Source organism: Archocentrus centrarchus, chromosome 13 (assembly GCF_007364275.1).
Source record: "Archocentrus centrarchus isolate MPI-CPG fArcCen1 chromosome 13, fArcCen1, whole genome shotgun sequence".
Taxonomy (NCBI): domain Eukaryota; kingdom Metazoa; phylum Chordata; class Actinopteri; order Cichliformes; family Cichlidae; genus Archocentrus; species Archocentrus centrarchus.
This window is the reverse complement of record NC_044358.1, coordinates 11892750-11963234: the sequence shown is the minus strand read 5'-3', so window position 1 is coordinate 11963234 and position 70485 is coordinate 11892750. Positions and strand designations below refer to the sequence as shown.

At 43.8% G+C, this 70485-nt stretch overlaps 3 protein-coding genes and 1 long non-coding RNA gene across 6 annotated transcripts; 1 reads left to right on the top strand and 3 right to left on the bottom strand.

Annotated features, from left to right (window-relative positions):
• Positions 1-49856: 49856 nt before the first annotated feature.
• foxa3 (forkhead box A3) lies at positions 49857-53743 on the bottom strand. The gene is made up of 2 exons (XM_030744688.1): positions 53326-53743; positions 49857-52027 (listed from the first exon to the last, which is right to left on the bottom strand). The coding sequence occupies exons 1-2, from the start codon at positions 53380-53382 to the stop codon at positions 50693-50695; spliced, it is 1392 nt and encodes a 463-aa protein (XP_030600548.1). The 5' UTR covers positions 53383-53743; the 3' UTR covers positions 49857-50692.
• A 3520-nt stretch (positions 53744-57263) lies between these two features.
• irf2bp1 (interferon regulatory factor 2 binding protein 1) lies at positions 57264-62511 on the bottom strand. 3 transcript variants are annotated; one of them, XM_030744017.1, is made up of 4 exons: positions 61605-62511; positions 61207-61328; positions 60535-60917; positions 57264-60345 (listed from the first exon to the last, which is right to left on the bottom strand). In XM_030744017.1, exons 1-3 carry the CDS (start codon positions 62217-62219, stop codon positions 60575-60577), a joined length of 1080 nt encoding a protein of 359 aa, XP_030599877.1. In that variant the 5' UTR covers positions 62220-62511; the 3' UTR covers positions 57264-60345; positions 60535-60574. The 3 variants fall into 3 exon arrangements, with proteins under 3 accessions (XP_030599877.1, XP_030599876.1, XP_030599875.1); XM_030744016.1 differs by having other exon boundaries at positions 60531-60917; positions 61207-62509; XM_030744015.1 differs by having other exon boundaries at positions 61207-62508.
• Positions 62512-62540: 29 nt separating this feature from the next.
• On the top strand, positions 62541-67723 carry polr1g (RNA polymerase I subunit G). Its single transcript, XM_030744018.1, has 3 exons — positions 62541-62825; positions 63093-63234; positions 66223-67723. The coding sequence occupies exons 1-3, from the start codon at positions 62738-62740 to the stop codon at positions 67022-67024; spliced, it is 1032 nt and encodes a 343-aa protein (XP_030599878.1). The 5' UTR covers positions 62541-62737; the 3' UTR covers positions 67025-67723.
• A 1598-nt stretch (positions 67724-69321) lies between these two features.
• LOC115789961 (uncharacterized) lies at positions 69322-69940 on the bottom strand. Its single transcript, XR_004020750.1, has 2 exons — positions 69832-69940; positions 69322-69752 (listed from the first exon to the last, which is right to left on the bottom strand). It is a non-coding gene; the product is annotated as an uncharacterized LOC115789961 (long non-coding RNA).
• Positions 69941-70485: the final 545 nt, after the last annotated feature.

Genomic DNA, 70485 nt, shown 5'->3' with positions numbered 1-70485 from the left:
TGAACTCCGTTTGATGTTAATGAGGATTCGCTTGATTCGACAAAGTAGCTCGCTACTGTATGTTTAAAGCTCGCTCCCTGGAGGATTCTCCACAAAATTGCTGCCCTTTATTTGGCGCAGCTGCACACAGACATACATGTAGGCTGATGTTTTATGTTTCCTTATAATGACAAGACATGCTGTTTTCTCCTTTGGCATATTTCACTGAAATAGCTAGAGTGGAAACTGTTGGCATGAGTAGATCTCAGTCTCTCACTTGATAAGATTTAGTTTCAGCCTAATGCCCGAATGATAAAGAATTATGTTAAAATAAAGGATCTGGGTGAGGGCAGAAGGCAGGGCTAACCAATCATTAATGCAGCAGGTATGCCCCTTGTTGTTATCAGCTGGCAGAGAGCCGAGCCCCGAGCTGAAAAACAACAAAAATGGCTTATCAGTTGAGGTCAAACCAGCTCTTAACTGCACAGGCCTTGAGACCTGAGAGTGAACCAGGGAAACTCTGACATGGGTCTGAACCAGAGAAATTAAAGGACATGTTGTGAAACAGGCCTTTGTGCAATGCCCTGATCAACTTTGAAGATACAGTCCTGCTTGTTCCTGCAGGCTCAGAGCTTTAGCACAGGAACTTCAAAATAAAGAAGAAGAAGAAATAAAGAGCCTCTGCTTTAATTTGACTAGATAAGCAATAGAAAAATCTGCACAGGGTACATGACAGTTTCACTACACTGCTTTTATATCATTTCTATGTTGCATTAAAGAAGCCAGCTGATGACTCAATACATCCTCTGACAGCAATTACTGCAATTCTTATTGCTGTGGCAAGATTGTGGCCAACTTAAAGTCACTTGTAAACCTAACACGCATGCCTTTGTACTGCGAGGGGAAGCTGGGGCACCTGCAGAAACCCACACAGGCTCAGGGAGAACATGAAAACGCCACACAGAGGCTTGCTGCGAGGCAACTGTGCTGCACTGCCGTGCTGCAACTGTTGCTGTGTGAAATGATTCAGGTTTCTGGAAAAACCAACAGGCTTGTCGGCGAATGCCGCAGAGAGGATTGGGAAATCAGAAGGTGCTGAGGGAGCCATATAGTGTGTTTCTGTCTGCTTAAGGGATTTGTTAAGCCCTGATTATACTCTGTTGCGGACACGGACACGGACAGCTGGAGGCACCACAGCCGAGCACTCATTCCTGTTATACTTCTTTGAAGTTGGTTGCCTGGAGCGCATGCATAGCTGGTGCATTGTAATGTAAATTCTCCAAGGACGAGCCCGCGCAGTCACAAAAAACAGGCCAGCATGCGGATGTCTGCACGGACCCTCGTGCTCGCCATCTGATGATGACATTTCTGTCACTCGGACCCTGGTGGACTCGCAGAGGCAGGAAGTAGGCTAATCAGGGTTTCCCCAATACAAAAAACATAAAAACATCAATGATGATGCAAAACCTAAAAAAGTTTTTGCTTTACTTTATGTCTGCATCAGGTCATGTGGAAATGTCTTTGGTTGTGTTTTTGTCCAAAATAAGTGGATATGAGCGTAAATTTTACCTTCAACACAACCCCCACAATTTACACACACACACAAATGCAAACACAAGCATATACCCCTCGTCTCTCACCCTTGCCGATCAAACAAGGGTGGGGTGTGGGCAGGGTCACTCTGAGGCTTCCAACGGATCCCATCAAAACCCATCAGCTCTGCTTGTGCTGTGTTTGCTCTGTAGTAAAAACCTGAAAGAACCCCACCCTCTTTGTCCCTCCCCTCTTTCTCCTTCATAAACCCTCCCTTCTTATCCAGACCCTCTCAGGACACCCAGGTGTGACATACAGAAACACGGGTACAGCTCAACACATCAGTTCATCATCATTCATGTCTTAAATTCATCCAGACAACTGTGAATGTGTGGCCCACCAATTTGGATCTCATTGTGTGTGTGTGTGTGTGTGTGTGTGTGGGCTGAGACCCTCGTCCCCTGCACTGACAGATAGAGCCGGTGCTGTTAGCTCAGTGCCAGGTGAGTCTGTGAGTAAACAGAGCAGACAATAGATCCAGCCCATCTCCTTCTGTCAGCCGACCTCTCTCAAAGCCAGCCATTGTTCGGGACACACCGCGCAAGTGTGTGTGCGTGTGCAAGTGATTTCATGGAGAATATACCCCAGTGTATACAGGTAGACACACACACACACACACACACACACACACACACACACACACACACACACACACACACACACACACACACACACACACACACACACATATGCACAACGCATGCAATGACTCTCGTGCAGACATACGTGTTCAGGCGCAGCTGTTTTTCTTTTAGTGAGTCTAGTAAATCATCCATAACAAGTACAGGACAGAGTATGATTTAAGGTAAATGTAAACACGTTAATATTTAATTTGTAGACATGAAAATGTTTGCGGGGACTTTTTTAGCTCCTTAACCGCAGATATTCTCAACAAGAGGAAACTTTCTATGGAAAGCATTTAAAAAATGGAGAAACAAAAACATGTAAAGATAACTGGAAACATTGTAGCCAGACATAGCTCTAAAAACTGAAACAAAATCTTGAGAAATGCTAAAAAAAAAATGAGTGAGAAAATCCACTCAACTACTTGGAGCATCTGGACAGTGAAGGAAAATGTTAAAATTGATTATAAGCAAATTTAAGACCCGATCTGAGCTGGTATGGCCACATGCTAACACACTAATGCCAGTCAGATGGGCTTTTTGAGGCAGAATGACTCCTTGCACGACCAACAGCGTTTAAAAAAATAGTTTCTTGCAATTGTGCACAAAACTGCTTTTTTCAGCTGCACGGTTTCCTTGCAGCTCCTTTGCAATCATTAAACACAAGAAACACACAACTCTGATCACAGCGTCCTCCAACTTCCTGTTAGCTGGCTAATATGCCACAGGGTGTAGTGTTTGTATTGATGGTGTGAATATAAAAACAAACAAACAAACAAACAAACAAACAAACAAACAGTGGAGCACCCAGAAAGATCCCAGAACTGTTAGATCAGAAAGCATCTATTTTTTGTGCCTGTATTTATGGGTTTCACCAGCAGCAGTATGAAGATCACAGCTTTGGTCTTTCAGCAGTTTTTCTGCACTTGTACGTGTAGGTGTAGGATGTAGGCGGAGGTGTAGGATGTGGGTGCTTGGTTGGTGTAGTGTTAGCGATGAGTGCAACATTTTTCAGCTCTTGTCAGCTGGACAGAAAACTTCCGTGAGGCGCTCTGTTCCGAAGAAACGCTCCACCGCTGCCGCCGTGCTGCTGCTGTTTTTATAATGGGGTGTGGAACACATGCCACTCCCACTGCAAACAAAATGCTGAGATAATTAAAAGTATTACACATCCATCTCAGGACGAACAAATAAAACAAATTCAGTTACACTTTCAGACAACAGTATACATGTAGCAGCACTTTGCATCGTCTGAGTGACGTCGTGTCAAACCGTTTCCACAAACACGTGTTGGTCAGTTCCTCGAATGGCCACTTGAAGCTGTCCTCATACGTGCTCATATTAAAATCTTCAGATTTCAATAACATGTTTACAGCCTGACTAGCCTGCTGCTAGTCTAAAGATAACTGACTCCTTCATAATAACTGTATGAGAAATATTTTTTTTTGTAACTCATCCATTTAGATGATGGAGTTAGGGTTGGGTGTACTGGTGCAGGCATCTGCGCCTCACCTTTGTTAATACGACCCTCTGAACTGTGTGTCTTTAATGCAGTTATCTGCCAAAATCCAAGAAGTCTGCACTTCAGTTTGTAGTGTTTATTACTCTCTTACTCAGCACTGATCGACAGGTGTCCGTGTACCTGTACAGTTTATGGATGCAGCTTTCTGATCAAGCTTGTTAGCATTAGCTGATAACCTAGCGCTGTGCCCTCTCCCTGAATGTGGTCGCTGTTTAAACTGCACTAAACGGGGAGTCTGGAAACCAACAACGTCCATCTTTACATGCTTGTGTTTGCTGCTGCTGGCTGTTAGAAAGGATGCAGGTTTAGGGCTCTCCCATACTGGTTTCACCTTTCAGACCCGGAGGTCCGTCTTTGTTTACAGGCTTTGGTCGCTGTTTCACTTCATGTGATGTCGCCCATACAAATTATAGCTTCATACAAACAAGTATGACTTTCAGGCCAGGAACACTTCCTTTCATAACAACAATTGTGGGCTCATCGAGGGTGGGGTGGGGGTGGTGAGGGGGTTAGTGACTGAGAAGTTCTCTCAGGAGGACTGTATCAACACCAATCCTAAAACAATAAAAGCGCTGCAGCTGATGAGCTTTTCTGTGCTCGTTTAAACAGGGGGGAGAACATCCCTGCCTGAGGTTAACATCCCTGCCCCTCCTGAGCCGTTCTCCCCCGCCCAGCCACCATATTGTGCAAACACACCATGCAAACAGCTGAGAGGAGCATGTGCGTGTATATGAGTGAATGTGTGTGCCTCGTGTGCATGTGTGTGTTGGGAACAGTGAGAATGACTGAGAGAAAAAAGATTATAAAAAAGCAAAACAAGAGGAGAAGGAACGAGATCGTCAGGATTTAAAGTTACAGATAGCGCGGCACAAACAGAGGCCTTTGTCTGTCTTATCCCCTCCTCATAGGTGTCTCACACTTTAACCCCATGACTTCTTCACCTCTCAAACCCCCGATCACCCCCATCCTTCCCCCTCCTGTCTTCCCTCCACACCCTGCCCCATTCATCCCTCCATTTCGGCATCCCTCTGCCCTGCGCTCCATCCCAGTGCAAACACTCCTGAGCACAGCGAGAACAAAGCACGGATGAATAATGGCAGTGAAATGTCACCGTTTCTTCATAGCTGCCACCTCCTCCCGTCGCTCCGCGCCAGGGCCGAGCCCAAGGTTAACCATTAACCAGCCGGCACAGCACCTGAACCTGGAACAATGAACTGAAAGAGGGAACGAGGGCGGGAAGGTGGAAGCTGGATGGATAAGGCCTAAATGTTGTTAAAATAAAAGTACTCGTTGCTCCACCGTGAGCAGTGCTCACTCAGGCTCGATATTTATTTATTACAAATGTATTTCTATATTAAAATAAAAGCACTGAATGTTTAAACCGGTACTTTCTGAATATTTGAAAATTAACCAAGAAGCAGTTTATTAGTTTGCCTATGAGACAAAGTCCAGTATATGATGCTTCCTGTGGTCTGCATTTTAATGGTGAATTCATTCAGTACTCTGTCAGAGTTTATTTATTTTCAGTGACAAGATTAAAAATTACCCTCTTTTTATATTTGTAGTTTTTTCCTTTTGCTTTTCTCTCTCGTCTCTGCTCTTAGAATAATAGAAACATATTAAACTCCCTCGGCTTTACCTCTTTGCCACTCTCATGTCACTCTTACCCTCAGATGCCGACTCCACCTCTGCTCTCTGCTTTCTTCACTATAAATACCTCCATGTGTTCCCTCTCTGCCCGTCTCGCTGCCTCTCCTTCTGGCCTCCGGCTAACACTGGTACCTTTGTAGGGCTAACATGTCAGATGAGACTAAAATTAAAGGTGCTTTAATTGCAACACGGGCCGTGCTGTGTGTGAGAGGTGGAGAGAGTTTATGGAGGCAACATGGTATTTTTAGACTGACGACTTGTTACTGTTTAGTGAAAGACAGATAAGTAATCAAGGTGACATTTCAACCGATCAAAGGAGCCTGTGAGCGGGACATGAAATCGCAGCAGGTTAAAGGAACAGAATCAGGGAAATGTTATTAAGCCCTGCAGGGAAATTGCTTTTTAAGACAGTGGAAGTTGTAAATGTGTGTGTAACCCAGTAGGTTCAAAATCGCATTTCTCCCTATCATTCATATGTCATGTTTTAGTTGTGTGTCAATCACAGATACCCCCCTCTGTTCAAACCTTCTATGGACTGATCTTTGGTAATCTGAGCCCCATTGGCTGAAATTGCTAACCCCGCCCACCTACGCAGCAGAGGCATGTACGTGCTGCAGAAGCGCAGAGAGCAGGAGGCTAGAGGCCAGCGTGTCTGCCGAGCTGAGTTTCTAGCTTGGAAATAAACTGGAGGAAGTGGACAACACGACAACCTGGTTGACTAAAAACCTGTATGCGAGTGAGAGAGACGGAACCGACCTCTCGGTGGTTTCGATCAGTGTGAGCGTCTTGGCTAGGTTTTTTAGACATCGTGAAACTTGGACTGGATCCGATGGATTTCCCCCTGACGAGGGGGATGGCGAGCCACCCATTGAGATTCTGGAACTGAGCGGCCCAACCCTTGGCCTACAAAGAACGGGTTGTTCTTTCACACTATCAGCTCTCAACTGTGCGGTAGGACAATTGCCGTGCTACTGCCCTAAGACATTGCCTCCTGGCACGGAGCAAGTGACTTGACTGACTTACCCTACTGACTTAACTAATTATTGCCGGCCGAACTGAACTGAACTAAACTGAACTCAAAGAGTCAAGAACAATCTATTATTGGGTTATTACAGTGTTGTACATATTTTTCTATTGTGTTTTTTCATTGTTATTAATACAGTTGTTGTGTTCACTATCCGTGACTCCATTCATTCTGTGCATGTCACTCACTGCCCTAACCCTCCTAGGAGCCTAGAACCTGGTCCAGCAAGTAGGTTAATTATTCAGAGCCTATCCATTTATATATTTTCCTGTACGTGTTACAGACTTGGCGAGCCAGCCAGGAGGGTTAATTGTGGCTTTTCTAAAGTTTTACATCCAACCGTTGAGTGACTTAAGCCAGAGTGACTGGAGCTTCACAGCTACTTGACTATCCACATTGCTGAACAGAAAGGTATCTTAACAATGGAAGTTGTGAAAACTCAGAATGTTAAAGTTCAAAATTCTGTTTTAGTCAGTGGTCTATCTAACAGTGAAATTGACAATGAAGTTTTTGACTTCCTGAAACAGTTTGGTCCTGTCAATAGGCTAGTTGAAGTTCACACTACAGGTACAGTAAAGGTCATTGTAGAGTTTCAGCATGAAGCTACTGCTAAAGAACTGGAAAAAAGCTATTTACCTCTTGACAGACCATGCACTGCAAAACCAGAGGTTATTCACCACATTCAAAGCCTAGCCAGCGCTTATAGCATTGAGTCTGGTGCTTCTGCAACAGCAACTTACCTGTCAGAGTTAAAAGATATGGCGTTGCGAAGCAACCGTTCATTTGAAAGCATTTTGAGGGAGGAACTGGCTAAGATTGGGGAGTCATTGGGAGGAACGATCCATGCTGACACTGTTGGCCACTCAGTCGAAGAGCCATTGCCTTCTACTGAAACACCCCCAGCCTCATCTCCTGTGTCACCAACTAGTGAACATGCCAGTGTTGTTCATAATGACCCTCACCCAATCACAGAAACTGTTGAATCACAGGTACCTGCCAGTTTATTAAGCACTCCTGAGGTACAACGTGTCATTGTTGAACACATTGTTAAAAGCAGTGACATAGCTTCAACCCCGAACTTACCTTGCAAGTTGAAACCCTTTTCGGGAAGAGTTCCACATCCTACTTTTGAAACCGATTATGACACCTGGCGTAGGAGTGTAGAATTCTGCTTGACTGATCCCTTACTTTCAGAAACCCAGATCGTGAGGAAAATTGCTGAAAGCTTGGCTCCTCCTGCAGCCAACATTGTGAAATCTCTCGGGCCTAAAGCAAGCCCAAACACTTACCTTGAACTTCTTGACTCTGCTTATGCTGCTGTGGAAGATGGTGATGAACTCTTTGCTCATTTCTTGAACACCAACCAGAATGTTGGTGAAAAACCCTCAGACTTCCTGCAGAGATTACACACCGCCTTAAACTTAGTCGTAAGCAGAAATGGAATTGCCCCGGGTGATGCAAACAAACAACTTCTGAGGCAATTTTGCCGAGGCTGTTGGGACAGTCCGCTGATCGCCAGCCTCCAGCTTGAACAAAGGAAGAATGACCCACCTCAATTTGCTGAGCTACTTCTCCTACTGCGGACAGAAGAAGATAAACAGGCAAGTAAAATCACCCGCATGAAACAGCATCTGGGGATGCAAAAACCACGAGTTTTCTCCAATATGCAGTCCACGTGCTCATCAGGTAGGAACGGCCTAGAGCCTGCAATTAATGACACCTCTGCTGATCTTCAAAAGCAAATTACAGACCTCCAGACTCAAATAGCACAACTCAAAGCTGAAAAAACAGGGCAAAAGTCCAAGAGGCACCCTAAGGGGACAAAGCATAAAAACAAAAGCCAAGTTGAATCGAGAGAGACACAACAGATAAATGTATCGATGCCCAAGCCTAAACCCGGGTATTGCTTCAGATGTGGGGAGGACGGCCATATTGCTTCCAGCTGCAGCAATGGCCACAACCCAGCACTAGTAGCTATAAAAAGAAATGCCTTCAAACAAAAGCAGCGAGAGTGGGAACACCACCACAAAGTCAGTGAACACCCTGATTTAAACTAGGAAAAGCTTCTGTTGTGGGACAAACAGGAGCTAAGTCTAAATATCGTCCCACTAAAACCAAGACAAAAGAAGCTGCATGCTTAACAACTAAGGTAAACCAGAAACCAAAACTCCCAAAAAGACTTGTGGGCAGAAAATGTACAGCCAAGGTTGCTATCAATGGGGTTGATTGCAATTGTTTGCTTGATACAGGCTCACAAGTAACGACCATTGCCAAATCATTCTATCAAGAACATTTATCTGACCACCCTATCAAGCCAATCACTGATCTCCTTGAGGTCGAAGGAGCAAATGGTCAGTCAGTCCCCTATTTGGGATATGTGGAAGCAAGCATCAAGTTTCCAAAAGATTTTGTTGAGACTGAGCCTGAACTGCCTACCCTAGCTTTAGTTGTACCTGACCTCCGTTCAAACTCAGATACACCCCTGCTAATTGGCACAAACACACTTGATCCCCTGTATGAGCAAATTGACAAGGTCACTTTACCCCACTCACTGTCACTTTCTTATGGTTACTGGCAGTTGTTAAAAACACTGGAAATCAGAAAAAGACAGAGTGACAGTGGCAGGATTGGTTTCGTTAAGCTGAAAGGCAGAACTCAGGAAGTCCTGCCAGCCAACCAGAAACTACTGGTTGAAGGCTTTGTGTATGCTAATCAAGTTAACCCGGACCAGTGCGCACTCATTGAGCAACCAACTACCTCTCCCCTACCCGGGGGTATTTTTGTTGATTGCTGTCTTATCACCTTACCAAAGCGAGGACCATATAAAGTCCCTGTACTACTCAGAAATGAAACTAACCATGATATTACACTACCCACCAATTGTGTGATTGCTGAGTTAGCGACCCCTGATTGCATCATTCCATGCCCTGAACCAGAGAAAAGTGGCCAAAAGGTCTCTGCAACACGTTCATCCCAGCAGCAGACCTTAAACTCTAAGCTGAGCTTCGATTTTGGTGTTTCACCATTATCCGAGGAATGGAAGCAAAGGATAACTGCAAAGCTGAACAGTTTCTCTGATGTTTTCTCTCAGCATGAACTCGATTTTGGGCATGCCTCAAAAATCCAACATCACATTAACCTGAAAGATGAAACCCCATTCAAACAGAGATCCCGACCCATTCATCCTCATGATTATGAGGCAGTCAAAAAGCATCTACAAGCCCTTTTAGATGCAGGTATCATTCGTGAATCTGAATCCCCGTTTTCATCACCCATTGTGGTGGTTCGGAAAAAGAACGGTGATATAAGGTTATGCATTGACTACAGGAAGCTTAACCTTCAGACTATCCGTGATGCCTATGCACTGCCCAATCTAGAGGAGTCCCTTTCAGCTCTTGCTGGGTCGCAGTGGTTCTCTGTGATGGACCTCAAGTCGGGGTATTATCAAATTGAGATGAATGAGACAGACAAACCAAAAACAGCATTTGTGTGCCCCTTTGGGTTTTTTGAATTTAACCGTATGCCCCAGGGAATAACGAATGCCCCTAGCACATTCCAAAGGCTTATGGAAAAGTGCATGAAAGACATAAATCTCAGAGAAGTCCTAGTCTTTCTGGATGATTTAATTGTCTTCTCAAGTTCCCTTGAAGAGCACGAAACCAGGCTCGGTCATGTCCTCGAACGCTTGAGGGGGTATGGACTCAAACTCTCACCTGACAAATGTAGGTTCTTCCAAACCTCAGTCCGCTACCTAGGACACATTGTGTCTAGAGAGGGGGTGAAAACTGACCCTGAGAAGATCGAGGCATTAAAAACCTGGCCAAGGCCCCAGACTCTCAAAGAACTACAGTCGTTCTTGGGTTTCACCGGCTACTACCGGAGGTTTGTGAAGGACTACTCAAAAATAGTTAAGCCCCTCACATCCCTTACAGGCGGCTACCCACCCAAACGTAAAGGCTGTAAAAGCACCCCCCATGACCCGAAGTACTTGAACCCCAAAGAGCCCTTTGGTGGGCGTTGGAGTCCAGAGTGTCAGAGAGCGTTTGAGGGCATAATTGAGAAACTCACCACTTCACCTGTACTGGGCTATGCCGATCCAAAGCTCTCATATCTGTTACACACAGATGCTAGTACTATTGGACTTGGTGCAGCCCTCTATCAGCAACAGAATGGAAGCACACGGGTTATCGCCTATGCAAGCCGAGGCTTATCCCGTTGTGAAGCCAGATACCCAGCCCACAAATTAGAGTTCTTGGCTTTAAAGTGGGCTATAACAGACAAATTTCATGATTATCTGTACGGAACCACATTCACGGTTATCACAGATAATAACCCATTGACGTACCTTCTCACGACAGCTAAGCTTGATGCAACTAGTTACCGCTGGTTAGCTGCATTATCCACCTATAACTTTGACATCAGATACAGAGCTGGTAAACAAAATATGGATGCAGACGGGCTATCTCGAAAGCCCCAAAGTCAATCTGAAGATGATAAAATCTTCAAAGAAGAATGTCAGCGCATTGACAAATTCAGATCTCACTTGTTGTCCTCAGTTAAGGAGGTTGAGCTCCAACTTCATACTGACACAGTGGCTGCCACATGCCAAAGACACATTGTCTTAGCCCAATCTGAATCCACTTCTTGTGCACTTGTGCAATCACTATCTATGTCTGCGACAGCTATTCCTGAAATGTTTCAGGAGGAAGGTGATGACTGTAATCTGTTAACCTTACCCAAATACAGTCACACTGATCTTGTACAAATGCAAAGGAATGACCCAGCCATTGGCAAAGTCATTGAGTTGATAGCAGCAGATGCTAGTCCTTCAGCCAACGTGAAGGCTGAGTCCCTTGATCTACTTATGCTTTTGAAAGAGTGGAAGCGGTTAGAGCTTCAAAATGATCTGCTCTACAGGAAGCGTCAGTCTGGATCAGAGACCCTGTTGCAATTTGTCCTCCCTGAAGCTCTAAGACCCAGTGTGATGCAAAATCTCCATGACAACATGGGACATTTGGGAACTGAGCGCACGCTTGAGCTCATTCGATCCCGATTCTATTGGCCTAAGATGGCCGCAGATGTTGAAAACAAGGTGAAAGCTTGTGAGAGGTGTGTCCGCAGAAAAGCCCTGCCTGATAAAGCTGCTCCACTTGTTAACATTCAGACCACCAGACCCATGGAGTTGGTCTGTATGGATTTCCTTTCAGTAGAACCCGACAGTAAGAACATGAAGGACATATTGGTAATAACCGATCACTTCACCAAATATGCCGTGGCCATTCCCACGAGAAATCAAAAGGCCACTACAGTCGCAAAGTGTTTGTGGGAACAATTCCTAGTCCATTACGGTTTCCCAGAGCGACTCCACAGCGACCAGGGGAGAGACTTTGAATCACAAACCATAAAGGAACTTTGTTCGCTGCTTGGTATACACAAAGTCAGAACGAGTCCATATCATCCCCGTGGTAACCCAGTGGAACGTTACAACCGTACCCTACTAGGTATGCTTGGTACTCTAAAAGACACAGAAAAACGTCATTGGTGTGACTATGTGAAACCACTCACTCATGCTTACAACTGTACAAGAAATGATGTAACTGGTTTTTCCCCGTACCAGTTAATGTTCGGAAGACAACCCCGTCTGCCCATAGACATTGCTTTCGGACTGCCACAGATTAACAAGCAGTCCATATCTCATTCACAGTATGTCAAACAGCTGAAAAATCACCTTGAAGACAGTTACAAAATAGCCATAAAAAACTCTCAGAAAGTGGCTGACAGAAACAAGAAAAGGTTCGACAAAGTCATCCGCGAGTCCACACTGGATGTGGGGGACCGAGTCTTGGTTCGTAACCTTCGCCTTAGAGACAAACACAAATTGGCGGACAAATGGGAACAGACTGTGTATGTTGTCACTAAACAGAAAGAGAATTTACCTGTCTACACAGTGACACCAGAGAAAGGAGATGGACCTCCCCGAACACTTCACAGGGATCTTTTGCTCCCTTGTGGATTTCTAGCACCCACAGAGGATGAACCTCAGCAAATGATCAAACCCCGTAAACCACAAACAAGGCAAAGTTCTTTCCAACCCGATAATGACACATTGGTTGAAGAAGAGGATAATGATTTTTGTCTCGAGATCAATTCTCCACAAATCACAGAGAGACATTTTTTCCAAATCTACGACTATCCAATAATGCCCGGAAATCAGACAAACAAAGAACCTGCAGGAGAACAGTGCCTACAATCTACTGGATCAGAAACTTTGGAGCAAACCGAGAAAGTACCTTCAGAAAATAACTTATCTGAGACATCTACAGGAGACAATCAGACATCCAAGTCTTCTCTGACTGATGAACAGAGGCAAGCAACCAACTCACCTGTAATGAACAGCGAACCTGAAACCAACTTAACTGAAAAGCGAAAAGGAACCGGAACGCACCTATTGAATACTGGGACAGATCACAGTGAATCAGAGACACTGCAGATTGACTCTCAAGAGTCTCTTCAACTCCGGAGATCTGAGAGAGATCGCCAGCCGTCCCGAAGACTACATTATGCTGAGCTGGGAAATCCCATGTTAACAGTTGTCAAATCACTTTTCCAAGGGTTAACCCAAGCGATGACTGATTCCCTTGCCCCTGACACTGATCATGGCAGAGTAGCCATGTACAGGGACGTACATGACATTTAAGAGGGGAGGGTGTAACCCAGTAGGTTCAAAATCGCATTTCTCCCTATCATTCATATGTCATGTTTTAGTTGTGTGTCAATCACAGATACCCCCCTCTGTTCAAACCTTCTATGGACTGATCTTTGGTAATCTGAGCCCCATTGGCTGAAATTGCTAACCCCGCCCACCTACGCAGCAGAGGCATGTACGTGCTGCAGAAGCGCAGAGAGCAGGAGGCTAGAGGCCAGCGTGTCTGCCGAGCTGAGTTTCTAGCTTGGAAATAAACTGGAGGAAGTGGACAACACGACAACCTGGTTGACTAAAAACCTGTATGCGAGTGAGAGAGACGGAACCGACCTCTCGGTGGTTTCGATCAGTGTGAGCGTCTTGGCTAGGTTTTTTAGACATCGTGAAACTTGGACTGGATCCGATGGATTTCCCCCTGACGAGGGGGATGGCGAGCCACCCATTGAGATTCTGGAACTGAGCGGCCCAACCCTTGGCCTACAAAGAACGGGTTGTTCTTTCACACTATCAGCTCTCAACTGTGCGGTAGGACAATTGCCGTGCTACTGCCCTAAGACATTGCCTCCTGGCACGGAGCAAGTGACTTGACTGACTTACCCTACTGACTTAACTAATTATTGCCGGCCGAACTGAACTGAACTAAACTGAACTCAAAGAGTCAAGAACAATCTATTATTGGGTTATTACAGTGTTGTACATATTTTTCTATTGTGTTTTTTCATTGTTATTAATACAGTTGTTGTGTTCACTATCCGTGACTCCATTCATTCTGTGCATGTCACTCACTGCCCTAACCCTCCTAGGAGCCTAGAACCTGGTCCAGCAAGTAGGTTAATTATTCAGAGCCTATCCATTTATATATTTTCCTGTACGTGTTACATGTGCAAGAAATACAAGAAGCATGGGTTTGAATGGTCTGGAGTCTCGTGGTAACAGAGCGGATGATGTCACCCGCGGTTGCCAGGTTAGCAGAGGGACGGATGTAAACATGGACGGCTGGAATGTGAAAACTCTCTGAGAGCCTGAGAGAGACATTCGGAGGAGACATGGGTCTCTGAGAAGAAGCTTTTTAAAACCTTGTTTTGGGGCAAAGGGAGCAAACCTTTTTGGTTCTTTATATGCAGTTTGGGATTAAATTTAATTAAGTAATTTTTAAGATATATGGCAAAATATGTTCCTGCTGAGAGTCAAAATTTGCTTCTAGGTGCCAAACATGCGCCCCACAGGCCAATTCACACACCTCAGTCTTTAGTCAATAAACTAAGAATAATAAGTCGATATTTTCCAATAAAATGCATTCCTGCTCTTCCTGGTCTGGTGAAGCGTACTGCACAGGAGTGAAAATGAGTGAAGTGTAACACTGTTGCTATTTATGTTCAGAAGCTCCACATGTGACGGCTTTTTTATAACTTCACTGTGATCTCTGAATTATGCTGCACGTGTAATGACAGCAGACTTACTGAATAAGGAACAAAATGATACTGTTACTGGAACTGCAGCATCTCATGCTGTTCAGTATTATGCTTTATTTATCAGTACCTGATAAATAAAGCATAATCATGGATGTTATTTTTTCTTTTTGTGTTTGCACATACTGCTTTTCAATTTTTAAAAAGGAGTTAAAAAAATCCTCAAATGAACTCCACTTACATGCATCAGCTCTTTAAGTCGCGCGCTGTTGTTTCTGCAGACTAAATCCCTCTTCAGGCTGAGATCCACATCCTCAGACTTGGAGGTGATGATTCTCATTCCTGCTGTTTCCTCGGGCCACCAAACTGGTCGATCTACGTTTGTGCCCAAGGCCGTGAGCTTTGAGTAGGGACTGAAAAATGAGAAGGCAGATGAAATGAGCTTCATCCACAGGGTGTCTGGGTTCTCCCTCTGTGGTAGGGTGAGGGACTTGGTCTTGGCTGCACCTCCAAAAGGAGTCAGTTGAGGTGGTTCAGGCCTCTGACCTCTGGTTGCCTCTGGGACACCTTCTAGTTCAGGTAGTTTGAGTATTTTCTCTCAGGAGGAGGCTCTGGGACAGACCCAGAATGTGTCACGCTGGAGAAGTCTCTCAGCTAGCTTGGGAACGTCCCCCGTGGCCCCTCCAAATGAGCGGATGATGGATGGTTGGAAGATCTGCACAACTGTCAGGTCAACACTGTGAGCTTCACTGATGAAAGACGCTTGGGAGATTATTAAAATACAAAAAGCTTCCTTTTGTTTGCTGTCAGTCCAGATTGAGATCTGAAAAAAATCCATCAAATACTGTACTGACAATTTTACATCCATCTTTTTAATGATTTAATCATCTATTTATGACAGGCACGGCGTGGAGCCAGAACAGCGGCTCTCGGGAGGGGAAACCTTTGTTTTCTGTGCCAGTGCATGCGCTTTATTATAAGATGAACTGGAGTCATGTTTCCATACCTTATTAATAATCTGTGTTCAACACACTGCACAGTCCTATCTCCACACAGAGAGTCAGTGCAGCCATAAACAAATCACCTCCTCCTGTAAACCGACAAGTGACATCACACCGCAGTACATCCATTTATAAAAAAGTCTATGAGACCATTCACAAAGACCTCCTCTGTGGCTCCAGTGTTGTTTAAATTTGTTAATATTTAAAGATTTATTGTGGCACTGTTCGCATGTAAGTCCATGATTAAGAGTTTAGCTCCCCACAGTTAGCATGGATCGTCTTGCTTTTAAGACGTTCAGTGTCCCGGTGGGGTGCAACTTGTGTGGGATGATGTCATTGTGTTTTCACATACACCTGTACCTGTGGGATGATGTCATTGTAGACCTGTACCTGCGGGATGAGTACCCGAAAGGTTCAGGGCTGCAGTGTGTGTGTGCAAACATGTCGAACTGAGTTTAGACGGCACAGTGCTTCAGTGATCATGATACGTGCTTTCATGGTGTAAAATGGACTGAGAGTCGGGGACCTTGCTGGGGTGTCATTAGTTGACAGCACAATGTGTGAAATGTAATTGGACTCACACTTTTCTACTTCTATTCTACAAGATGCACATTCAGTCACTTTGTTCTGTGCATTTTAGGCACTTTTTTATCCATCATGGAAACGCGGTGACTGTGTGACTGATGGATCCTGCATGAAGGGCAATAAATGGTTCAAAATCTTTCTGAGGGACTCTTCAGGGAGCTGCGGGTCGAAGTGTTGTGATAACTCTCAAAACGACTAAAAGAAATATTGTTCATTTTATGATAGCAGGCTGGAGCTGACAAACTATGGTCAGAGCTGGGACTGCACCCACTGCTGACCTGCCTCTGTACAGACTGTACAGAGGCAGGAGTGTGCATGTACATCAGTGCACCCTTATCTTCTCACTTAGCTTCCCAAAAAGTATGAAATAATAAATTTGAGTATAATAAAGCATGTCTAACAATAAATATGGTGACTGTTTATTTATCTTTAAGTGGTACATGTAACTCCTTCAAAAACCACTGGAGCGTTCAGAGCGGGTGGACTAAAAATAACTTTATGAACCACCGTTGCTTATTTATTCTGATCTGTAATTTTTTTTCCCCCGTTAGGAAATCACAGGGCTCTTTGACTCATGGCGGCTTTATAGAGAACCACCATGGTAACCAAAGCTCTTTAAAGAGCCTTCCCCCTTTCTGGGTGTGTGAGTCGAGGGTAGGTGTGGAGGAGAGGGGTGAGGTGGGTGGGGTGATGGTGTACAGCCAGAAGAGGAGGGCCAGAGTAGAGGTGGAGGGAGCACTTGGTAAATAAGATGTCTGATTCATGGAGCGGATGTTTTCAAGGAAACAGACTGAGGATGTAGCTGCACTAACTGCACCCTCTGGGTCTCTCTCGCTCTGTTTTTACTGAGGAAATGAGCTGAACTGGACCTGTTCTGTGCGCCCTTCACTCAAACCTCACCTGTACCTGCTGCAGGACACTTTCTCCATTGATACAGTTCATTTCCTTCTGTCTCCATACAAACTTTGCTGGCAGAGCAGCAGTGAGCTGACTTCCAAAATGTCCCCCTCATTACTCTGGCCTTACAGCCTGCAGACTCAGAGCTGCGGCCAGCGCGAGTCTCAGTGAAACAGAAGTGTCATTAAAAAGGGAGACGAGGATGGTTTTAAATGTCAGTCAGCACCTCATCTGTGTTTGTGGGCTCACAGTTTGTAAAACGGTGGTGAAGGAGCAGAAATAAGAAGTGAGCAAATTTCATCCAAAGGCCCGTGAAAGCCGTCCTGATGCAGTTTCTTTAATGCGCACCAAAAATCTGTAACCTTGTAACAAGCTGTGAAGACCTCTTTGATGCATAATGTCTTTATATGTCTTCATTTAATAAGGCTCATTTTAATTAAGGCTCAGCTTAATTGAAAATCTCTTTTACAAGTGAGTCAATAAGCAAAGAAAAAACACCTGTGAGGAAGAAAAAGTGTTATTTAATAAAACTCTAAGAACTGTGAGAGGGACGCAGAGGCAGTCTGCAGTTTATTCCAGTGCTATCACGGTCAGACCAGCTCCATTCTGGTGACTCTTATCAGCCTGTTGGTAAATAATATGGCTGATATTTTTAGCTGAGTGCTCAAAGAAAGTCAAATGAAGAGTTAAAGGATTTCAAAACAGTTGAACTACTTCAAATATACCAAAGAAGAAGAAGAAAGAACCAACTCAGAGTTTCCCTGCATTCCTAATACTTATATTTCCTGTTTTTTTGCATTTGTTTATAACCTCATAAATTTAAAACATGCATCCAAAAGCAAAACTTCCCTCCTGTCCACGCTTTCATTTCATTTTTGGTTTCTTTGTTTTTCACTTTAAATGTAAAGGCTTTAAAGGATTTATGACTGATGACTTTCCAGCACAGAAGGAATAAATTCAACCTGTGCTTCATGTAGTTGTCACATTAAACTCAGTTTTGAATACGATCTCTAAAAGCAGGCGGTAATGTGGGCAAAGACAGAGGACATAAAGAAGCTGCACATTCACATAATGGTTATTTACTCCAGTCTTTCTGTTTGCCCGAGTATTTATTTAAACTATTAATAGGGAGAACAAGGAAAAACTTGACTCCTCTGTCTCCCCAGCGGTAAAACGAGCTTCCCTTTCCACTCGGACCAGATTCCCTGCCAGCCTCCTGTCTCCTCGCTGAATCGCATCCATTCACCCACATCATCATCCTCCTTTCTCTCATCGCTGTCTCCTCACACCTTTTCTCAGCAGCTGCAGTAAGAAAGTATTACAAATGGGATGGATTAATTTAATAATATTATGGTATAAAGTGTCATTAAAGGAGCATTTAAGCAGCAGAGCAAACACATTAATGACTGAAGATGATTCAGGCTTTGCACAGACTTAATTTGAGCTATTACAAAAGGCCTGCAGAGCCTTGGAAGACTTTCTAAAAACAGCAGGACAGTCTGTGCTCTTACATTAAATACACCAGCCTCAGCGATGCCGTGAAGCTGCATCAAAAATAAGCAGCGGTGCTGAAGTGTCCGGTCTGCTTTGGGTCAGCTGAGGTATGTATTTCTTTTTCAGGCGTCTGAGAACTGCTCTGACCTTCTTTCACTTCAACCAGACCCCTTTAAAAACGGACTCTCGGCTTTCTGTTTATCCAGCTATTTATGTCCAGATGTGGTGAAGGAGTGTGTGTTTTCACTCTGCATGTGTGTTTGTGCGTTTAGTGCACACGTGACCGTGTGCGTCGGCACGTGCACATATATGTTTTCTCCGTGTTGTTGTGTATCTGTTTGAGCGGGTCTTCTTGTTTGTGTATGTGTGCGTGTTTTCTCAGCATAAACCATTAAAAGGAAGGGAAACTGGTTGTGGAGGGAAAAGTGAATGAATGGCGGTGTTATTTATTTGGTTTGGCCAAGTGCAACTTTAGCAGTGAAAAATCACCCGCCGTATCACTAATTCCGTCCTGTCCGCCGCTGCCTGTGGGACTAATGGACCCCGAGACGGGACAGAAAGGCAGCCTGTGTTTGTGTGTCTGTGTGTGTGTGTGTGTGTGTATTCTGTATGGCTGTTTGCACCGCAGCCCTAAGCTTCTCTAGGGCATAACACATGATTGTAGCCAACTCCATACAAAGTGAGCGTGATGACAGATTTATGATTATGTGAGGATGGTGCAGGTGATAATCTGGTGAATATGTCACAAAGGAGTGATCATCCTTTGTCCCGCCTCCCTCCACCTGCGTGGTCTTCTTCGGCGCCGAGACCAAACAGTGCTGTTCCAGGTGTGAGATCTCCTGCTGTGTGCTGCATGGGATGCAGGACATCAACTTCTGATGGTGTCTCAAAAGGATTCCTCTGACATTTTGTAGACTTGCATGTCTGTGTGCTTGTGTGAGGCAAACTTTCTGTTTTTTAGAGCATAAGAGGGAAAGTGGGTGTGATACATGTGTGTTATCTGTATATGACGTGTATGTGAGAAAGAGAGAGAGCGGGCGCGTGAAGCAGATTTCAGCAGCCATGTGTAAACTCTTCAGTCTCAGGCCCGACCTGCTGAAATCAGGTCTGTTCTTACCTTAACTTAAACTTTCCCAACCTCTTGATTGGCTCAAAGGTCAGCGTTGCTTCATTCGGACAGCTGAAAGTCCAGGGCCTTTGATCGTCTGTGGGAATGGGCCTGTTAATTTTACACTGACACAGACTCACAGCTGCGATACGCATATGATTAGCTCGCAAAATAAACAAATGCATTACACACTGAATAAGGAAATCCTATAAAGCAGTCTGCAGGGGGCTTGGAGGGAGAAAATGAAGGTAGGAGGAATCAAAGAAACTCTTAGATTTTACTGCTGCATGTTTTTAATACAACAGCTAGAGATATATTTGATGATTGTGCAGACATTTAACACATAAGAAATAATGAATGTTGTGATGCCGTCAACTATTTTTACATTTTGTGTTACATTTCTAATTGGAGCCCACAGACAACACATTACTGATATGGGTAAGGTATACTGAAGCAGAAAAGCCTGAACTACACTGCATGTCGCAAACTGTGGGTGACCTCGGCAGTCTGGTAGTGATCAATAACAGGATTTTACACTGATTTCACCTGGTGACAGTCAGCAACCGTCAACATGGTGCATATCCAAAAGAATATATGGAAAAAGCACAGATACACAAACAATCTTGTTGCTTTGTTGTGTGTGTGTGTGTGTGTCTTTGTTATGAAATATACTTAATAATACGAGTAATATAATAAGTAATAATAAGAGGGAGCCAGAGGTAGACAGAGAACCCACGCCGTCCACAGCCTCCCAGGAGATCAGAAGACCCAAGGGCACATATCCTGATGGCAGCCACGTGCCCACCCCCAGAAGAGGAAGGAGGGAGGCCCCTAGACGGAGCCGTTACAGCCAAAGGACAGCGCCCCAGAGAGCCAGAGGCAACAAGCAACCCACCTCGCTGGAGGCCAGCACAAGCCAAGAACGTGCTGGGCCCCTGAGGCCCCAGGTGCCAGAGAACTTCCTGACACCCAGTAGATGCCCCCCCACCCCCCCACGTGCCAAAGAGGCCTGAGACACCCCCAGGCCACAACCCCCATGGGAGTACCCCTTTGAGTGCTTGACAGTTTGCCAGAATTGCTGGAAGGCCAACAGAAAGCAACTCCTCCCACACTGGAGAGATTACATCTCAGGGCTGCTAGGGAATGCCTCAGTGTCTCTATCAGGATGAGCCGGAAGAGGTGGCTGGGAAGAGGGAGGTCTGGGTTTCTCTTCTTAGACTGCTCCCACTGCAGCCTGAACCTGGAAAAGCAGCAGAAAATGGATGGATGGATGGATGGATGGACCAGGGCGTGTTGCAGTCACTGAGTCGACCATGAACTCCTCTGTATACCAAAGTGTTATAGGGTCAAATGTGAGGTCATGCAATAGGATAACGATTCCAAGCACAGCAGCTTGGAAGGAAAGAATCAAGGTCCTGGAACGGCCCGGTCAAAGCCCAGACCTGAACCCAGTAAGCTGTGGCTGGACCTTAAGAGTCGTGCGAAGGCGAATGCCTGCAAACAACAATGAACTGAAGCAACGCTGTAAAGAAGGGTGGGACAAAATTCCTCCACGGTGATGTGAGAAAGTGATAAAGCCATACAGAAAACAATTACTTCAAGTTACTGCTGCTAAACGCGGTTCTACAGGCTATTGAATCATGGACTGACTCAGCAGCTGGTCATACTCAGGAATGCACAGAGTCAACTGTTCTTCAGAGAATTACTCTGAAACCCTGAATGAAAGATTGATAAATTTATTGCTGCCTCCTCCTTTTCATTTAGTTGAAACGGTTAAATTATGTTTATGTTGATGATGTCATTTTATTAATTTCCATTCTGTTTAACAGAGCCAGGCAACATCCATCCATAAACATCCATAAACCGGTGCTATATTTTTATATTTGGGTCTATAAATGGGTGAAATGCCTTGTGCTAACTAAAACCCCTCTCTCTGCCTGCTACAGTGCCCGAGAGGTTTTTCAGTTGGCATTTCTCATAAGTCATGTCATTCTTTTAAATAGACGACAAGTTTTAATTAACTGTCTTTACAAGCGAACGAGCCAGGCGGCTTTTTGTTTGACCTGTTCGGCTCATTCGACTTCAAACAAAACCCAGATGGAGGGAGAGGAAGGCAGGTGCTCGTCAGGCGATAAATGCTTCATTTCAAAAGGCAATCTCATCTTATCTGCTGGCTGTTCATGTGAAGGGCAGAGGAAGAGGATTTTACACCGAGACGTGCTGATTGTAGCGTTTTCCTCTCAAAGCTCTACGGACTGTTTGGAGATTAAACATTAAATCTTAATGTGGTTCATTCTGGGGTGATGTGCTTATTTAAAAGATATATTTAATCAAAATCATGCTCACAATGTCTGATGCTAAAAGTATGATTTCCCTCCTCTTTATTGCTGTTTTTATTTATTTGTAAATATCTTCTAGCTCCTCCCACCTTCTTAATATATGAATGTTTCCATAAGGAAAAATCAGCTCTGGGATGGAAACTTTTCAGATGTACCTTCACCTTCCCTTCAGCATTATTAGCATCTAGAAGAAACCAGTCAGACCAGTTCTTTCCCAGTCCTGCTCTGTTTGCTCACAGCAGTATCTCCCTCGCTGCCCTGCATGACTATTGAAACCACTGTAACGTTAGTGTTGTCTCATGAGCGCTTTATCTTCTTATCAAATATGGAGGCATGTTTAGGGTTGCTTGTTTTTTTAAGGGGAAATTGTCTGGAGACTTCTTCGTCAGGCGCTCGTGCTGACTGACAAAAGTCACTTCCATGACAAAATCTACAGGAATTATTGGAGATATTAACTCTAGAAAAATAATGAACACATCTATATCTCAGTCACTCACAAACCGATTTGAAAGATGAATTACATTTTTACTTGAAACAAGTTAATTAACATTGATTATTGGATTTCAACTTGCAGTGTGACTCAGTTTATACTTCCATTCAATATTTAACTAAATCCAGAATCTCTCCTCCACCTCAGCCATAATGTATCGATGCTGGGCTCAGGCTACACAAACCTGTCAGGAACATCTCATCACCTGCAGAACACAAAAAGTCATCGTCTGTGAACACAGATCCACAGATGCAGGTTGAAGCTCTGTCACACAAAGAAGAAGCCACATGTGAACGTGATCCAGAGATGCCACCGTCTGCTCCGGGCCAAAGTGCAAAAAACTCTCCTGTAGCCAAACAAACATGGATTCCACATCCTCTGGACTAAAGAGGAGAGGGACCGTCCAGCTCATTTCTAAAGCCTGCATCTCTGATGGTATGAGGGGAATCAGGGCCTCTGGAACTGGCACCGTCCACATCTGGGAAGACGCCATCAACGCTGGAAGGTATTCACAGGTTTTAGAGCAGCACATGCTCCCGTCCAGATGACATTTTTTTGCAAGGAAGGCCTTGCATATTTCAGCAAGACAATGATGACCTCAAACTGCAGCTATTACAGCAGCGTGGCTTTGCAGTAGAAGAGTCACCGGCTGAAAACCATCTTTAAATGAAAAACCCAGGACTGTTGAACAGCTACAATCTGAACAGGAGTCGAGCAGCTGCTCTCTCAGTTCCCTTTTTAGTCACTGCGGTTACAGAGAGAAAAAACAGTCCCAGCTTTCTTCAGATGTGTTGCTGCAATCAAATTGAAATGAGATAATATCTTTAAAGTGGAACTTTTATTCAATGTAAACATTTTCTATCCTCTATTCTGAATAAAATACGAGTTTAGGAGATTTGCAAAATCACTGGATTCTGGTTTTATTTACATTTTACACAATGACCCATTTTTTTCAGAGCTGTATTTTTATTTTATTTATAGGCTTGCTTTTTGTCTATTATTGTTTAGTGGTTTATCAGCTCAGGAGGAGACCTCAATACCTTTGGTGTTACGTCAGGAAAGGCATCTGATGTAAAGAAAATGAAATATATGGAGTTATACGACCCCTCTTGAATGAGGAAGCAGCTGAAATAATCTTCCTCTTCTGATGCCGGTTTTCATTTCCAACCTGAGAGCAGTGCCCAGCGTTGTCTGCATCAGTAATCATACCTGAAAACACAAACCACACAACCAGAACATTTTTAGGAGAGATGGAGTTATTCTCTGAGAGCCAATGAAACAGGACTTCCAGCTGAAAAAAGAAAATAAAGAAATAAAGAAGAGAAAATAATGTTTGCTAAACATGAAAATTTATTTTGACTGATAAAATTGCTTCTTGATTTTGTAACATGCACTTGCATGAGTCTTTTTTTTAATGCCATTTTCTTAAAGGTTCATAAAAATTGTATATTTCATGCATCCACATACGTAATGGTACATATTCACAGAGAACAGAGTGCTTAACGCCCCCAATAAACTGAAACGTACAAAGGAAAAGAAGGATCCTCACATGCTAATGTCTCATAGAGTGTAAAAACATTAGAGAGAGAGCTACGTACACCGTACGGATGAGCATGGAGCAGTTTCCACTGGGGTAAAATGGCTGGTCATTCATTCATGCCTGAGTGCAGATATTATAAGGTTGCATTTTGTGCAGATGTCTGGGTTTAACGTGGTTATAGAGATACGCTCAGCGACTGCTCGGCCGGTCCTGAATGAGTCCATAGATACGGAGGCTTCTGGCTCAACTAAGGTTGAGGAGAAATTAGGATGGGGTGAAATGCATCCTTCATGGAAGAAACACAGACTGCGCTTGATTGCCTGAGACGATGGAGTCTGGGCAGAAAGCAGAGAGCAGCTCTGTGTGGATAAAATACAGGACGGGATGCTAAAAAGCAGCGCGCCATGCTGAAGGGACGAGGCTTTGCATGGACACCTGCTCAGGTACATAAACACTCAAGTGTGCTAATCCTCTCAAAAGCAAACTCACAGCCACCCACTTACACACATGCAGGGTTTTTTTTTTTTGTGATTTGGAAAGAAAGAGGGGGGAAAAAAGGAGGCAGCAGCAGGAAGAGGAGAAAGAGAGAGGAATGGGGAGAAAGAGTGATGTGCTGCAAATGTGTCTGTGACTCATGCATGAGTACACATTGTTAGCACGGTGAAAATCCTCACAAGTTCCTGGAAGGAATTAAAATGGCTGACGTGACACCAGGATGCAAGACTGCTCTGCAGGGCTGGTCCCACCCTCTCCTGATCCATGTCAGGGTGTGTGTGTGTGCGTGTGTGTGTGTGTGTGTGTGTGTGTGTACGTGTGCTCACGTGCATGTGTGTGTTTTCATCCAACTGCTTGGTAACACTGTTTCAAAGCTACTGCTACCTGAAACAGTACTATCATGCTTTAAGTATCAGTAATAGCAGGTTAGTGCTCCCAGCAGCTCCCACATGAAGTGTTTAAAAGAAGTGCAAAAATACTGACAGAGTATTTGTACTGTCAAAGGTGGAGCAGTCCCCTGTCCAACGCAGTGGTGTCTCACTGTCACAGAAAAGGTGTGCTCTGGCACCGGCACTGTAACACACAGTGCCCCTGATCTCGTCACATATGGACCCCTGTAAAGGACCCTTCATGTCACACTTAAATGTTTTGTAAGTGTTATTTCTGTACAGAGCTAATGCTGCAAACTAAGACCAACCGAGCATGTTTTAGTGCTTAAACCTAACCTGAGCTGGTGGGAGCAAAAGTAAAATGTGAGTAAAAAGGAAACAAATTGGTGAGTGGAAAGAAAGTAAAAAACAAAGTAAAACAAAAGTGTAACACTGAGCTCCTGAATGGCACACAGCCTTACATCATCCACACACCCAAGCCTCATAATGCACACTTTGTCTCTTGGCGTCTAATAAAGCATCAAAGCACCGATGCTGAAGGACACACGGTTTGTGTCTCGATGTTGCAGCAGCGTCTGACAGAACGGCAGAATTTGACACCCTGCTGACTGCAGCTGCTACAGAAATAAGCACAAGACTCAAGATTACTTTATTGTCTTTGCATATGCAGGCAAATGCAACGAGATTCAGGTGGAGAATTCCTGTCAGGTCAAACTGTAGCTGATAGTTTGATTGCATTTTGTCAAGCTTAATTCATCTTTCAAGCATTTTACCTACTTAAACCAGAAAGCTTTTGGAATCAGGAACCTTGTCCTTTGCCTACAGACTCTGTACGATGTTTGCAGTAGAGATTACTGGTCTGGGAACTAAAAGTTGATCTGGGAAAGCAAATGAAGAAGCCACAAGGTGAGACATGATGCTGATCTCAACAGCTTTCAAGTAGCTCATTCAGTTAGATCTCCACATTTAGGAGACTAATGAGAATAAGTGAGCCTGTGAAAGGGGACCTGAAACAGTGGGTGGCAAATGAGGTGCACTGTAAACCCAGATTTTGATTTGACTTAAAAATATTGAGTTCATATTGCTTAAAATTGCCTAGTATGTGAACATTACTTGTTAATGCTGAGTAAGCTGAACCGTTTCATGTCCTTTTTATTGTAATTGTGTGTCCAATCAACAGCTCCTACTGAAATAAACTGAGTTTATATTACTTAAACAGCTGTCATTTCCCAACATTACTTGTTAATTCTGAGTAGACTGTACTTTTTGATGGTCTCTCTTATTGTAATCATGTGTTCAAACAACTTAATATCATCAGGTTTTGCACCCTCTAAAAAGCTAGTTTATACCGGTTTAAACAGACAGGCTTGATGAGCGGCAGCACGGTGGCGTGGTGGGTAGCAGTGCTGCCCCCCCCAGCACCCAGAAGGTCTGGGTTCACTTCCACCTTGGCCCAGGCCTCTCGCTGTGTGGAGTTTGAAATAGTAGATATTTGGTCTCTTTGTTTGTTTTTTTTGGACAAATGTTATTTGTAAACATTAATGTACCAGCGTTCTGCAGGGCTGAGTTTTATCATGTTTGTTTATTTACCAAATTTAAACAAACACAGTTCAACGTTGTTGCAGGTTTAAATTTAGAATCACCTTCTCTGGGACTCGTACTGAAAGCCATCCTGAAAGTGAGAGAAGGAGACAGGGGGATTTTTCTAAAGGCAACAAGTTACCTTGGTTTTTTTTAAGTAGATTCAACTTATCTGGGTTTACAGTGTGCTTGCCTGTTGAGGTGGGATGCAAAGGGCTTGCATGTCAACCCTTCTGCAGAGCCCAGCACATGCAGGGCATCACAAGGGTCAGAAGCTGCAGCGCAGTTAATTTGTCTGCAGTTCGGTGATGTACATGTGCTACTGAGACACAAGCAGGGGCTTTATCAAGCCCAGCTGGGTCTGCTGACGGGGTTCTGCAATGTTGAGTCCAGGAGCATCGACGTAATGTTAAAATCCCTCCGTGATGTCCTCCTGATTGTGACACAGTGCATTCATTAATAACTTGAATGTTTCAGCTCCAGCTTTTTATTGTGTTTTCCATGTGCCAGGTTGCCCCTGCTGCTGCTGCTGCACAGAAGCCCTCCCCTCCCTTCAAGCTTCCTCCATGTTGATTTGATCTTTATTTGGCCTTTTCACCACAGCTCTTTGAATAAAGCTACTCAGCGCGTTTACGGGAAGCGCACAGCGCAACATCACAACCGTCCCCTCATGCGTCCAAACCAAGCTTTTCCAAATTGGTTTTCACAAAACCTGCTAATTTACTGGGACAAGTTTAGAAAAATCCCCCTCTCTCCTTCCCTCGCTTTCAGGATGGCTTTCAGTGAGAGTCGTGGTCCCAGAGACGGTGATTCTAAATTTAAACCTGCAGAAAGGTAGCTTTGTAAACCAGATGTGGCTTCAGCGGGGAGGGGGGGGGACGTTTCAGAGCGATCAAGAACAAGGTGGTGTTAGTGACACTGATGGGAATCTTTTCCTCTTCAGGTGATAGAAATTTCATTATGAATACAAAACTGGGCGCCTTCAGTTCTGTAATATCACCAAAGCTGGTTTAACTTTATATGAGAACACAAAAATGTGATAAACACACACATCAACACAACCTGAAGCAGATATTTTAAAGACTTTTGGCTGGTTTTCCTCTGACTTGTGATCGTGTTTAGGAGCTGAAAGGCCTCCAGTGATGCAGGTGTGTGCAAGAGTTTAGTTAGAAAACCAGTTTTTCACATTTTAGTTTCATGCCTGGATATTCCAATATGCTCCTACTGGAGGGAATGTGTGTTTCCCAGGACTGTGATATATTAACCTTATATGAAGCACACTGTGTTAAAGGTTTAGAGTTTGCTTTTAGCATTTTAAGGTCTTCCGTCAAAAACCGGTTCCATAAGTGTATATTTGTGGCTGTGAAAAAATTATTACACAACTACTTTATTTGTGACCTAAGATCAAAATATGCTCGTCTGCCTGATCAGCCTCCTCTGTGTTTGCTGCTCACCGTTAAAAGTCTTTAAGAATGATGCTGTTCCAGCAGATGAGAGAAATCAACAAGTGGCAAAAAAAAACAACACAATTTAGAGACAGAAAGAGAAAAAGAGTGAGAGAGGGTCCAGAGAGAGGGAGAAATTCCCTGGCCGTGGCCTACGAGCCAATGGACGGGCGGTGGCTTCTTCGGCCCATGAAAGGTGTGATTGTCTGGCGGCTTCTCTGAGCCAGGAAAGTTCCCCCAGCAGCGGCCGACGGCCCCTCTATCTGCCAGGAACGCAGAGAGAAACCCAGAGCCGGTTATGTCAGATACCACGCCGGGGCCGGAGGGGCAAAGCAGGAGGGATGGGGGGGAAATCTGCTTTTTAATGTGTGTTATAAATACTTTAGAGAAACACTCGCATAAGCTGAAGAGACACTAGACACACACTTACGGGAGGAGGACGGCCGGGCCCTGAATGAGGCCATCGAGTCGGAGCGTCTGAATGAAAAGGGCGCTCTCTAAGTGTTTATTTTGATGGAGGGAGAAGGAGGGACACAGAAATTAAGAGATGAGAAAGAAAGCGGGAGAGGGCGAAAGTATTTCAGGCCTGGACATTCCTGCACTTCAAAAAACAAAGTTTAACAAGGCAGAGAGAGAAAAGAGCGCCCGGCATGTTTTACAGACTCCAGCCTGCAGGATGTAGCTGTTGGTTCACTGTGACCCCTGCTTAATGAGGACGGGGGCTTATTCAAATCCACTGTATTTCTTCATGTGATGTGTTTCATTGTGCAAAACAGCAGCTGCAGAAAGAGCTTCCTCATTCCCCTTAATGTGTACAATGCTGATATTTGGTCAGCATTTAAATGCAGATGTCACAGCTGAATGTTGGTGCTTTAGTTTCCTCCCATGAGAGGCGCCTGCAGCAGAGAGCCAGTCATCAAGGTCTGATTACGGTTGATTATCATAATTAAACAGGGATGCTTCCTGCCCTTGATGGTACTCAGGTGAAAAAGTGTCAGCGTCAGATAACAACAACATCTCGGTGAATTTGTCACGCTCTCGTTTTTTGCTCCTTGGTGTTGATTTATTAAAAGCACAAATCTTTCAGCATTCAGTTGTGTCTGAAATCAAAATTATTTCTCTTTTTAATTTTTGAAACAAATTTAGCACAAAAGCGAGGAAATTGTGTTGATTATTTCTTTGTTGTAAAGATGCTTCTTGTTGGAAAGCCTGTTTATTTGCCTGAAATAAAGGACAGTGCTTCTGTGGTTTGAGCAGCAGAGCTGAGTATGTGGGCTGTGCCCATGAAAGATCTCTCCCAAACAGCTGATTCTGCTGTTGACTGTTTGGTGTTTACTGGATTGGATGGTTGAAGTCTGAAGAAATAAGACATGTTGGCAGTTTATTCATGTAACAAACAGGAGCCTGAGCAGCATGAGTAAGAACCACACACAGCCACTGCAGCCTGGCGCCTCCTCCTCAGGCTGCTCACACACTGCTGTGGGACGGCAGAGCATTTGTCACAAGTCACCTAGTGTGGTTGTGTTGGTCACTTTGGCATGAACAGCACGTCTGAGCTGATCACACAGGTGTTCAGTGGGGTTGAGGTCAGGACTGCAGGTGGGCCACTCCATCCTCTCCGCTCCCAGATTCTGGAGGTAGTCTCTGATAAACCCGCTCTGTGGGGGCGAGCGTGGTCATCTTGGAGGACTGACTTCGGTCCCAGACTGTGGAGATATGGGATTGCCACCGGCTGCAGAATCTCATCTCCATATCTCTGCTTTGAGATTGCCTCAAATGATGACAAGCCTGACTGTCAGTGCCTTTCATGATGGACACAACCCACACCTTCAACTTGAGTCACAATGTGTTTGCAGTATTTTCTGCACTGTGAGAGAAAAATGTTTTCAGTGTTTGTTTTAAATGGATTTTTTGAGTAAACAAAACATTTATTAGTACTCTTTAAAAACAAACACAAACACAGCGACTCTGTCTTCATGCAATTAGCCTCAAATTGACTGCATTCAAGTCAGATCTGTGCAAAGTGTTAAAGCCTCTCAAAGCACATTTCTTTTATTGAACATGACTAAATATCCAAAATTAGGTTAAAAAAATGAAAATTTTTGTTCATTAATTTAGCATGTGATACCTGTGGTGACTGACAAAAGGGCCAGAAGCAGCATGGTGCCAAACTTGACTTCTGCTGCTCATCTCCTTTCTTCAGATTTCCCTCCTGCAGCCTCACTCTGCTGATCTGCTGCTCCTGCTTATACCAAATATCTCAATATCCTTTGGAGGCATCAGTCTTCAGTTCCTCCAGCTGATCTTTGTCCCCATGCAGCGAGAAGTTTTCAGTTCTTCCTCATTACCGTCCTTACTTTTCCAACAGGTAACACTTAGTGATGCCAAAACCAGCAATGATTATAATTATTATAATTATTATTAAAAGCAAAGTTTATTTGCTAAGCCTGTTAAGTAGTGTTCAAAAAGACAAAAGACATGCTGTGGAAGAGAGACAGAGATTAATAATAACTAATGATTAAAAACAGAGTGGGGTATAAACAGAGTGAAAAGAGGTGAATGAAAAGAAACAGTGCATTATGTGAACCCCCCAGCAGCCTAGGCCTATAGCAGCATAACTAAGGGAGGGTTCAGGGTCACCTGATCCAGCCCTAACTATAAGCTTGATCATAAAGGAAAGTTTTAAGCCTAATCTTAAAAATAGAGAGGGTGTCTGTCTCCTGAATCCAAGCTGGGAGCTGGTTCCACAGAAGAGGGGCCTGAAAGCTGAAGGCTCTGCCTCCCATTCTACTCTTAAGTATCGTAGGAACCACAAGTAAGCCAGCAGTCTGAGAGAGAAGTGCTCTGTTGGGGTGATATGGTACTATGAGGTCTTTGAGATAAGATGGGGCCTGATTATTCAAGACCTTGTAGGTGAGGAGAAGGATTTTAAATTCTATTCTAGATTTAACAGGGAGCCAAAATGGACAAGTGCAAAAACACGAGTGACTCTGACTTTGGCAGAAAAACTGCATGTATAAAGAACTAAATCTTTAAGTCTGATCTGGTAAAACGCTGCATTTCACACGGTTCATCTTTGACAGATGTTTGAATTATGTTGTGTCAGTATGATTGCCACACTGCACCTGACAGCAATGAAACAAAGTGATTAATAAATGTGCCAAAGTTTGGATCTCACTGTAGTGATATGAAGTACAAAGATTGAAAAATGGGATTTTTTTTTTATTGTAAATAATCGAGTAAGCAGTAAGTAAGCCTGCACAAACCAAACAGTGCAGAAAACACACACACAGAGTCTTTCGATTATCTTAACTGTGAACTTAACGATGGACATGCATCAGCAGTTATTATAAATAATCACAGCTCGTTTCCTTTTCTACGGTGTCTGCTGTGGACCAAACTGTGCAACAGTGTGTTTTTAGGCTGTTCTGGGAAAATAAGTGGAGCTTGTCTACCTGAGCGTGAGAGGTTGTCAACCTCTACTCAAGGAGCCCTGTTCAGCCGCATGCTCACACACACACACACACACACACACACACACACACACACACAGACACACACACACACACGTGCACAGAGTCTGGAGCCAGCAGACATAGTAGCCCTCATTCATCCCCTGGCAGCAGCAGCCCCCCTCCCACCCCCATCACTTACCGCTGGGCTTCAGTCCTTCCCCCTGCTTTTTTCGTCCTTCCACCCTCCTCCTCTTCATCATCCCCCTCCTCAGACCACGTCCATTTTAGGTTTTGGGAAGCTAGGAAAAACAGCCTGACGGATGAACAGACAGGATGGATCCATCCATAACACGACTTGGCCCATTAGAGACACCAGCACGCGCCAAACCATGTTACACTGTGTCCAATCTGCTGCCACAGACCGGCCTTGTTTTTCACTGTTTTTGATGGAAAGCACATGCTGCTGCACTACACACAAGAAGGCATGAAATGACACACAAAAAAAGACACAAAATGCCAATTACGGCTCTGTCTGTCTCTACCCAGAGACGCTGAAGAGGCACTGACTGACATGTGGTGCTGTGTAGCTGACCTCTGATCTGAGGAAGTTTAGGACACAAGATAAAAATGTATCATTTGTCATACTTACTGATATTATTGTCAAACAGTAAAATGAAAGCAATGCGTCTCCTAAAACAAACACACAGTCTCCTTATTATTGTAGTAGAGCTGTAGGTAAGTGTCCCTTTCCTTTCTGCTTGGTTTACCATATTCATAACATAAGTTAGCATGAAACTTCTTCAGTGCTCTGCTGGGAGGAGCAGCGACACTGTTCGTGTCAGCACTCTGCATGAAGCCATGATGCTGGGAAACCGTGTGCATGCAGGCTGGATGGCATTTACAGCAAAATCATCACACTTTTTAAGCACTTTCTTTTTAATGTGACATCATGTGCACGTTGCTTGAGAGTTGTCCACCATATTGGATATGATACAACTGGTTGCTAGGAAACGTGCATACTCTGACTGATTGCTCCATCGTTTATGGAGTCATTGGCTGCAGCCAACATGTTTCACAAGGCACACCTTTTACTTTGAAGGCGAGCCTTCTCCATTTCACTTCTCTCTGTTTCGCAGCAGCTCGGTTAGTGTTTCTACACAAGTTCATCACCTCCATTCAAACTATGACTGCAGCAATACGCTAGCAGCCAAAGCAGTCACCAGGAGGGTTTTGCCAGTTGTTTGGGGAAATATATGTTTGTCCCTAGCAACACGTGGTTGCCATTTTTCTCTCACGGCCAGTGGTCGCCAGATGGTCGCGGACCAGTTTCTGGGCCTGTGTGATTGGGGCTGTACGTGACCCTACTTTGAGTTACTGCCACATGTTTAGTGGTCATGTGTCTGCAACACCTCAATACATGGAGTTCACTTCTTTACCAAGATGGCTGCCAAGTGACAACACTAATTGGGCTCGCATCAGTTAAAGACGTTCATTGTATTTTAGTCTCCTTTCAGGTTTTCGCCGAACATTTTAGCTGTTGACCTTCGATCCTGTTTAAGCTCAGTCCCTGAGCTTTGACAGAGCGGTAAAACATCTGTCTTCCTCATAGTCCATAAATTTATTGAGGTCTCTGTGATTGTTTAAAAATCGTTAACAGTTAGCTGATGCTAACCGAACTAAATTGATTATTTCTGCCTAATGCAGATGTTATTCTTCCTCACACATGCTTGACAGTTGCCGCATAGCTTCAGGTTCATTACCACCACATCTGGACTGGAGGAGGGCTCGCCCTGATTTGCATGTAGCTGGGAAAACAAAGATGGTATGCAATCAGGTCAGAGACAGCAATGGGGGGTTCCATGTGTCTCTCATGTGTGGGTGTTAATTTGAGGTCCCTGATAAGGGTGGCCACACAGTAGGGAGGGCGATGAGGGCGACTAATCTGCCCCAGCTGGGTGCTGCAGAAGCCTCTCAGTGAATGTGTGTGTCTGTGCGTGTTGCTGTTAATTGGTGCTAGCCAGGGGGCTCTGTGAATGGATGGACAAATCAGCAGCAGGTTGGTGAAAGTGAGCGGGACCTTCAGATTTCAGTGTAAGAAGTCACTGAAGGGGAGTGGGAGTCGGGGCAGGGGTGCCTAAAGCTAAGGTGTATTAGTCCGTAGGTGCTACTCAAAATCGCAGAGCTTTGCAGCTTTGTACTGTCACCAGGGGGCAGTGTCAAAAATATGTGGAAGAACTGGTAATGTGGGCTATCGTCTCAGTCCTTGTTCTGCCGTTGATCCTTGAGCTTAACCTCTGCCACAACTCACACACAAAGAATCGAATTGTTTGTGTTGAAGTTAAACTGAGTGCTCAGAACGACTAACTGTCCACTGCAGCCAAAGTTTTTTGATTTTTGATTTTTTTCACACTTCTTCTCTGTGACAAACTCCGCTGTCATTAAAAAAATACCGTTTTATTTTAGATGTATTTCTCCATTATAATGTCACATGGTTTTACTTCCATATTCTTCCACTAGAGTCTGGGTTCAGTACTCATTCGAACATGGAAAACTTATTGCAGCTATGATGCAAATCACGTGCTTTTTCCTTCCCACACACACCAGATCTCAACCTAAATGAACGTCTATGGGAGATTTTGGGCTGCACTTCCAAAGACGTTTCCTCATCTGGGAACATCTTTGGAAGTGGTTAATGTGATGTTTAGTTTTTCCAGTAGGCTTGTAAGAGCTGTTTGGGTGGAACATGACAGCCCAACACCTCACTTAGATACATTATGTTGGGTTTCCTTTCATTTATCACCTTTACGTCAATATCTTATTTGTTAATGTGAAAAAATATGAAAACTGTTTTGTTGTTTTATAACATAGGAGTTCTCAGACCTCTAAAATTCCCCCAACAGGTAATCTGCCAGTCAGAAAATGACTGAGGTACAAATTGTCACGACAGTACAGGCAAGTAGCGAGAGAGCTGCCAATTAAGCGCTGTCTGTACACGCCCCGACCATCGTGAGACAGCCAGACTTACCTGTACACCTGTTCCTGCCTGGAGACAGGTGCAAAGGCCCACAGCACCTGTGCAGATAATCAGTTACATTTAATTGACAATGTTTGATCTGTTTTTGTTTTCATGTGTTATAGCTTTACTGCACCTTTTTTGTTTGATAGCCCCAATCATCTGAGCACTTTGTGGTTGAAGCATTTTGCTCAAAGGCACATCAACAGCAGCTGCGGACAGAGGAAAGAATCTCTGACGTTCCCGACCCTCATTTTCCCAGCTGGTCTCTGGATTTAAACTCGCCCCTCTAAGTTTTCTGTTACTTTTGTCTCTGCAGCACTAGAGGCCACAGCCCCGGCTGATATATGGTCTCTACTTACATGCATGTGTGTGTTTGTGTGTCCAGCTGTACACACACACAGCTAATGAACTCAGTTCCTGGTTGGAGTTGTCACTATGGTGCGACTGTCTCAGTGTCTTCGGTCAAAGGCCACAGAGTCATTAGATTTGAGCTGGTCTGAAGCAGAGTGAGAGGGCAGATTTAAAGAGTCTGAAAATTCAAAGGTTTCCACTTCTGTCATGGATACATTTTGAGATAATGAAAAAATTAGTCATGAATTGATCATTAACCTTAAAGTGACCAAGTGGAGACATTCATGACCTCACGTGAATATTTATGTGCCGCTGTGCTATTAAAACAAAACAAAACAAAACAAAACAAAACAAAACAAAACAAAACAAAACAAAACAAAACAAAACAAAACAAAACAAAACAAAACAAAACAAAACAAAACAAAACAAAACAAAACAAAACAAAACAAAACAAAGAACGTATCAATCCGTTTCTCCTACATCTTCTCCTAAAACTTCCTTGCCACACCAAAGGGCAAAGATAATGGAAAGTGTGCGTGGAGCCGACCCGCTCCAACCTGTTAAAGACATGTATGTTATAAAATTATAGGCTTTGATTTTATTGTATTTTTCCATTTCTACTCATGACAGTAGTGTTTGTGGTGGATCACGGCTAACAGACCTAGAGCAGCAACTTTTAATGCCGCAGAAGTCTTGCAGATACTTAAAGCCCAAAGTGACAATAAAATTAGCTCAATGATGGAGATGAGTTAACTTTGTTTTGCATTAAAATGAATGAAATGGAATATCTGTGATAGATGAGGAAAGCAGTGTAGGTATGGTGTAGGTATGGTAAACACAAATACAAAGTATTGTCTGGTTATGCAGTTAGGTCCATAATTTGTTGGACAAAGGCAGCTATTTTAGTTTTGCCTATGTGCACCACTGTGGTGGATCTTAAAGTGATCCAAAGGGTTTTTACAAAACTTTAACTGTTTAGTCCTTTCACTGAACAGCTGACTGAGGATGAAGCCTGATATTTCATGATGAATGAAGCAGACAAAATTGATTCAAAGTGCTGAATGTGTATTGTATAGCTTTTCACTGTATTTTTAAATGTATTTTAAGAGGCACCAGAGCTAAAGTTCACCACCCAGAGACGCCTTAGTGAATGTAAATGCAGAGAGTTTACAGCAAGGAACAAACCACTGGTTACACTCAAGAACAGGAAAGACAGATTAGACTTTGGCTAAAAGAGATGAAACCAAGGTTAACTTGTAGCAGGATGAAAAGAGTGGAGAAGGAGGGAAAGAGCTCATGAATCAGAGAATATCACATCGTCTGTCAAACATGGTGGAGACAGTGTTATGGCATAAGCATGTATGACTGCCAGTGGAACCAGGTCACTGGTGTTTATCGGTGGCGTGCCTGCTGATCGAAGCAGCAGGATCAATTCTGAAGTACACGGAGCTGTACTCTCTGCTCAAAACTGACCAGATAGAGCTCTCAAGTTTGAATAGATCATGACCCAAAACATACTGCAAAACCCAAGAGTTTCTCAAGGTAAAGAAAGGGCCAAGGCGATCACCTGATCTCAACCCAGCGGAGCGGCTTTACAGTTATTAAGTACAAAACTGAATGCAGAACCCACAACCAAGCAGCAGCTGAAGGTGGCTGCAGTAAAAGCCCAACAGAGCAGCACCAGGGAGGAAACGCAGCATTTGAGCTCTTATATCTGAAATTTGTGCCAGTTTGTCCACTTAATTTTGAACCTCTGAAAATGGGACACTGTGTACAAAAATAGCTGCAACTCTTAAACAGCTCATTTTTGCTCTCAAACTCCTCGAATTAAAGCTGAAATTCTGCAATTCTTCAGTTATTGGAATTTGCTAGAATAATTCATAATTCATTCTTCCATCAGTGATTGTGAGTCATCCTAGCAACTGCACCAAATATCTGTAAGTCAAGTTTAAATGTTTCTGTTGCTGCTATGTGCATTAAATCCCAAGATTAACAATATTCTGCAGTATTAATCTCTTATTTGCAACTGTGTTGCTTTTTACTGTTGTATGTTTTATGCTCTTTACAGATTTCTGTCACCTTTCGTCTTCGTTATGTGATAACTTATCTGATTGGAGAAGGTGGCGCTCATGTGTCACATGACACGTGAAATGCCCCCCCCTTTTATGTGAACAGCCCGAAGCTACAGAAGCTCGTTTCTGCTCGTTTCTGGGCCATCACATTCACAGCTGCCTTTCATGCACCTTCAGCTGTATTATAAACAGATAAAAAGTCACTCATAGCACACTTGGTCTTCTGTTGGTCGAATATTAAAACAATCAGAGGCGGAGCTGCAAAGATTAATTCTCTGATTTGCTGTAAATATTTGCAGCAAATAATCAGTGTCATAGAATATTTGCTAAGTCATGGCTGTTTTCCTTGCTCTTCTGCTGCTTCCTCACAAACAGATCAGTCAAAGCCAAGTTTAATTTATATTTGATTAGACAAAATGGCATGTTTATTTATGTAATGGTATGTGTCTCTTTTTAAGGGTTCTCATGAGAGATGGGAATAAAGTGATTTATCAGACCATAATCATTTTTATTTCCTTATTGGGTATTTAAAGTTTAAATCTGATACGAGCTAAAGGTAAAAGGGGGAAAGGGAGAGGATGCACCTTTATTTCTTTTAGACTTCAGCTAGAAAAAGATAGTTTATGGCATTAATCAGAAGCATTGTTAGTGTGAGGGAGTCTGCAGTGTTCATTTCAGAGCCCACAGATGGTTGCAGTGGTGGGGGCGGGGGCTTTTGTATTGTCAGGATTTAACAGAGTAACAGGGCCGGTTTTAGTCTGCTATATTTTTTTGACAAAACTGCATTATGCTGCCCTGGGAATGAGACCTCTGCTCCGCACAGAACGAACTCCCGTGGCTCAGATTGCACACACTGACCCACTGCCCTTGAAAAAAATGACACACTCTCACAGCACACAGCCCGCTCGATGTCATGCCTGGAACGAGTGTTTGAAATGTTCGCTGAGTTTGAGGTTAGTTACATTTTTGGAGTATTATATAAGTTTTTGTAAGAGATCCTATATGTGTGTATGTTACAGAGAGAAGGAGAGACGAGAACCGTGCCTGGATGAAGAAACCTTAAGACCACGACTTCACCTTCCCAGCCCAGGTCTACTGTTACACCTGCCTCCCAGGTCGAGCAGCTGTTCCTCCTACAACCCCACCCTAATGTAGCAGGGTCAAACCAGAGAGGGTGGCGTGCTAAGTTATCAGCTAAAGTTAACAGTGTACCACGCAAAGATACAGAAACCTGCTAATTACTGCTGAATCACAGACTCATAAGTACTAGAATTCTTGGACGGTGTGTACCTTACTGAAAACTATTTTATCTGTCAGATAATTACGATAAAAAAACCAACAACGGTCCAAACACAGTCAAGAGGTCCAGTTTGGTGACTCGATTTAACAGAAGTGAGGCCCGGCTGATGCCAGCTGCCGACGGCTGCCTGTCGACCGAGCGCACCTAACTGCAGTATCCAAATGAAGAATCAGCCACTGACGCCATACATACGAGCCCGTAGCTTTTATTTACCGGGCTGCACGCATGCTTTTTAAAGTCAGACATTTTAACATAGGAGTCCAGGCTTTTGGAACCAGCCTCACGTGCCTGTCAGAGGAACTCCTGCTTCCTTTTACCGCCCCAGAGGATGCTGCTTGTTGATTCAAAGTGATAAGCTGAAAGTGCTTCAGAGCCCTTCTTGAACAAGTGGAGAGCGGGCAGCTCTGGAGGCAGGCAGCGGTGTATTACTCATGAGGTTTTTCTGTCAGCTGAACAAAAAATTAATTTGGATTTGGTGGGAAGGACGCACTTTTGCGCAGGCTAGGAGAGTAAATGGATTATGTCTGTTTTTTACACTGTTTGCTGAGCAAGCAATTTCATGGAGCCCACTTATTGGTGAAATCCTCTCCTTTCATGCTCAGTTTATCTGTCTTTGCTGGAGTCATCATTTGAATTGGGTTAAGAAAACATTTTAGAAACTACAGTAAAATCTTTCTGCAGGGAACCCACCTCAGTCCAGTCAGAGGTTCAGCAGAGCAGTTTGACTCTATCAGCTGCGGCTGTTTGGCAAAGGATGGGCGCCCTGTCAGAGTCGACCTCTGACACGCTCTGCGTGTCTTTACGTGTGTGTGTGCAGACGTGTGCGCCTATGGCTCTGTGTGTGATTTACAGCAGCAGTGTAACAGTGGTAGCTGTCATGTCAATTCAAGTAGTGTTGTCTTAAAGTCTAGCCAGTAACACACATGCTCACACACTTTCACCGCGCGCCCGACCCGACACATGCTCTCCAGATGTTGGTACACATTCCTGAAGGTCTCATCTCCGTTGTGGACAGTTTATGCCTCCTCACAGCCCCGTCACAGTCCGCTCAATGGTTTGTTCAAACCGAAAGCAGCTATGAAGAAAGAGCCGCTCCGCTTCAGGACTGAAGCGCTCACCTCTAACTCTTTGTTTTCTCATCTAAAAGCATGAAAAGTGTTATTAAAGCATTCTGGTCCACCCTCCCACCCAGCTTTATTCCACACAATAAAAATAATCTAATTTTTTCTAACTTTCTAGCCCTTTCATGCATAGTGGTCACTACAGTGGACGGCGGCTCAAAGCTGCCTGTGTGTTGTTGTTATATTTGCATATCAGTCAACACAGTGGATGCCTGTGCATCATCCCATACACTGCTACCGATTGGCCAGTCATGGGGAGTTCTTTTTTATTTTTATTTGTTATTTGAATGTGATTAACAGAATCAGGATTAGTGAGTATCAGCAGTAGCGACAGTCGATCTGAGGCTGCGATATCATTTTCTGTTAGTGGTGTGTTAAATACACATTTCTCTGGTTGAAAAGTCAAATGCATGGTGTCCAGCTGAGTGAACATATTTGTAACTCCATGAAAAATAGGTTCATAAACAAAATTTTAATTGCATTTTTTTTTCTTGCCTAAAGAGAAATAAAAACATTCAGAAAAAAAAAATCTTGACTGAGGTTCTCATAATCCATGGATGAAGGGGCTAGTATTCACAGCGTACTGACGCTGATGTAACGAGCTCACTGTCAGTGGAGTTGTTCAGTAAAGTGGGGAAGTCCAGTTTCAGTGTGGTTTCGTCTCCTTTGTAACTCGACTCAGAAAACAGCAAATGCTGTTTATACCAGCGCGAATCCCTTTCAGTTCAGTCAAATACATGTTTATATCAATCAGTGCACCTTGAAGCGTGCACCTACCCTGATGTCCCGATTCTAATGAGCCTTCATCTTCCTGCAGACACGCAGGAAGGGGGAATTCATCCAAAGGTAATTAGATCTAAGATCCTCTGTTTGAAAATATCATCCTAGCTTTCAGTCAGTATTTTTAGATTTCTGCGGATTCACAGGAATGCAGATTTGTCTATTTTCTATCAGATGCAAACATGCATGATAATAATATTAATGTAACATCTGTTTGTCAGGATCCAAAGTTTCCCAGCAGAGAGCTCCTTTCTGGTAATTAAGCTACTTAAGTAAATACTGGTTTTATTGTTTGAGGCTGTTTATGCCAAAGACACAGCAGCAGCATTAGTTTGGCCTCAGGTGAAATATATCACAGTGGTTTGAGCTGGTTTGCATGTTAGATCTGTCATTTAGATAGGCCTCGTGTCAGAGAAGTGAAGGTGATTTTGTGAATCAAGGTTTATTCGAGTGATGCAAACAGCCACAGTGGGTTTTCCCACCACTTCTGATCTGTGGGTTCATCATAAGTCTAACCTGAGGGTTTCATGTGGCCTGAGGAAACTTCACATCTCCTTCACCGCATGTTCGCACATCCTGAAACTGCAGAGTGGAAGCAGGTAGCTTGTGGATCCACGAGAGGCTTATTGTAAATGCCACAGTAAACAATCCACGGTGTTTATTCTGAAATCTGCTTTGTCTAATGTTACAGAGAGCACTGGACAAACCCAGCAGGTGCAGTGTGTAATCATAACAGAGACCATATTACTATAAGATAAGATAAACTGAAACTTTAATGATCGCTCTGGGAAACTGGGTCAGTGCAAACAGTCACAGGATGCAAAAAATTACATGTAAATTATGACAGGAAGAAGGAATAGAGCAGGAAATTTAATAAAAACCTCTTTAAAAGAAAACCTCAGTTTTTCAAGCTAGACGACTGAAACCTGAAAAAAACTCTTGATTTTACAAAAGAACACGTCTCACACAGTTTACTCCGGGTACATTATCAAACATGGAGGAAAGAGCGAGGCCTCAGCCCCCGCCTGGGGCTTTAGAACCAGCAACCAGCTCACAGACCGGCTCCCTTGACCTTTAACCTGCTGCTCTTTTTTGTGCCCACAAGAGTCGATGGCGCTGGTTTGATCGATACTGCCTGCCTGTTACTCCACACACACACACACACACACACACACACACACACACACACACACACACACACACACACACACACAAACACACACACACACACACACACACACACACACACACACACACACACACACACACACACACACACATTAAATGTAATCAGTCTCCTCCTCTGTGTTCGTCTCTCAGGCCAGCAGTTTATCTCAGGCTCTTTGCAACACCCACGGCCGACGGAGCAAAGTCCAGCTGCTTATCTGTGCCTCTGCCGGGCGAGTGGTGCTCTGCCTGTCTGTCTGTCTGTGTGTGTGTGTCTGTGTGTGCGTGTGTGTGTGTGTCTGACGTACTGACTGTCTTGTGCACCGGCAGCCTCTCTGTCTGCTTCTTTACCTGCAGCTCTGGTTTCAGTGTCTAACTGTCCTGATAACTAAACAGCGTTTTGTCCAGCTTTTCCAAATTCTTCACATCGTTAGTCTTTAAAACAGCATTTGATATTGTAATAATTATATTCCTGAGGAGCACCATCATGATTATTGCTGTTTGAGGCAATAATGGCTGTTTTTTTTTTGTCCTGCCTCCTTCAAAACCTAAAAAAAAAGTTCATTGGCCACGCCCCACATTATTTCTATTAATCATTAACAGTAAAAAGGACCTAAGCTGGATTTTAGTGAAACAAAGGTCAGGACGATAGCATCAGCAAACTCTTGTTTATTTTTACGTCAGAAATTATATTCATTCATATTCGTTTCACCGTGTCCGTGCCCTGCCTGCAGCGGCTTTGCACAAATCGTATTTTCTTTCATTACAGCCACCCATCCATTTATTTAACTCGTTCAGGGGGCTGGGTACATCCTGGACAGGTCACCAGGGATAATACAGGCAGCCATTGATGCTCACATGCTGCATGCCGACAGCCAGTTTGGAGTAACCAGTTACCCTAACATGCATGTCTTTGGACCGTGGGAGGAAGCCGGAGCAGCAGCGGAGAACCCAGGCAGGCACAGAGAGAACATGCAAGCTCCACACAGAAAGATGCAGCGATCGATCTAAATTTCTTCTCTCGTTTTGTCCGACTGACAGTTCAAAAACTAAAACATCAAGTTTTCATGTTTTTGGAGCCCACCTTTGTTTTTCTATTTCTGACTTAATCGTCTGCGTCTAAAATCTAAAATCCCGCAGATGAGCTTTGGCTCATCGACTCTCAGCTGTCTCTGACTGCTGGATTATCTCATGAACTTCTTCGTGTTTCTGAGCTGGACCTTCATGTGTCTGTCTTATGAAACCCGTGACTGTCTGACAGCCTTTTTACAGCTTCCATCCACTGCCTGTAGCAGCCAGACTGTCTCTCAGCATTATTAGCCACACCTCCACCTGACATGACACTGACAGCTGCTGCCTGTGTCACACTCTCAGTTTCAGCGCTTGTATGTTCTTCTATAAAACCTCTTAAATGAAATCATTCTTGTTACAGGAGATAAACGTAGAATCAAACTGTGCAGCACGTCTCGCAGCGATCAGCTCGATGTGACCTTTGTCACATTGAGTGTGTGAAGCTCTTTGGGAATAACACGTTTTGATTTTGTGCAAATGCAAATTTGTTGACTGCTAAATCCCCCCCCCCCCCCCCCCCCCCCCTGCAAACTAACTGAACTTACATGCCATCAAATCATTCACTTTTCAGGTAGCCTGAGGACTGAACTGTAAGTGCTCTGTTCCTTCTCTATCTCTCCATCTCTCACCCTCCGTTCCCTCCCTTTCCTCAGGCGTAACAAGTGTAAACAGTTCATCCGCAGAACAGGATCCAGGATGCACCGCTTCATTTGCATCAAACATCTTAGAAACAGACACCACCCTCTTTCTTTCTTTCTTTCTTGCAAATGAAGCAGCATTAATATCAGCACAGATCCTCTTTGTACAGGTGTGTGTGTGCTGGCAGGCTCCTGGTTGGAGTTTCTGTCCCCAGCAGTGGAGCCCGAGGACATCCGTCATCACGTGCTCAGCAGAGAGACTGCTGCACCTCAGGAGACAAATACTCATTAGACTGAAAATGACAGTTGTGTCATGATGACTTCAGGGAACATTTGCCACCAAAATCTATCTTATCTGTCATCTTAGACGTTTGCTGGAAGCACCGTCACAAAGTGGTGCTTTCCCCTCAAATTACTGATGTTCTTTAAAAAAGGAGCGTCACAGAGGTGAACACATATTACGAAGCTGGAAAATGTTTTAACAAGACACGTTGGGAGTGTTTACAGGTCACCTTAGTTTGCAGGTTAGTTTTGATCATGCAGCAGAACTTGCAGACCCACATGTACCTCCCACCTGTAAGATGAAGCTCAGTATATCCAATGATTCGAGCTCTCAGTCAAACACAGGAGCGTACTTCTTTTTACACTCTGAGGAAACTTAAAGCACTTGTTATGGTTAATTTGGTGCAGCAAATGTGACAAGGATCAACTTTATTTATATAGCACATTTCATTACATGTAAACTTAACACAGAAGATGGAAACAGAAATGTGTGAAAGCAGCAAAATAAAACAAAACAGCACCTATTAAGCGTGTGAATTAAAAGATTTTGAGTCTGCTTTTGAATGCGTGCACAGATGTAACTGATCTCAGGTCAGCGGGCAGCTTGTTTCAAAGAACAGGACCACAATAGCTGAAAGCACCTTCAGCACACTTAGATGTGATTCTGGGAACAGTTAAAAGATCTACACCTGATGACCTGAGCGGTCTGACTGGGTTATAAAAGGTGAGCCAGTCAGGGATGGACTGGGGGGGTGGGGGGGGGGGGTCAAACTACTGAGAACTTTATGAACTAAAAGAAGAATTGTAAAAGTTGTTCTATATTGCACTGGGAGCCAATGAAGTGACTTCAGTACTGTGGTAATGTGGCCTCTGTGAGGACTTTGAAGGAGCTGAAATCGTCCTACTGATGGTTTGGAGAGTCGTGCGAATAGAGCGTTACAGCAGTCTAACATGCTTGATGTGAAATCATGGAGCATTTTCTCAGTGCCAGTTTGAAATAAGGATTTTCTAACCTAACTGTCCAAAATCATGCCAGGGTTCCCGACCTGCTTGCTGCATTTCAGAGACAGGGATGATAAATAAGTACAACTGTGTATAAGAATGGTAGGAAATATTACTGAGCTTTATGAACATGGGAGCATGTAAAGGTTAAACAGTAATGGACCAATGACAGACCCTTGAGGAACTCCTGATTGAATTTTGACTTGTGCAGGTCTAAAACTGCTAATTGAAACATAGAAACTTCTGCCCTTCAGATATGATGAGAGCCAATCAAGAACCAACGGAGTCATGAAGCCTTTGAATTAGAATACTATGATCAGCAGCACTGAAGGCAGCAGTTGAGACCAAGCAGAACTAAGACCGAGACTCTGTGAATCACTATTGATCTTTAGGTCACTGATGACTTTAGCAAGAGCTGCGTCTGTGCTATGATTGGAGCTGAAGCCTGACTGGGACTTATCATAAAGACCGTGAGTTGAAAGGTATTCATACAAATACTGTCGCTTACCAATGTTATTTATCCAGTGTGATTCCAGCCTGTGGAGAGCTGTTGATAGGATCGTCGGGCTGGTTTCATTTCATTGTTGTGGCAGTAAAATGCCTTTTTATAGATTTCAAAATGAATTCGTAGCTGATATTTTCTCTCAGCTCTCTGGCACATTCTTTTTGCCAACTCCACCTTTTCATGGCTTCTCCAGGGTGCTTTTGGTGGACCGCGTACATCAACAGTTCTGACAGGAGCAATATCTTCAGTAATTTAATAAATTACATCATGAGACAGCAACATGTAGAACATCTGTGACATCGAGGCCTCGTGAATAAAATCAGATCGAGCCCGTGACCTTTTGCATCACTCAGATGATTGTCAAATGATAAAGATTTAAGGTTAAAAATTATTTTATATGTAACAGCGACCCCACCACCCCTCCTGTCTGTGCTCAGCACTGTAGTTCGTGGTGATGTCACAGCTCTGTGCTGCCAGTATTATCAGGCCAGGTTTCAGTAAGAAGCATAAAGTCCAGTTTATTGTTAGTCGCAATGTTTTAAACTGCAGCATGTGACGGAGGCATGAGTGGCTCGAGACAGGGTGGGTTTGAGGTGGACACGAGTAGTGGGTCTTTGAGGTCTGCTCACTGGCTTCCTGTTGGTGAAGTCGTTAATTATTACTTGAATATTAGAAAGTGGTTTGGGAAAGTTATATAGTGATGTATTACTAATTTTACACTGTGAGGAGTTATGTTATAAAATTGAAATGCTCCCAATATGGGAATTTATAATCTTTGCACAGGGTCCTGTCTGCACATGAGAAGCAGTTGGAATAAGTGGGGATCAATTAGGGCTGGTATTAGGACCCAGATGGCATCAGTAACAGAGATACATGTACTCTGTAGGAGGCTACAAACCTTCTGGGTGGTATAACCAAGATTTGCAAGCTGGTTGGAAGTGTTTATGTTGATGTAGTGGGTGTTTATGTTTGGTAGCATCAAAATGACTCCAACAGGTACTTGTAACCTATGGTTTTATTTTAGTGCCAGTAATTTTGTAATGTAACAAGTTACTCTGTGTTGTAAGCCAACACTGTTTTGCATCAAAGAAGATGTAACCATGTTGCAGTTGTGGCTTACATGACATGAATAATTTGCATGTTTGCACATTTGTTTCCATGTTGTTTTGATATTTTTGCAGTTTTACTTTGGTTAACTTTGTAAAATTCACATGAAATTGATTAAATAGGTCGGCATACGCACCATGCAAAAGACCACAAAGACAAAACAGTCTCATGACAAAGTCTGAGTATAATAAAATATTATACTAATATTGATTTGGGACAGTATGCAACTAAAGTCTCTGTGCATTTATAAATAATTGGTGGCTGTTCATACTTATTCCCTCAGGCAGAGTTTCTATATCCGGGTTACTTTTGACCAGTTTCATGTGGAAGGTAAAGTGAACAGCAGAGCATAAATATGCTGACAAAAAGTTGGTTATATTTGCTAAACTGTATCCATTTTATGATTTTAAGTCTTTAAATATGTCTGAGACCATCACAGACATGTGTGGGGAAAGAAGCGAATCCCAGAATGTGTGAGATAAATCTGGGTCTTTTGTGAGTGCAGATTATTTTATTGTGACATCCGGACTGCTATCAGGAGTCAGTATCTATTTTCTAAGAGTCCCACGTCTGAAAACTGGGTCAAAGGGAGGTTACAGATTACAGATGAAAGGTTACAAATGTAAGGGCCACATCTGAATTTTTTCTGCTTTCTGGCTGAAATTGTTCCACTGGAGCTGCTGCATTGTTGCCCCTTCAGACCTTTAAGTCTCAGCGTGTTATCGGTGGATAAACTCTAATCAGTTTCCTTCATGAGAAGCCTGGAATGAATGTGAGCACTATCAGTGAGGTCTCCTGATTACTGCGGGAATGTATGAGTGACATTGTAGAGTCAGCCAGGTTAGTCATACCTGGAACAGCCTCTTGTATATGTATGCGTGTGTGTGTGTGGATGTGTGTGTGTGTGTGTGTGTGTGTGTGTGTGTAGCTGTGGAGACCATATCAGGTGGGTGCTTGCCTATCTTATCAAACCAAATGCTCTAAAGGGGCTGTTGTGTATGCAAGAACTGCCTTAGTTTCACACTCAGACTGTGGCCCAATTAGCATTTCTTTAAGGTACTGTGTGTGTGTGTGTGTGTGTGTGTGTGTGTGTGTGTGTGTGTGTGTGTGTGTGTGTGTGTGTTATATCTATAGAAATATGGAAATAAAATAAAGACTAATTATATTTTTTCCTTATTTTTTTAATGTTTCTTCTTAGAGAATCGTGTTCATGCCTGATTCATTCTTCTGTCTTTATAATGTTGCATGAGAAAAGATGCAGAAAGGGCCTCTTTCAGTCATAAACTTTTACTAAACTGTTTCATTGTTTTTCAGCCATTTTCTGAGCAGCAGACCTAACAGGAAAATAAATACCCTTCAAATCATTTTCTGTTTCCACTAATCTGAACTGTGAGCTGATTGTTGGTAATCAGTGTCGCCTCTTATTGTGGACTTTTCCCAGAAACCTTATTTCAGCCTCTTTCATTCTCAGGTACGATGTAAGACTCTGATGTGTCAAAATTACATGGTAATCTAGGCTCAATAAAGCCTGGATTTTACTGTCAGTGAGTTTCTTTGTGTTGAGTTTCTTTCTTAAAGGTGCACTTTAAAAGCTGCTGGCTGCAGTGCTGATGTCCCACCAGTGTGTGCACTTTGAATGGCTGTTGCCTGGTGCTGCATTCATGTGTTTGACCACTTACACCTGGACCACCTTTGTCACTCAAAGTTCCCCTAAAGTGCTCTGATTAGGTACATACACTCATCAGGCATAACATTATGACCACCTGCCTAATATTGTGTTGGTCCCCTTTTGCTGCCCTGACCCATCGAGGCATGGCCTCCACTGGACCCCTGAAGCTGTGCTGTGGCATCTGCACCAAGATGTCAGCAGCAGATCCTTTCAGTCCTGGAAGCTGTGAGGTGGAGCCTCCATGGATCAGACTGGTTTCTCCAGCACATCCCACAGATGCTCGATTGGACTGAGATCTGGGGAAGAGTCAACACCTCAAACTCGTTGTTGTGCTTCTCAAACATTCCTGACCGACTGACCACTACAGACTGGGAACACCCCACAGGAGCTGCAGTTTCGGAGATGCTCTGACCCAGTCATCTAGAAGTCACCTTTTAGCCCTCAAATCCTTATGCATGCCCATTTTTCCTGCTTTTAAAATCAACTTTGAGGACAAAATGTTCACTTGCTCACTGATATATCCCACCCACTAACAGGTGCCATGATGAAGAGCTAATCAGTGTTATTCACTGATTATGCCTGGGCAGTGTATTCTGTAGTAGGAGCTAAAAAACAGTGAATAGCACGTTCTAAAAACTATGAGGGTCCCCCAGTTCCTGCAATGCAGAAAACAGAAGGTCCCATCTCCAACGGTTTGGAGAAATATAAAAAGTTCCAGTGTTAAAAAATGGCCAGAACCATTAGTGTGGTCTAGATATTACTCAGCAGCCCAGTCTCACAGCAAAATATCATAAAGCAACAATGTATTTGTTTGTTTTCATACACACAAACTGTCATTTTTTTTACCCTCGACGTGGAACACAATCTTCTTTGAAGTCATTATTTGCAACATTTTCATATGCATGAATACGCTCTCTTATCCTCTCCATATTTTGCAAGTGATTCATCAGGTGTCCATCCATAAGCTGCTATTTTGTTGCCGTTTCTTGAAAAATCTCCTTTAACATACAGAAAATTATGTATTTAATTTCAGTTTGGGATAAAACCAAAAGGACTGGCCTGGCTGGGTGGAGCTCTCTGGAGTTTGGAGACACTGTAAAGCCTAAAAAGATAAATGCTGGGCTCCTGCTTTCCCCTGCTTTTGTTTTGTTGACTTGCTGACAGTTTTTCTTGTACAGGGTCAGAGGGAGGTCAGTAGTTTTTGGAGTGGTCCGGGTCTCACTCTGTGTGTGTGTGTGTGTGTGTGTGTGTGCGATGCCGCCCGGGCGGAGGGCCTGTGCAGAGGTCTGCTTTGAGGCTCTCAGTGTGATCCAGCCGTGTTTAGTCTACCGGTCCTACATGTCACACACCACAGTCATTTGGTCAGGAGCTGTTTCAACAAGGCGCTGCTATTCCTGCAGCACTGCCAAAGAGCCATGACTGATTGACCAGGACGAGTGCTGCCAATAACACCGCAGGGCCAAAAAATCATTCTAATCAATTTCTTTGTTGTAACTTTTGTTTCAGTGACTCGTTTTTAGAAATGTTTGTGCAAAAGTGAAGAATAAATCCTGCAAAATGTTCTTGAAAATTAGTCAAGCTTTATTCTGTCATACTTATTCAACTATAATAAAAGACAGGCAGAAGATTGATTTGAATATCCTTAAAGCCTTTGTGATTTTACAGTATTTTATCAGTGTGAAAGTCTGAGAGAGCCGCTGTCTGTTCTTCCATTTCTGTAACGTCTCCACAGAGTTTTTGGAAACAAGCAAAACTCTCTGTTTGATTTCCTTCATTAACAATGATGAAAAGACGAAGAGCAAACACACCATTTGTCCCCTCTTTAATAAGATAAAAAGAAACATGAATCAGCATGATCACACTTAAACCGAAAGAAACAAAAATAACACAAAACAATATATTATATCAGCACACTTTCAAAGTTGGAAAAGCAACACATCTTAAATAAAAGACATTTGGCATTGAAACTCAAACATGTTGCACAGAGGACATCGTGTGACCTGAAACATCTGCGTCCTCTGAATCATCCTTCAAAACATCCTCCGTACATCGATCTCTGATCAGCAGTCATTGGAAGAAAAGGCACTTTTTAGACATCGGGGGGGCCTTTTGACCCACTGTTACTACTGAGCTGACCCACTGACAGTTTAAGGAGGGCATTCCTATTGTTGTAACACACACACACACACACACACACACTATCAGCCCACCTGGCCAGTGGCAGCTCTATAGTGCAAAGTACTGTATGTAAATCCTCCAATAGTGCATCTCTCCTCCCCCCCGCTGTTAGTAACTGACAGAACTCCTCCGTGCACCTCACCAGCCGACTGTTATTCAAACTGTTACAGTCTGTGTAAAAGGCACACACTTAAAAAGCTTCATGTAGTAATAAAAGGAAACATTTTTGCTCATCTGAAACACAGCACATTTATTTTTACCACAGTTGCTTTGCATCTTTCCTCGTCTCCCCAGATTTTCCTTTTTTCTGCTTTTTTTTTTTTTGTTACTTCGTTTCACTCTGTGCCCCGGCAGGAGCAAAATGGGGTTTTTTTTCTTCATATCAACCAAAAGAATTAAAACAATAAACTTTTTTTTTTTCTTTTTTTTTTTTTTGGAAAGTACAGAGTTCATGAGCTACACGTGAAATTGACAGACGCCCGATCTGACAGACGGGACAGATCACGGTGTGAAAACAAAAAAAATGACCAATGTTGTAACACACTCACAATAAAATGAAGTGAACTGTCTCCAGTTGCAGTAACACCCGCCTGAAGCAGTAACCTGAAACTTTCCTCTGGATACAAACCAAACCTCACACTGGGGTTGTAACTGGTCGACACAGCACAATACAAGATATATTAAAATTTCTCCCTTCATAAATAAATGCAAATATCCTTTCGCCCCTCCTCATTACCTCTATTTACATATGATACAAAACTCATTTTTGCCACACACAACTCTCAGGATTGGACTTTAACTTACACACGGACCAGTCAGATGGCTTCATCATGAGCTGAGCCCTCTTACTGTCTCCTCTGGCCTCCGTGTAACCGCTGAGTCTCCTTGTTTGACAGAGACGGGAAAAGGGAAAAAAAAGTGTCCTGTAGTCCCTCCAAACACGGCAGCCATTTTAGATGTGAGTCTCTGTGAAGTCCAGAGAGGCAGAGGGACCAAAAGAGTGTGATAGCAAATGCACTGGTGTCCATTTTAATAGAAGTCTCCATCTTGGCTTTCGTCTGCCGACAGGTTTGTGTGTGTGCGTGTGTGTGGGAGTTGCTAAAAGTCCATATTAGGAGGCATTGAGCACTGAGCGGCTGTAGAGCGTTTGGTAGTAAGCGCCTGAGTCCATTGTGGTCGGCCCCGGGCTGTCATAGATCTGCTTGGCTGCTACGGGCGAGCCCCCGGTGTAGCTGTTGTAGGTCATCAGCTGGTCCTGGTAGGATTTGAGGTCCATCTTTTGCTCGTTGGACATGAGGTTGGTGATGGAGAATGGATGGTTGAAGTTGTAGTGGGGGTCGAGGGACTTGAGGGGGTCGCTCTGTATGTCCATGTGTTGGTGCATGACACTTGGCAGGAGGTGGGAGCTACTGGCTAGTGTCTGGGAGTGAAGGAGTGGGTTGGAAGAAGAGGACGTGCCAGTGAGGGACATGGAGGATGGAGAGATGGAAGATGAGGTGGTGGAGGGGGCCGGCAGGGAGACGGGTGGGTTGTGGAGGTGTGAGGAGGACAGTGGAGGGCATTCCAGTGGAACCAGGGTGTTTCGGGAATGAGGCTGGTCATCTGAAGATCCCGGATGGGAGTTATCTGAGTGGGTGGAGTCTGCTCCCTCTGATCCACCTGCAGGGCTGCGATCCTCCACCAAGTGATCGACACTGTGGACTACCTTACCGGAGCCCCCATCCTGGTTCTTGGCTGCTTTTTTTGCAGCCTTTTCCTCAATCTTGAAGCGTTTCTGCCGTCTCAGGTAGCAGCCGTTCTCAAACATGTTGCCTGACTGCGGGTGGAGAGTCCAGTAAGAGCCTTTGCCTGGCTTGTCTGGCGAGCGCGCCACCTTCACAAAGCAGTCATTGAAGGAGAGGGAATGGCGGATGGAGTTCTGCCAGCGCTGCTGGTTCTCACGGTAGTACGGGAACAGGTTCATGATCCACTGGTAAATCTCATTCAGGGTTAGCATCTTGCTGCCGCTCTGCTGGATGGCCATGGTGATGAGGGAGATGTAGGAGTACGGCGGCTTGGCGTGGGTCATGGGGCGTCGGAAGGGCTTAGGGTTAATCTCCTTTGCCCCCGCTCGGTTCAGAGTTGCAGGAGAGGTGTAGCCCAGCTGACTCATGGACGGGCCCATGTCCTGGTAGTGGGACAGAGAGCTCAGGGAGCCTGGAGCAGCAGGGCCCAGCTGAGTTAGAGAGCCCGAGGTGAGGGTTGGGGCCACCGGGGAGAGGGACATGTGGCTGGGAGCGGAGCCCATTGAGGCCAGTGGTGAACTGCTGATGCTGGTGGGGGGATAAGACATGTTCATACCAGCGGGCGACACAGTGGCTGGGTTCAGGTTGATGTAGCTATTGATGGTGCTCATGGAGCCCATGGTGCCCAGACCAGAGTTCATACTTGTAGGAGATGAATACATCTGGAGTAAAAGAGGAAAACAGCAACATCCAGTTAGTTTCAAAGTGAATCCACAAGAGAAATTATAAAGTACAAGTAAATATAAAAATAAAATAATAATCTCATTTTGATCTAAAGTTTTTAAGAAAAACTTATGTTGGAAATAACTGATTTAAATTTCTTGAGTAAAAATAAAATAAAATAAAATGTGAAAGCGGCTCGACTCCCAGTGTTAAAAGTTACTTTTTATCAATACACAATGAAGCTCTCAGTGTGCTGAGAGGGGACATGGATTTCACACAGCGATGTTAACCTGAAAATGCGTAAAAAGCGCGTCACGGTGCCTCTCGGTTCAGACGGCCTCCTCCACCGCTGCCACGGAAAAAACAAGCTGTCCACTATTTGTACTAAAGTGGACGAGTGTTATTATTTACAGGTCTTTTTTAAAATGTGGAATAAAGTCACATTTTCATTATGATCGTAATCTGAATCCTGAAAGACTCGCCGATATTTAATTTTTAAGGATGGGGGAAAAAAAAAAACGAAATCTGCGGCTGATAAAAGACAGACTATCTCGGTTTGGTTAATTATTATCAAACCCTTTCTTCTCGGTAATTTAATCAGGCCGGGCTGAGGTGCGAACTGCTGCTGATGGAATTAACTCTTAATTGAATTAAGGAGGAAAAACTCGTTTCATTTACACTTGAATCGTCGCAAGACTGAAGCGGCTGCAGAGGCGCGAAGGATAAAGGCCTGAGTGGGAGAACATCTGCTTAAAAAAATCATCTGATTCTCAAGAAACATTCATTATTACATTCGTTAAATTATGGTTGAATTATAATTAAGATTAAGTATTTATTTTGTGGAGAGAGCGTACTTCTCGGTGATTTCTTTTTCTTCCTTGTGTTATTTTCTTTTCTTTCTTTCTTTTTTTTTTTTTTTTGGTTTACTATAACAACTAAAAAATTATTGAGATATTAAAATTCTTTATATTTTCACACTTAAAGTTTTTGGACAGTTTTGTCCGGATTCCGACGTGATTATTAATCCAAACTGGTTGTTTTTATTCTTACCACAATGTAATAATATTTCGATATTAATTTGAGTTTTGATGTATTTTTATAAGATTGTTTTTTTAATATATCACAGGATTACAGCTGCTCTTGATTCAGAGCTCCGCTGTTGAAGCGAACATCTCTCTCTGTCTCTTATAATTTCCAAAAACAAACACGGAGACTTGGTTAATATTTACAACGACAGGGAATAAAAATAGTGGGATTTATTTGTAGTTACTGTTTTCATGTGTTCGCGTGTCATTACCTCGCTGGCCTCGGTGTAGTAAGTATTCCACTCTTCCATCTTCACAGAACTCAACATCCCAAAGAAAAGTCTTCAGAAGAGAAGAATGTATCTGCGGCTGAATGTTTCTGAATAATAAAAATAATTCCTCCTAAACGCTGGCAGCTTTCGGGAGGAAAATCCAAACACAAAGTTGCCTCCTTTATGCGCGGAGTCTTAAATGCGTAAAAATGAAAAGTGATGGGACTCTGCTCCGGAGAACAGGTAGGTCAGTGTTTCTTAGCTGTCAGTAATCCATTGTTTCCCGGCATTAATCGTGTTCTGGCTCAGCAGACTTCTTCTGGCTTCTTCTCGCGGCCCGTTTTCTTTTTCTGTTGTTGTTTTTGTTGCTTTTCCTGCTCACCGGGCCCTCGGGACGCAGCGTGTGAGAGACGGACGCGCACCTTGGAAATACAGTAGAGGAACCTGGACGCCCTCCTCTTATAAGGCTCCGTACGGCCCCGCCCCGCTCTGCCTTTTGAATTGCGCGTTTATGATGTAGGAAGGGCCCGGCAAAAAGGGCAGACGTAGCCCCCTGGCGTGCTGGAGATTGGCCCTGAGGTGCTGCTGGCGATGACCAGCCGAGCAAGTGTATCACTGCTCCAAAGCTGCGCGCACCTTCTGTTTCTGAGCCGCTCAGAAAAGTTCCTAAAAATTAAATATCAAAAACATTTTTAATCTGCAGCAATAAAATATAAATAATGTTCTGCATAAATGCGCTTCATGGAAACCCCCCCAAAACTTGCTCATTTCAGTTGATTTTACTTTGAAAAATACACACACACACACACACACTTTTAACGGTGACCGACTCTTTGATAGTGACAGATTTTCAGGACAGCCGCAAATAAATGGAAACTTGTCAGAAGATCTGAGAACATCAGATTCCTCCGTTTCTTCAGAATCATCGCCACGATTTAAAAATAATAATAACGAGGAAAAAACGCACCTGACCAAGTAGCGTACAAAGACAGATCATTAATAGTTGAATAACGATGGCTCATGTGCGTACTGGGCTCGTTTGAATGTGAGAGGTCTCCTCTCCCTGGGAACTTTGTTGGAGAGCTCCTCTTTCTCAGAGGAGGCCCGTCGCTCCAAAGAAATACATGATGCAGCCTAATACGCGGGCCGGCTCCTGTGTTGTGGAATACACATCAGGCCTCGCTGCAGACGGAGGCCTGTGAATGTCAATGCTTATGCTTAACGGCAGTCAATCGAGATGTAATTGATGCGCAGGCGGGAGGTCGACGGGATTAAACTGCGCGATAAGAGCCCGTGGAAATCACAGGAAGGAAGTGGCCTGTTAGTGCGCAGATGCAACAATATGCAGCGTGTTAAAGATTCAGTGGCGCAAAGTTTCTTGGACACGGTGAGTTTCCAGCGATGACAGTTCTCTGTGGGCGCCGTGTCCCTCAGGGAAACAGCGTTATGTCCTTACAGGGAGACGAGTGGGAGCGATTCAGGTCACCCTGCACATGTAGTTAATCAGATGCTCTGCATGCCATCACCTGTCAAAGACTCGCAGATTAGCGCCTGTTTGCAAAGTCAAATCCATTTACAGGTGAAATGAAGTCACACCTGCACGTCTGTAATGATGCAGCCAAACCTGGAAGAGATTATTTTTCTGTGGATAAAATATTCAGAAATTCTACACTGACCCGTTTCAGGTCAGGACCCATAAAAAGATCCAGATGTCAATTTGACGTTCTTGTGATTTTAAAGGTGAAGTGTGCGCAGCGAGTTTTGGGGATTTTTCTCTTTAACATAACGAGTTTGGATCTCATCCACAAGGTTTTCCTCCGGTTCACGAAGGAAACGATCCAAACTGTTTTTACCCCAAAACTTCAGCTGTCAGTTACTGTGTCTCAGAAAAACGAGACGAACGAAAACGTTTCTGCTGATCGGTTATTTGGTGCCCTTCAATGCCCGCAGGAAATTTGATATCCGATGTTGATTATGGACATGTTTGTAGTGTCGCGGCCTCTCTGTCCTCTTCAATGTAAGAATCACAAATATATCCTCCTAAAATAGCCAATCCAACAAACACAACCTGTTTACCTGATCTCAGCTCATACAGCTGCTCTTTTTTTTTTTTTTGCTGCCTTTAATAAACACCTTTGATCGGACCTTTTCAGAGCCCACTCTCTATCTCTCTCTCTGTGGGCTGCTTTTCATCCCAGTGGCTCTGCCATCACCCATTAACACCTCTATAATTGCTTTAACAATAGCTGTAATGAGCTGACACTAATGGAGAAAACAGCACACCGGCCTGACTGCAGCACGATGACCGGGGATGGGGAGGGACATTTAAAGCCCCCCCACTTTAAAAAAACGGGAGGATTCATCAGGACCGCATCATTTTATTCAAACTGAAAAGTTTCATATTCGTTTTTAAAAACCAGGCAAAGGCAGCTCCTGACTGTTTGACAGTCTGAAGCGCGTCAGTTTTCTATTTTAAAGGCATCCAAGGATTACTGACGCGACAGGCTGGAGGCCTAACGGGTCTGACTAAAGAGCCCACAGCCAGAGACGCGGGCAGCCGCTGCTCCTTCAAGCACTCACGGAGCAACAGCGCCATCCTGTGGAGCTTAAAAACACGAGAGTCGCACTTAAAGCCTCTGCATTTGGGTTCTGTTAGGAATAACATAAATAAAGGAGATGAGTTATTGCTGAAATTTCACAGACTGACTGCTGTTACACTAAAATATGGGGCCAGTATGACTTTTCTTTTTTTAAGATGAATTAAAAGTGAAGTTTAGCTATAAACAAGTATAGAGGCAAATCTTTCAAACTAAACTAGAAATTACACATTTTCAGCGTTCCTGCTGATAAACACCAACAGATGATAAATAAAACCAAACGTGTTTGTTGCCAGGCAAAAAAGTGAGATGGTTCAATTCAATTTTATTTATATAGCGCCAAATCAAAACAAGCAGTCGCCTCAAGGGCCTTTGTATTGTGGGTAAAGAAGGATCAGGAAGTTAAAGTTTTAAGCCTAATTTTAAAAATAGAGAGGGCTAGTGTCTGTGGGATGGCCTGGGAAACACCTTCATCTCCTCCCAGGAAGAGCTGGAAGCAGTGGCTGGAAGGAGGGAGGTCACTGCTCAGATGGTTACCCCTGCAAGCTGGGCCCAGATAATCAGAGAAAGGATGGATGGATGGAGGTATGTGCACCAATTATATGAAAACTCCTTAATAGGTTTGAGTTAAGTATTTAAATAAAACAGAATAGATGGGAGACAGATCAGGTGATCAGGTGACCCTGAACCCTCCCTTAGTTATGCTGCTGTAGGCCTAGGCTGCTGGGGGGTTCCCATGATGCACCAAGTGTTTCTTTTCATTCACCTCTGTTTATACCCCACTCTGCATTTAATCATTAGTTATTATTAATCTGTGACTCTCATCCACAGCATCTTTTTTCCCCCTCTCCCTCCCCCCCAGTGTTGCCAAGTGCTGCTCATAGGGGCCCATTTAGATTGTTGGGTTTTCCCTGTATTATTGGAGGGTCTTTACCTGACAATATAAGGTGCCTCGAGGTGACTTATTGTGATTTGAGGCCTTATAAATACACTTGAACTCAGCTGAATAAGTGAGTGCCTTCCTCAACATTAAAGCTGGTTTCTGTTCCTCACCTGCAGGTAACAGCTGTAGATACTGAGGCCACGAGTCACAAAACGCAAGAGCCTGAAGAGAAAAGGTCAGGATGATCTCAAAGCTGGGAGTACCGATACTAAACCTCTTATTTCAGTTATATGTGAAGAATCAACCAAATAAATAATTTTAGCCGACTACCAGCCACATGTTTTTAGATTCTAGCAGGAGGATGGTGAGCCGTTCAGTTTATATGAAGTTTTCCTCATAAATAAGACAAAAAGCTCGATATCTGCAGTAAAACCTACAAAACAAACAAAGAGAAGAACATGTTTCCATCCCATTTATTCCTGGTTTCTATGTTGTACATTAAGCTGCAATAAAACTTGACAGATCTACAAAAAAGTCACATAATGAAAAGAAACTCGACACAGAGGGAGGATTCAAATAAAACATCGACGGGCCGGTCGGCTTCACGAAGGCTTCAGATAAAAACAGAAGCGGTCGGGCGGTGATCCAAAGGAAGCAGGTTCAGGTTAATCATTGAAGACAATAAAAAGAAGCCACTGCACTCCTAACTTCCCCTGAGGTTCCCAGACACACAAACAGATGGTAAACATTTTAAAAGGCACTTAATAAGGGATTGCATGACGTATCAGTGCATATTATACTTTTACATTTCTCCACATCAGGCCTGATCTGTGGGATATTTTTGTAAAGCGGACCTATTATGCTTTTTCTGATTTTCTGTCATATATATATGCTGTTATAAAGGTGGATGATTATAGGAAGAATAGCTAGAATTCCAAAACATAAGGTCAGTGTATGTACAGGTAATCCAGGCGACCCTGAAGTTCAGCCTCCAAACTGTTTCACGATTTTTTTTCTATTGTTGGTTCTGTATGATGTCAAACACAGGGCATATCCCAAATATGGTCATTTCAAATACACAGCCGCATGCATCTGCTCTTTAAGCCTTCTGTTTGCCACAGACAGCCAATCAGAAGAAAGACGGCTTAAAGGGCGAGAAGCTGAAACGGCTCGTTTCATACAGGATGAACTGGAGGGGCTGCATCACGGCCCAGTCTGAGATTAACTGGGATTATTTCGAACCATGAATCATGCAAAGCTACTCCAGCAAAGACAAAGCATAAAAATACGGAGCTGGAAATGAGCATAATAGGTCCCCTTTAAAACATGTAAGTGCTAGATAAGGATCTGCTGAAGACAATAGATTGTACATATCAGTAGAACACGTGTGCCTGTTAACTGTAGCGGCTTAATGAAGAGAACCCGCTGGTTAAAACCTGGCCGAGAAATAATGAAATATATATCTTCCATAAAACATTTACATCTATAAACATCAGTTTGGGCATAAAATTACCTTTGGTTTGTCTGTGCGTCTGTACTGTCGAGTACTCGCTGCACATAAAGAGAGAATCCCCCAAAAAACACACTCATTAAAACGTCTGATTGTTCAATTTAGGAACATGAAATCCCTGCATATTTATGTCTCTATCGAATAAAGTCTGAAATGTAGCAAATGGGAGCATAAACACATTAGACACACGTATGTTTAACCACACTGGTTTCAAATGCCATGACTGGACAATAGAAACAAAGATCTCTGCTTTTCAGTGGATTCTCACTTCAAAAAAAAAAAAAAAGTTTAATAAATGATACGCAATTATTTTAATACCATACTTTAAACTGTTGCATGTATTATGTCTAAGGATTGCACGTGTACTATTACCGTTCTTTACAGTATATAACATTTAACATTCTAGTATAAAATATAATCCTAGGCCTATTAATAGATATCTTTTAATATACATTCGGGGTAAAACGTAGGCTGGGCTGATCTCGTGTGAAAGCAACATTTAAATACAGTCAAACACTGAGTTTGTGCGGCTGCTCGACGCGCTGACAGATTAACTGGTTGTGTCTACACAGCAAAACATTCTCCTTTCTCTGAGTCAGTCTGCCAGCTTCATTCCAAGCTGACAGAAACAACAGGAGGCGCACAGAGAAACGTCTCCACCGCCATTCTGGCCACACTTAATGTGGCTCTGATGTTTTAATGGAGATTTTAAAAAGGAAAAATCTGTGCAAAAGGACACAGATTCAGTCACATAAACAAATAAAAAAAAAAGTCAGCTGCAGGTACATTTCCTCATCACTGTCAGTGTCGTGTCAGTTGATACTGTAAAAGTAATCTGTAGAAGCAGAAAATATTTCCTTTGACGAAGCATCTGCAGAGGATATGGCATTTTTTCCAAGACAGTTAACTCTCAACTTTTCATCAACAAGAAAAAGAAACAAAACAGCCGTGGCCGCTGTTTAGATATACTTTGAGATATATATATATATATATATATATATATGTATGTTTTCCCTGCACAAAGCTCAGCGTATGGGCATCCTATTGTAGCTAAACCATGGCTGATTTATGCACAAGATGTCCTTTGGCGTGTGTGCTGTGACAGACTGAGTTATAGCAAAAATGAGAGCTATCAATCGCTCCATCCTTTGTCGAGGAGCAGCGTTCCCTTCACCAAACAGGCTTCAGTGCCTAGAACCTCACCAGCGAGCGGACGCGAAAGCAAAAAGCAAACAGAGAGCAGGTCAACCTGTAAAGTGTGTCACCACCATCTCTGCATCCTTTGCACTTTTGTAGCCACAGCACTGACACTAAAGGACCCCCTGTGCTTAATGAGGGGGGGACGCAGGGGGGCACCAGACAAAGCTGCATTACACATCGCGTCGGGATGATGTGGAAATTTGTTTCTGCCACTGAAAAGGAGAGAAAAAAAAAATCAAGTTAATAACTCAAAATTTCGAGTTATGGATGGCAATTTTTTTCCAGCGGCAGAAAGAAGCTTCCACAGTATGAGAGGTCTATAATCTATATCCATCTGCTAGTGTGAATCTGAGGCTTGTTTCATTAACACAACTATTGCCAACTCTAAAGCAGCAGCCACTGTCCAGCTTGTGATTCCTCCTGAACATCTGATTCCAGCGTCACATCATTAGGGACATTTTACATTACGTGACTGGTTTTAGAGAACTGTCTGGGAACGGTGGTGGTGACATCCACCAACATCTGTGCTGTTTCCTGTAGTGAAAAATTTGCATTCAACTGTTTTACAGCATTGCTGAAAGTGAGCGTGCAATGTGCAGGATGCACAGAAATTTAATTTCGCAGGCTCACTATGCAGTGGCAAAGTCAGTGTTTGCTTAGAGAAACACACGATGTGTGCAGGCAGTCGTTGCCACTTTCTGATTGGGCCTGATTAAAGCGGGCTGTGAGGAGGAGTTTAACTTGCTTAATGGATGTTTTGTGATTTGTGGGTTGCTGTGTTGCTTCTCTTCTGGGTCTCTCAGCTGTCCAGGGGAGACATCTGTTCTGGTCTGGGATACGACAACAGAAAGCAAACACATGAAAATAAAATTAGAACATTCGGCCAGAGCCTCTTCATGAGGCAATTTAGTCTCATTTTGTGTCCCAGTTTATCCAGCTACCCAGTAATTATATAAACATAAAACACAAGTGCTTTCTTCTAAATTTTCTTCACAAAGGTCAGATGTCTGTGGACCTGCCTGTTGCTGTGTTGGGTCCTTGCTGCCAATGAAGCCACCATCACGTCTCTCTCTCTTTCTTGACAGTCACATCCCCACTTCCGCTTCCGCTTCCAGCTCCGGCTCCAGCTGTTGCTGCTGCTGTTCCACTCGCAGAGCCTGATGTAGCTGCAGCTCCAGGTCCTGTACTGGCTCCAGATGCAGCAGCTGATGCAGCTCCCGCTCCGCTCGATCCTGAACCGGCTGCGCCAGTTCCCAGGATGGTGGAGATCTCCCCCTGCATGAACGCCCATGGGGGACTGTTGGGAGAGGTGTCCAACGGACAGCGCTCTCCGCTGGGGCAGTACACTTCACCATCGCCCCGCCGACTCTGGATGTACACTCTGGTGCACGGGAAGCAAAACCTACATTTGGTGGATGCAGAAACATGTAGAGATTTTTAGGGACACCAACAGCTATTAAATATACATTTATACCCAATTACCCTAACTAAAAAAACTTCAGTCTATAAAATATAAAAAGCAATAAACACAAAGTTTAAATAACTAACATGGTCTGACTAAAAGATTTAAAAAAAAAAAAAAAAAAAAAAAAAAAAAGCAATTTGCTGAAGTAAGACTCAAGAGATCGTTTCAGGATACTTACAGGACAATACTATGTTAGAAGGTCAGAATGAATGGCAAACATACAAACCTGTGCCCTGGCACTGATGGACATTGAACAAAGTGGGTGTCTTCGAGTCTCTCATGACATAAGGTGCAGGACAGATTGTTTCCAGCTGAATGGCTGTTATTGGCAGATGCTGATGCCAGCTCAGAGGCACCGCTGTGGGGTAACGCTGCTGCAGCTGTGGTAGCTGCCTCTGCTGAGGCGCTGGATCCTAGGGGCTCCCCTCCAGATCTTGCAGTTAGGGGGCGCGGCTGCCTGGCTGGAGAAGATGCAGGCTTGGGGCTCGTCTGGCTTACGCCTCCAGCCATGGAGAACGATGAAGAGGCCAGGTTTGTACTCTTGCTGGTACTGCTGCCAGCTACAACGGTGTGGGTCTGCGTCTTGGGCTGGTTCTGGGAGGAACTGAGCTCTCTCTCCAGCTCTGGAGTGATAAAAGGGGCAATCCCCATCCCTATCCCCAGCTGTCTGCGGCTCATCTCGGCCAGCACCGGGGCCGGGAAGATCATAGGGCTGCTCATAGGGGCTGTCCTGGCCGTCAGACCTGCGGGCATCCCTGCAAGTAGCCCAGGGGGAAGCCCTGCGATACTCTGAGTCACTAGATTGGGAGGAATGGCAGCGCCAATCATGGGTCTCCGGCTGCCGCTGGGGCTCTGACGGTTAACTTCTTGGGGCGGCTGGCCGTCACGATGCAGCCCGTTAGGCGGTACACGAATAGTTGACCCAGTGATTTCTCCTCTTCCTCCCCTGTCGAAGCGGTCCGAGTGCGGCCTGCCTCCGTCTCCCGCCGCCTCTCCCCGGGCTGATGTGCCGTGTTTATTGGGCGAGGGACCAGGTGACCTGACGTTACCGTCCTGCATGCCGTGAGTTCGCTTCAGCTGGCGGGCACTTGCTATCAGGAACTCAATCTGGTTAGCTCCCTCGTAGTTCACGCAGCCACGGCAGACCACCTCACTGAAGTCCCACACCACGGTCCATGGCATCTTTGGCAGGTCGCACAGGTAGCACCACTGGCGCCTGGAGGAGGAGGGGGACGACATGGCTGGCCGAGCTAACCTGAGCGTGTTCAGAGAGCCTGCTAACGTGCTAGCACAGGTTAGCTGCGTTAACCTACTTAGCCTCGACAGGTGCACGCCCTCTTTGCTACCGACTTTCTCCCCTAAAGGGCTTCACACAGCTTTAAAATAATGTTACGCATTCTACAGATATGAAATCGGCTCAAACCTTTTAGTTGTTCGCCGCTGATTTTAATATTTTTGTTTTGTTTGCCAACTTCGGCCTACTCTTCTCCGCTGCCAACTGCTTTCCAGACGTGCGCTGGAACGTTACGTAACCATGCGAGGTGCATTGTGGGTGTTTGAGTTTACTTATTCCGTGATGTCAACGGAAGTATTTGCATCGAGCCTCGTCATGGAACTACAGCAAAAACTGGCACGGAAGTGAAATAATTAAAGGTCACAGGCCAGTTTTTGTCAACACACGTGCGTCCCACACAAGCCATGCTTTTTGAAATAGAAACTTTAAATTTCGGTAGTTTGATCGTATTTTAAAATAAAAAATGCCGAAAAATAATAGATCGTCCTTGTCGAGCGAAGATGAAGCGAACGCTCCTGCTGCAGAGTCAGCGGTAAACCCGGCAGAATCCGGTAAGTTAGAGGCTGCATGAAGTTGGTGTGAGCTGATGTGTTAGTAGTTACATTAGAGCAGATTCATAAAGGCTTAGAAATACGTAGTAGCCAGAGGAGGGTAAAGAGTACAGTAGGCTAGGATTAATGAGTGTATTTGCACCAAATATGTGTTTTATAGGTAACGCCGAAGAGAAGAAAGTTAATATCCATACTCCACGTAATCCCAAACGGCACCGCGCACGCAGCTGTTCATTTTTGTTTTTTGTGTGTTTTTTGGATCCACAGATCAGGCTACAAAGTATCAGTGTCCTCCTGACTTTGTGACTTTCTGCCATGAGCCCTGCAGCAGCACTCTAGCAGAAAACCTCCGGAAGAGCAAAAATGAGTTATGGCTCATTAAAGCTCCTGCCAGCTTCGATCCTAAATGGTGGGTACAGTCTGATCTTACCTGTATCTGTACCTGTAAGTGTACTTTCACGGGACATTTTATCTTTTGTTCTGCAGACATTTCAGTGAGTTAAACAATTTTCTCTTGCACTTTTTGCATCAGTCCATGTTGAATCATGGTTTAAGCATGCTGTAGGCCAGTTTTTACTCAAAAAATCAAACCTTGATGTTAAGTGTCCAAAAAAATTATTGTCCTATCTCTAAACTACCATTTATTTTAAAAGTGATGTAAAAATTGGTCATATCACAAATGCCTACGTGAACCATGTCATGAATGTTCAGAGCCGTTCGAGCACTGAAACAGCTTTGTTGAAGGTGACCGGTGATCTCACATCAGAGTCAGGTGATAGTGCCGCCCTGATTCAGCTGGACCTCAGTGGTGCTTTTGATACTGTAGGTCAGGGCTGTCAGACTCAGTCACAGGACGGGACAAAATTGTAGACACAGTCTGAGTCACGGGCCGAACAGGATTAAAAAATGTTTTTTAAATTAGCAATATGAATTTGAATGGCCAGAATACAGCAACCTTTTTCTTCAACACATTAAATCAAATATAAAAATTATATTTTTCTTCAAAAATAACATCAGGAAAAATAAAAATATTTCAAGCTAATGAAAAGTAGCAAATTTTTCAGGTAAAACTGTGATGTGAATTTCTGCACTTTGTAGTCGGAAAAACGCTGCGTAAACCGGGCAGTGTGTCCGGCTTATCAGCAAAAAGCGCAGCTGCAAACACAGCGGTGGAGACACGTAATCACACGGTCCCTACGTCCCTGAAGCTGCAGGTTTAACGCATTAAGATGCTTCACTGGGGCGCAGAGAAAGGCCGACTCACACAGACACCTTTCATCCGGAGCCCTGCTGAGACTTTTCCTTCACTTTCTATGAACTGACAGATTTCCTCAGGCAGCTCATCGCACCTGTGATGCTATTTCCTCCAGAAATAGCTTCTGAATTTGGTGACGTGCCTGGTCACGCAAGTCCGAAACTGCCAGTGACTTAAACCTTTGCTTCTCATAAAGTTCCCTGTCTGTGTTATGACGCATTCTGTCTTCAGGACTTTGCTGCACAGCGTTTCCTGCTGTGTGAAGCAGTGATGCGCTGTCAGCTCACCTGTGCAGGTCTCTGTCTGCATCTTCGCCTGCATCTGTCCCACTAATCCTCACTTTTCCCTGCACATCGCAGGTGAGGAAAAGAGACAGACACTTTACCTCTGCTGTTGTTTTTTTGGCCACAGCAGCTTTATTGACAGTGTAGGTTATGACAGGATAGCGGGAGAAGAGATGGGAGAAGACATGCGGCACAGGGCCACAGCGCCCTGACTGATGTTTTTATCTGCTGATCACTGATCAATGTGTCATTGGCACCAGAAAAACGGGATAGTGCACAGGTCTTGGCCTGCGCAGCAGCTGTTGCAGTGCATTGTGGGATTTATAGTATAAGTGGTGGGAGCACGGGCCATAAATAATAGCTATATGAAATCATCTTGCGGGCCTTAATAAATTATATCCGGCCCGCGGGCCTTGAGTGTGACACGTGCTGGAGGTCGTACTAAATTAAGGACAGGACTTTCTCTGTGTCTGTCTGTCAGTTTTTCCCTGTTTCTTTTGGGATCCCTCAGGGTTTCATCCTGGGACCAGTCCTCTTCTGTTTGTATCTGCTTCTACTTGTTATGTTATTAGAAGTAATATCTCTTATCATTTCTATGCTGATGACTTGCAGCTATACCTTCCACTAAAGTCTCACGATTCGCTACAGCCTCTGCTGGATTGTTTTGTAGATATTAAAGGTAAAGGTGTCTAATAAGTTCCTCTAGCTAAAAAGTGACAAAACTGAGGTCATCATCTTTTGTCCTTCCAGACCTAGGAGGGTTTTTGCCAGCAGTTTAGGTCATCTCAGCCCATATTTAAAGTCTCATGCGAAACACCTTGGTGTTATTTTGCCTCAGAACTTTGCTTTGACAAACAAATTTATTCTGTTGTCAAAAATGGCTATTACCAGCTGAGAGCTATTGCCAAACTCAAAACTTTTCTGTCTTCTTATGATCAGGAAAGAGTCGTCTGTGCCTTATTCCCTCATGTCTGGATTACTGTAATTCCTTATACTTAGGTCTCCCCCCCCGTCTTGTTTGCAGATGGTGCAGAATTCCACAGTAAGACCGCTGACCAGTGCTAAAAAAAAAATATGAGCACATCTCTCCAGTCCTGGCCTCGCTGCATTGGTAGAATTCAGTTTAAGATGTTACTGATTGTTTTAAAAAGTCTTAATGGGCAGGGTCAGATTATATTACATTATATTATATCTCATTAATCAGCTCCACTGGCTAAGATCTCTTGCATGTCCCAAGGTCACACCTTAACAGAAAGGTGACAGAGCCTTTCTGTCCCCCCCAGCTCACTCATTTCTCATTTGTTACGTCTGTAACTCTGTAAGTCCTCTGCTGTCCTCTGGTTGCTGCTGTTATGAGTGCTTATTGTTGAAGGCTTCTTAGTTCTGCATTCTGTGTATCTACTTTTTACTTTTTTTTAATGCACTTATATGCCTGTGTGTGGACATGCTTCATACAGCACTTTGTGCACTGAAAGCTGAGTTAAAATGTGCTTTATAAATAGGCTTTACTCAGTTCATAAAGGGAGTACAAACTTTTTTTGTTTTGTTTGTGAGAGTTAATCGTGTTTAACAGCAGCGTCTCTTCTATGGCACAGCTCAATGAAATAACTGTGATACTGGTTGTCTCTGGAGCTTGAAAAAGCATAACAATATCTAAAATGTGCAGACATTAGCTGACCCATCATAAAAATCTCATCATACATCATGTTTTTGTACTAAAGCCACCTTAAACTATCACATAATGAAGAATGTGACAGTTTAAGAAGAAAGATTCATTCAGTATGAAGTAAAGAAACGTGTAAACTTCTCCCAGTGTGCTTTAAATGATGCTTTACTCGCTTTTTCTCCTTCCATCCAGCTTCAGTGGCATCAGGGTATCCCTCTCTGGCCTGCAGAGCCTGAAGGTTCCTACTGCTGCTCCAGGTGGAGCCAAGACTGGGAAGGGGCAGCAAACCTATAACATCCTGGCATCCAACCACGCTATCCCAGAACTTCATCTGCTCACCAGCGGCAAGCAGGCGTCAGATGGCATGGTTGTTGGTCCTGCTTTTTCAGGTCTGCTGAATGTGTGCGAGAGCTACAGCAGCACCAATCAGGCCCCTCAGGTCATCCCTGCTGCTCCAGTGCCCTCCATACCGCCTGGACTCAAACAGCGATTCCAGCCCTTTGGCAGCAAGACCCCCACTCTGACCTGCGTGGCAGAGAATGAGGTGGACGGAGCTGCCTTCGGGCCCTCCTCCACAACTCTACGACCTCTGGTAGTCAAGCGATTTATAGAAGTGGGTCAGGTAAAACATGAGCGGGAGGAGGAGGAAGAGGAAGGGAGGAAAAAGAAGAAGAAGAAAAAGAAGGAAAAGCAGATAAAAACAGAGCAAATAGAGGATGTGGTGACCGTGAAAGAGGAACCGATAGATGAAATTCAGGAAGATGCAACCCCGCCCTTCCAGGAGGGCGAGTATTTGGTGGAGAAGAGGAAGAAGAAGAAGAAAAAGAGGGACAGGGAGCGAGAGGAGGTGGAGGAAGGACTGGAGCCCAGTGTGACGGTGAAGGAGGAAGAGGTACCTGTGAAATGCGAACCTATAGACTCGTTCTTTGATGAAGTGGAGGGCTCAGGGAAGAGGAAGAAGAAGAAGAAGAAACTCAAAACTGATGATGATTAGTCTGCTATCAGTTTGTATTAGAAGTTTTAGTTTTGTTTATTTTTGACCGGATGAATATACATAAGAGACTGTCTACTGCTTAAATACTTCAGCTTTATTGTTGCCAAGACGATGGCAAAGTGTTGCTTCATTTCATTTTGGGCTCACAAAGACAGTTTAACTCAGAGCGACTGTGTGCAGCCACAGCGCTGATAACGGTGTGTCCTCACACAGCCAGCATCGCTGGTTTGGAACCAGAGCAGATCCCAGGGTGGACAGTGAGACAGTAGAGTTAGCATTTGTTGTTTTTGTAAAGGTTGTGAGGCAAGTATTGGAGACATTTTACTCCAGGAAAACAAATGTTATCAAGTAAATTCCAAACATGATTAAAGGAAGTGAAAATGAGAAAAACGCCGTGTTTTTGTCCTGCTGCAAGTGAACGGCAGCGTTTCGTCGTGACGTCATCCTGACAGAATAACTCACGTTTGTGTTTAACTCAGCACTGCGACTTTGACACTCTGCTATCATTACACTGTATCCAGTTTACTGAGGGGTAGTTTTCTAACAATCTCTGTGATGTCAGGCAAAAAAAAAAAATCAATCTGTTCTACGAAATATGTTCAGAATGAACAGGGAAGTAGTAGATGTTACAGTCCGCTGTATATTAGGCTCTGTTATTTTGTTCTAAATATCCTGAAGAAATAAAATGGTTTAACTTGATACATTTTTTTTTATTGGGACTGATTGATTTATTTTTCTGTTATGGTGCATCAGTACGGACCCAGAAAATGTGATGTCTTCACACATAAACTCCAATTGTGCAGGAACATTTTCAAGCTCTGTTTAATCACATTTAAAGAATATTGTGCATAAACTATTGTCATATTGTCAGCCTGTATTCCTGGAGTTTATAAAGCTTCAGCTGCACTGCCAGCTGAGGATGTTATACACAGTTGTGACAGGGAGAGGGCGCCACAGTCCGGAGAGTCGTCTGCAGCCTTTGAACAACCTCTGAGCTTCTAATCTACATGCTGCTGTTTCTTTTAACTAATGTAACACGGAGGTGCCGTTGCTGTGCGGACGCACAGAGAGGCCATTCATAACTTTTACCTTTTCTGACAGCAGCGACTCATCAGATCTGTGACACTCCTGTGAAAAACCTCAGTCCGTGCTCTGCATGCTCCCCTCCCTGCTCCCCTCTCCCTGCTCTGCACCGGAGTGTGGTCCTGTTTCTTAATGAGCTCAGGCACCTCTGGTGCTATCACACTCTCACCATCTGTAGTAACCCCCCTGCACATGCTGCAAGCCTTACTGAGCCAGCCTCACGAGTGCATTAACATTTTTTTTAGTCTTTCTCAGACCTAAAATCATAAACTCGAGGTATAAAATGTCACCTTGACACAAGAAGGAATATTTTTAGCATGCTTTCCACTGAGCGTATTTGACGTGACTTGCCATCATGTCATCAGGTTTGTGGTGTGGCAGGCAGTCATTAGAGCAAAGAGCCGCAGATGTCAGATGCTGGCTAAAATGTTTTTCTCGGAGTTGCAGATAATGCCAGATTTCTGTGTATCCTCACAGGTATGTTGAATGTGTGTGTGAGCTCCTGCGCCTCAGAGCTTTCAGGCTTGAGTGCCTGAGTGCATGTGCCCGTGCTGCTGAGAGAGGGTGTGTGCAGCTGTCTGAGCTAAAGGTCAATGAAACGAAAAATCATTTTTACTGCGTTGGCTAAAATATACAAAAAATTTTTCTGTTGTTTTTAGCATTTTTAAACTACAGAAATCTTGCATCATCGGTTGGTTCCAGATTTATGGAAATCCAATGACAGTTGACATCTCGGAGCGCAGTAGCTGACCAAGTCGATATTTCCCAAAATGCCTCTCTTTAAGAAACGTTGCCTCGGGACTGTGGGATGGCTCTCATTGTGTTTCCAGACCTCTGATTAGGAGCCCTGCTTCAAGTGACTATTAAAAGAACTGTGACCTTAAGGTGTGCTCAGACTTGTAGCTATTTCTGCATGAACTTTTAAAGCTTTCAAACTGCTCTAACATTTCTCTGCTTGCTCAAAGGCAGCCAGCAAACTGTACATTAGCTGCAGCCGGCTCGCAAACATATGCACTAAATGTGTGTGTGTGTGTGTGTGTGTGTTTGTGTCTGAGGTTTGTTGACCACCACTGACTCCTCCAGGTCCTACTTCATTTTTGCAGTCTCTGTGACTGTGGAAAGGCAAAATAAAAGCAGAAAGAAATGATTTGCAAATGCTTAAAGCCAATAATTCACAGGAACAATAACACATCACACGGTAACGGTGAGAAACATTGTTTCTTGGAAAATAATTTTAATTTAGTTCCAGCTACGTGTTTAAATTATTACAACAATACAACCATGGGAGCATTTGCTGTGGTTTTGAAAGCTGTTGTAATGTGCACAGTATTTATTTTTGCGTTGTTAGGCTGAAACATGAAAGAACCATCATCTGTTTGGTGGTCTCTCTCCTCTTAGACTTGTCTAAGATTTGTGATTCAGGAGTGCAGTTTGGATCCAGAGAAGGCGACTGCTCCATCTTTTTTATATAAATTCCTTTCTCCTTTCGTGGTAGAGTTTTGTATTTGCAGCAGTGGGCCGTGTTCACTGTGTGCTGATGTTGGATTTAAAGTGGTCCTGAGTCCTTGTGAAGATTGTAGTGCTGCACCAGCTGAGGACCTGAAGGACTGTCATCCCTACAGAGATTTCTCTGGTTTTTCTGAGTCTGTGAATGATATCAGGACGTTAGGTCTCACTCATGATGAAATCCCCATATGTGGTGAACCCCACCCCATCGTTCCTACCGCCACACCCGGCCTGTAAGGGATGCAGGGTCGTGGCACCAATTTTTACACTGCAGCATCTTTGGAAACTGGTTGGAAAATGAAATGAAGTGAAACTATAAATTCTCAGGATAAAAACTGTTTTGTTTTGATATATTTTTTTACCAGAATGCCATCACCATGGTAACTTTATTTATTGCTTAACTGATGCTCAGAATTATACCAGAGTTTCAAAACAAAAGCTCTCAGTTATAGTTTGTCAGCATGCTTAAGATACCAGATTTTCCATTCAGCTTTTTTTTAGCCAGTTTACCTCCATTTTTTTTTTCAGACCAGGTCCAGCAGTAACAACAATCCCACTGCAATTTCTCCAGAAACTGTACGGTATAGTTATCATTCTTCCAGAACCTTCGCACCCATCTAGTCCTGCATCATTTGTCGCAGAAACACAGTTCAGAGCTTGATGATGCAAACATATATTTCATCACTCAGTCAGTGATGTTCATTACACGGTCCCGCAGGAGCATCCTGTTTGATTACATTCAAACACAATTCCAATACAGTACTCCCAATTAAAATACACAGATCCTTTTAAAAGAGGGAACACTTTAACATAGTGTAGCTGCATTAACTCTACTACGCAAGCTGAATCAAGCATCAGCCAGTTTCTAGGCA

Excerpts from the sequence above, each read along its gene's own strand:
- foxa3 (XM_030744688.1), bottom strand. The coding sequence starts at position 53,382 with ATGTTGAGTTCTGTGAAGATGGAAGAGTGGAATACTTACTACACCGAG. Across the intron at positions 52,028-53,325 it reads ACTACACCGAGGCCAGCGAG|ATGTATTCATCTCCTACAAG; the intron begins GTAATGACACGC and ends CTTTTACTCCAG.
- irf2bp1 (XM_030744016.1), bottom strand. The coding sequence starts at position 62,219 with ATGTCGTCCCCCTCCTCCTCCAGGCGCCAGTGGTGCTACCTGTGCGAC. Across the intron at positions 60,918-61,206 it reads CCATCAGTGCCAGGGCACAG|GTTTTGCTTCCCGTGCACCA; the intron begins GTTTGTATGTTT and ends CACCAAATGTAG.
- polr1g (XM_030744018.1), top strand. The coding sequence starts at position 62,738 with ATGCCGAAAAATAATAGATCGTCCTTGTCGAGCGAAGATGAAGCGAAC. Across the intron at positions 62,826-63,092 it reads GGTAAACCCGGCAGAATCCG|ATCAGGCTACAAAGTATCAG; the intron begins GTAAGTTAGAGG and ends TTGGATCCACAG. Across the intron at positions 63,235-66,222 it reads GCCAGCTTCGATCCTAAATG|CTTCAGTGGCATCAGGGTAT; the intron begins GTGGGTACAGTC and ends CCTTCCATCCAG.